Source organism: Sorex araneus, chromosome 3 (genome assembly GCF_027595985.1).
Source record: "Sorex araneus isolate mSorAra2 chromosome 3, mSorAra2.pri, whole genome shotgun sequence".
NCBI classification, from domain to species: Eukaryota; Metazoa; Chordata; class Mammalia; order Eulipotyphla; family Soricidae; genus Sorex; species Sorex araneus.
Window position 1 is genome coordinate 31,203,682 of NC_073304.1, and position 72,089 is coordinate 31,275,770.

At 43.9% G+C, this 72,089-nt stretch overlaps 1 protein-coding gene across 2 annotated transcripts; it reads right to left on the reverse strand.

Moving 5' to 3' along the window:
• Positions 1-893: 893 nt before the first annotated feature.
• Positions 894-40,096, reverse strand: EXD2 (exonuclease 3'-5' domain containing 2). 2 transcript variants are annotated; one of them, XM_055132727.1, is made up of 9 exons: positions 39,981-40,096; positions 30,672-31,044; positions 19,714-19,970; positions 13,090-13,216; positions 8,300-8,631; positions 6,939-7,045; positions 6,564-6,699; positions 4,862-5,218; positions 894-2,578 (listed from the first exon to the last, which is right to left on the reverse strand). In XM_055132727.1, exons 2-9 carry the CDS (start codon positions 30,996-30,998, stop codon positions 2,362-2,364), a joined length of 1,860 nt encoding a protein of 619 aa, XP_054988702.1. In that variant the 5' UTR covers positions 30,999-31,044; positions 39,981-40,096; the 3' UTR covers positions 894-2,361. The 2 variants fall into 2 exon arrangements, with proteins under 2 accessions (XP_054988702.1, XP_054988703.1); XM_055132728.1 differs by lacking the exon at positions 39,981-40,096 and adding an exon at positions 39,596-39,840.
• Positions 40,097-72,089: the final 31,993 nt, after the last annotated feature.

The window sequence follows — 72,089 nt, forward strand, 5'->3', positions numbered from 1 at the left end:
ATTACTATTAGATCAGAAAACGATACTTACTTGACAAAACGCCTGCCCTAACACACCTCACTCACTTGAGAGCAAGTGTTAATTTTAGGGAAAGGCAGCTCAAGGCCGAAGCTGGCGTGGCGAACACAGACTCCCATCCGTATTGTGACTCTCCTTCGGGGAAGGCTGAGGAATCTTGCAGGCCACAGTCTAGCTCCTTTTTCTACCACTGCCACCAGCTTGGGGACGCCAAGCTGTTGGGGCACCTCCACTGAAGACCCCATGAGTGTCTCCCACAGGAAAGACAAAGAGAGCCCCACTGCCTCGTTTCACAGGAAGACATTTTCCCTGAAAAGCTCTCAAAAATGACTCACAATTGGCTATGCACACCGTAAAACACAAATCACATGTTCTCTTCGGTAACCATGTAAAAATTTTTCCCTCAAGAAAGAATCAAAAATTAGAGCACCATCTGGTGGCGAGCCGAAGGGCTTGCCAGGCCCGACCCTCTCTCTGCGCTTCTCCTCCTCCCCGGGGGCACCCGGCAGCACAGCTACCTGGGGTGTAGGACCAGAACAGCCAACACCCTTGGCCATACATCCCCCTCCCCTACAGCGGTGTGTGGCAAGGTCTGTGATCCAGGACGGGGCGCCCAGAGCTGGACAGTGCCTGCAGACGAGAGGGGTCGAGAGCGGAACAAGCACATGCAGGCTGCAAGAGCCTGCACTGGGGGTGGGTGGGTGGGAGAGAGGGTGGGGGGCTGTTGAGGGCCCCTGGAGACACCGTGTGGTATTATCCATGCAGACACGTCAAAGAACTGCCACGGGGCAAGGACCTGCGGGCTAAATATCTCCTCCCCAAGAATAAGTACCCACTGTACAGAGTGATGAAGAAAAGAAGTCTTACACTTAGAATCACCGAGCTTTGTGCTTAGTTTTATTGATCAACGTAGAGCAACTGTCACCACGCAGGGCAGAATTCTGAAAGAAAACTCGTTTCGAATTCTGGCTACGAAAGGACTAAGATTGTTAAGATCTTACAAAATAAGAAAGTTTTTAGGAAAAAAGAAAAACAAAATCATGTTCATCACAAATAAAATTGATCTCAGACTCAAAGTAGTAATTTCACATTTTGAGAGGGGAAGCAGCCCTGCTTGGAACATCTACATGTCGCACTTAATTTCAGCGTTCCAGGCAAGAGATGGAGAAATCCTCACAATGTGACTTGAGCAAATTAACCGTGGGGAGAAGTAAGCACTTTAAAGAGGTCATGAGAGCAAACTAGAGGGCGCACAGAATACTGAAGGATGTGACACTGACTCTGAGAGGTCATCTTCCTCGTGGGAAGAGATTCAGTTAAGAACCTTGCAGAGCGAGGCAGGAGCAATGCAGGAAGCGGACAACACACACTGGCAAGCAAAAGCTGAGCAAATTATTCCCATTCTTCTGGACTCGGTGCTTCTGTGTCTCTTAGTTCCTTCACGGGAAAAAGGTCAATTTCCAGAAAAGGAGTCCCCTGGGCTCAGCGTGGAGGCCCAGGGCAGGCAGCTGCTGCTTTGGTCCTGGACACGGAAAGCATTTTTTTTAAGCCTGTGAAAGAAGCTCAAGTGTCAAGATGGGATAGACCCCACCAGGTGGCAGAATATAAAACTGAAGAGTTTATAATTACGAGGCTGCCCTGGGAATATTAATCTGACTGCTTGCTCCCCTCTCCAACCTCCGGCTCCGGAAGTATCATTTCTTTTTCTTCTTCTTTTTTTTTTTTTTTTGCTTTTTGGGTCACACCCGGCGATGCCAGGGGTCACTCCTGGCTCTGCACTCAGGAATTACCCCTGGCAGTGCTCAGGGGACCATATGGGATGCTGGGAATCAAACCCGGGTTGGCCGCGTGCAAGGCAAATGCCCTCCCCGCTGTGCTATCGCTCCAGCCCCAGGATCATTTCTTCTTAACCTGGTTGGATTAAAGAACATGTTTTCTCCCGTTTCGGAAAAGCCAGCCTGCTGCCCAGGGAAGAACTGTATCAAAAATCCAGAGAGCCCTGACAGGTCACGTCACTTCAGGGAGAAGCCTTTCAGGTACTGCCTTCACAGGGAAAACAGAGGAGGGAGGAGAAAACAAAGGACCCTCCACATACACACCCCACCCCTACCATTGCATGTGAGAGTGGGAGAAAGAAGTCTCCCCCTGCCCAACTGAAACTCAAAGCCATCCATTCCCTTGAAAACAATAACCTTGTTCCACCGGAAGCACCGGGACCAGTCTGGGTCAGTCTTTGAGCTGTGTCCCCCAGGCGCTGGCCGGTCACAACGGATTTCAATAGAAGCGGTGACTCTGCAACTGTGGCTCCAGCTTCCCAGGGGCCTAACCTGGGCAGAGCCGTGATCAGGACAGCTTGATGGGCAGGTCTTCCCCCAACTTCCGGAGCAGCTTCTGGTGGTTGTGGTCCACCGACCACTGCTGGGGCAGGTGCTTGGGCTGCATGGAGTCCAGGAAGTGCTGGCGCCAGCGGCTCTCCAGCCGCATGAGGGAGCGCAGCCCGCCCTGCGCGTGGCACTGCACCACTTTCAGCCCGTGAGGAACATAGTTTTCATTGGAAATCCTGCCAAGACACAAAGCACAAAGGGTCTGAGGGTAAGGCAAACCCTGGGGCGGGGGGGGGGGCGGTCTCACAGATGGCTCCAGTCATAATTTGGTCTACCACCCCCTGTTCAGAAAAAGTTTCCTCAGGGGGCCCCCAAAATCTACCTTCTCTCAGGGAACAAATAGAAATCGGGTGCCCCCGCCCCCACGCAACTGCACCCACGGCTACTGCCTCCAGCTCCGTCACGCCAGTGACCTCCTGGAAGTGGTATTGTCCACACTGGGCAACACTGCCCTACAACATCCTCTTTCTCATCTGTGCTCTTGAAAAAAATAGGTTGGGAGTCAGGGAGACAGCTCAAAGGGGCACGTGAGCCAAGGCTCTGAGCTGCTCCTGTGGGAAGGCCACTGTGTGAAATTCAGCCTGACAGGGGGACTGCGGCAGGTGCAGAAGGTTGCTCTTGTATTTACTTGTCTTGGGATAACTCGTCACCAATCCAGCCTTCTCCTGAGTTACTTATTCTGAGCCACAGACTCTGTAGACTTCCCCCTCCCCCAATTCCAGTTTCTTTTAAAGCTGTGCAATGCTAAATGTGAAATACAAGGTGGTGTTTTCCTTTAGGGCCTTCTTCCTCAAAAAGGCTGCCACAGCGCACCCGTCATAAGAAACAAGTCTTCACTTTACAGATGGATGCTATTGTGGCCACTCAGTTGTGCAGCCAACTAATTTATTTTAAAACAACCATCCGTGTGTGTGTGTGTGTGTGTGTGTGTCAGAGAGAGAGAGAGAGAGAGAGAGAGAGAGAGAGAGAGAGAGAGAAGAAAAGCTCTTGCCATAGAGGCAGATAGGGGGTGGGGGTGGGGGGTGATGGAGGGAACCTGGGTCACTGGTGCTGGGAAACGTACACTGGTGGAGGGATGGGTGTTCAAACACTGTATGACTGAAACCTAATCATGAACGGCTTTGTAATGGTCTATCCCACAGTGATTCAATAAAAAAGTTAAAGAAAACAACAACAAAAAACTCCATATTCAGTTACATGACCTCCCCCACGGGATCAAGACCCAGTTTTAAAACAGCTAGAACACTGCTCCCCAGCCACCCCTAATTTGCCTGTCTTTCTTGAAACATCAGTTCTCAGCTCTAGACATCCAAGTCCATCACCAAATCCACAGGATGAATTTTGTCAGGAAAGTCTGTGATAACAAGGGGAAGTTTATATCTGTTTATGGAATCCATTTAGGTACTGATTAAAGGAGTTAGTGTCATTTATTTTTAATCTGACCTTGGTAAATCAGTTAACTCTAATTTCCAGCCATCAAGTATACATAAAGAATAACAGGCCTCATAGAACAGTAATTAAGACAAAATTTAATAATGATTTTAAAAACGTGTTAGAATTTTTAAAATGTAAAATACATTAGAAGTTATGAGTCAGAAACTTAAATTTTACCTGCTTGGGTTGTTATAAGAAATAATTAAGGCAATTTATGTAAAGTGTATTAGTTTAATTAGATTCGTATATCTATACATATTAAATAATTATTTGTTGCTTTGACTGAGTGGTTTTTTTTTTTAAGTAACAAAGCACTGTAGGAGAGCCAGCTATCACGATCAGAGTTTTGAAATTTTGTAGGTTCAATTATTTTAACCTTACTACAACCTTAGTATCAGGGGGAAGCAAAGCTAGAACATGTAGTCCAGAGTTTTTATCACCTGGGTCTTGCACCAATTTAACACTCAGAACCATGAACTTTTCATTCGGTCAGAAGCACTAACTTACGCCACATGAATCCCGCTACGTACTCGTGGGGAAGGAGAGAGCAGGCCCGGAGGGAAGGGGGAGAAAAGCAACCTCAGTAGTGAGGGCAGCTCTGGCCAGCGTACTACTGGAGCCCCAGCGGGGCAGGAAGCAGGGAACTGGCCTGGATTCCCACACTTGGATAAGGTCAGAGACAAAACCACCGACACGTGCTGCCCCTCGGGAGTAAAGCAGAAACCGCAGGTGCTTTTTGATCTATTATTTTCACCGCCTGAGCTGACTTTAGCACCGACTGAGCACAGACGACTCGGCTGCGAGTGATGTGACATCAGGTCCGCTGATGAAGGGAGAGCCTCCCATCTGTGGCTCCATCCTACCACCAGGGTCTCGCTCACGGGGATCAGCTGGAGGCGTGGCACTGCCCGCCCCCGCCACCCCCCACACAGGGCCCTCCCTTGATGGCAATCCTCACTGGGGTCAGGGGTCTCGTCCCTGGCTCGCGCCTCAGCCCTTGCCCCGGCCCTCCCCGGGAGCCGTACCTGGTCTCCAGGCTGGCGGCCTCCTGCAGCATCTCCTTGGTGACCTTGTCGCTGCTGTAGAAGTCCCGGAGGGCGTGCAGCAGCTCCTCCTTGCGGGGCCCGGGCAGGCTCTCGGCGTTGAGCAGGGCCCTGGCGGCCGAGCGCACCTGGCGGCGCTCGGGGTCTTCCAGCAGGCGCAGGCCCTCCTCGGAGCCGATGGGCGCCTGGAACTCCCTGGCCAGCTGCTGCTTCAGGTGGTTGTCGTAGTAGTTGGAGACGGCGTGGCAGGAGGTGCAGAGCAGCAGCACGTCGTGGGAGTTGTGGTCCTTCATCTCGATGGGGAAGTGCTTCCGGTACTCGTGTGGAATCACGTTCTTCCTGAACACCCCCGCCCCCAGGCCCCCAGAGGCGGCCCTCGTTAGCGGATGGCACAGGCTGCCAGAATTCTGCTCTGGTCTAAACAGGGCTGAGACGCCGGGGAGGGGTGGGGGGTAGAGGGGCACTGCGGTGCTGCCCATCCACTCTCGATGTGTCCCTCCCATCCTCTTTGTTTGGGGAGGGGGGGAGAGAGATTGTGTTTTGTGCCACATCCAGTGGTAATGGTGGTGGTGGTGGTGGTGGTGGGGGTGGGACACCCTGGCTCAGTGCTCAGTAGTCATTCCTGGTGGTGCTCAGGGGACCGTGTAGTGCTGGAGGTTGCATCAGAGCACCTTAACCCCTGAGCTGTACCTCTCGGGCCCAGGGTCCTCTCTTGAAGAGAAGCATGGTGCCCCCACGAGCAGGCTGCAATGGAAGGCCTGGGCAGGGAGCGGTTAACCAAGCCCCAGAGAAGACTGGCTCGCAGAAGGCAAAGTGCCGGAGAATGAAAGAAGTCCTGATGACCTTTGACATCTGGAAAACAACTCTCTCAAGGCATATGCAGCTGGGCGTTTCTAATCTTGAAATTCTGGAAGCCTAGTGACCTGGAAAAGTCCCTCTCTTTCATCGGAGAAAGCTCTTACTCAGGGATTATTTTTCTGGCTCACCAAGGTCCATCACTATTTTCCTTTCCCTCTTTTGGTGGTGGGGGTGGGCGAGGGAGAGAGAGGCCGGGGCCACAGCAGTTCAGGGCTAACTCCTGGGGGAGTGCTCAGGGGACCCTATGCAGTGCTCAGGATGGAACAGAGTCAGCCACATGCAAGGCAAGCGCCTTGCCCACTGGCCCCAACCATCACTGTTTTCTAAGGAGAGCTGGACTCTGGGGGAAAAACGGCAGCAACAACCATGCGCCTCGAGATGTGAGGGGAGGAAGGAGGAGAGCGGGCCCTGCCCGGAAGCCAGGGACACAGCCTAGGCGGCTCTGCCTTCTCCGTGAGGACCTGAGGTGATTCCACAGAGTGTCTCTAGGTCATCTGGGTGCTTTCAACAGGGAGTCACTTAAGGGAGGAGGAGGAGAAAGTAAGAATGGCAGCGCCGGAAGGAACTGATCTCCCATCCTTCAGAAGCAAAAGGAAAGCGCTGTCTTCGCGGAGACTATTACGGAGTACGGCACCCTAGACACTGCGTTCAACAAGGGGCGCGCCAGGGCTCACTCTCACAGGTGGTTTAGGCGGGGGTGAGATGCTGCTGGAATGTTGCCCAGGGGTAAGTCCCTCAGCAAAGGTAGGCGGATTCAACTACGGCCCCTGGGGCTCTGAGCGGGGGTGACAGAGATGCCACTCAGTGCTGCCCAGCCCACACTCACCGGATGTAGGAGTCCTTCTTGCCACACACCACACAGAGGTTCTCTTTAACCATCAGGTAATAGTCTCCTGGGGATTCCGGTCTCCCGGCAGGCTCGAATTGAAGCCTGACCACAAAAGGCTCTTCACTCACCAGCTCTTCGGGGGCGGGGGGGGGAAGAAGTATTATGTGTCGGCTACCTCTCCCCAGGGGAGAAGCACCGCCACAACTGCTCCCTGCTGTGCCCGGGAAACAGGGCTCTGCCCAGACTCCGCGGAGCCGGGCCCCTTCACTCAGGAGTGGCCGCCCCCTTCCACCACCCTTCTCCCCCGGCCCGCTCCCACTCCTGCCAGGGCTACAGGCACCGAACTGCAGGTGAAATAGGTGACTCTCAAACCTCCAATGCCTTTGTCCAGGTACCACTGAGCTTTCCGGCGGTCGCAAGTGCAGAGGGGCTGTCCGTCGGGGGCATGGAGAAAGCAGTTATCATAGAGGGGGGATTTTCTGCAGAGAACGGAGAGGGAGATGAAATACTGAGAGCGGTCACGCGCCCATGTTCTCTTTCGAGTGACTTAAGCTACTCTCTGCACTTATAACTGTGGTTATTCTCCAACTCTGTTGGGTCAAAAAAAAAAGCTAGCAATGAATTCTTTGAAAATTCTAAGTTGGGGTCTGGAGACCTAGAACAGAGGGTCAGGTTCTTGCCTTGCTCACAGTTCTACCCTGGTTGATCCCCAGCACCACAAATGGTCCCCCAGTTACGGCCAGGAATGATTCCTGAGCAAAGGCCTAGGAGTAAGCCCTGAAAAAAACTGAGTGTGCCTCCAATAATAAAATTCTTAGTTTGTTTTATTTGGGGGAGGGGGTGTTTTTTTGTTTGTCCTCAGGCCACACCAGGCAGTTCTCAGGGGAAGTGCTTCCTGCACAGTGCTCAGGGAGCCCCCCCCCCCCTGTTGTGCTTAGGGGACCACGAGGTGCCAGGTATCAAACATGAGTTTCCTGCATGCAAAGCACACACATAAGCCCTTAGGTCATCTCCCCAGCTCCAAAACTTCCAAACATTTTCTATTTATTGATTAGGCCACCAGGGGGTAAGTTTGGGGAGTGTTTACCCATCTCTGTTGTGAAAGCAAGTAGGAACAGAGAACCGCGAAATCTTCCCTACAGTGTACTCACTGGATTAAACGAAGTAAATTAAGAACTGCAAGCTAAAGTAATAAGGGCTCTGTGAGTTTATTTCCGACTCATACGCAATACTTGCTTCAACTTAATCATTTTGATTATTTCTAAAGGCAATTTGCTACAGGGACGAAATTGCAAAGTTCTTATTAGTTATCTTTCTGTAACAGAGGAGTAAGAGGTACAGAAAAATTTTCACTGTCTAGAGAATAACACTGATTTAGATTTGAATGCCATTCGAAATAATCAAATACCAAATAACCAAGGAACTGATTGATATGTTTCTCCTGAAAAGTGTAAGGTTTCACGTTTTTCATTCTCACAGCTCTCAAGAAATAAACAAGGAATGAAAATCATATTCTCATATGAATGGAAGATGAGAAGACATCAGGTGAATCAAAGAACAGCTTCAAATAGTCTTAAAGGAAAGGAGAAATAAAATGAACAAACCCCTGGAGCGCCTTGACTGCTTTGCTATGGGAGGCCTCTCCCCTAACCCCAGGTAAGAAGGGCGCCGTCTGCCCTTCCTCCTTCTGGAGGCTCAGCCACTGACTACCATACAGGAAGCAATCCACTTACCTAGCAGAATAGCCCACCCCCAAGGGCTTCCTTTTATGTTTTCTGGGGTCTCTCCCGGGGTGGCTGCCGGGCATTATTCCATCCACCTTGGACTTCTTACTTCTTGGCCTTGGCTGAAGTTCTGTTGCTTCTCCATTAACCTCCTCTCCCAGTCTGCTGATGCCTTTGCCTCGAAATGGGATGTCTATCACATCCTGGCATTTCTCCAAGACGTTTCTCCAGTCAGTGTGATCGCCGGCTCTATCTAGCGTTGAATTCCTAATGAAAGGGTATCCAAGAAGATGGAGAAAGAGAGCCACTGAAATCTGGGCATCCCTGGCAGCATAAGTAACCTGGAGAGGCAAGTCAGAGAGATGAGTGAAACTGGAAAACAGACCAGAGAGGAACTTCCAAGCCTATCAGCTGTAGCCTGTAAGATTCTAATTCAAGGGGCCGGAGTCACCGTGCAGATGGCAGGGCACCTGCCTTACATGTGGCCAACCTGGTTAGATCCCCTGCACCGAATCTGGTCTCTCAAGCCCCACCAGGAGTGATTACTCAGTGAGGAGCCCTGAGCACCATCAGGTGTCTCCAAAAACAAAATTCTAATTCAAAGTGTACAATAATCAAGGCACCCTGTACTTGTTTTAAAACTTAAAATTTTAAACTATACAAAAGTAAATTGAACACTATATGAATTCTCATGCTCCCTGCCTATACTTTTTTTTTTTTTTTTTTTTTTGCTTTTTGGGTCGTCACACCTGGCAATGCACAGGGGTTACTCCTGGCTCTGCACTCAGGAATCACCCCTGGCGGTACTCAGAGGACCATATCGGATGCTGGGAATCAAACTCAGGTCAGCCACGTGCAAGGCAAACGCCCTACCTGCTGTCCTATTGCTCCAGCCCCTCTGCCGATACTTTTAGCTAGAATACTTATTCCAAATACTTGAGAAACCTATGTTATATAAATCAGGGGCATTTCTCTTTATCAGCTACCAAAACCACTGCACAGATTTTTCTCAGGCTTGAGTTAGGGTATAAGGTAATTCCCATGGGTTTGAAACTGGTACATAAAATCCACTTTGGAAATGGTTATTCTCCTCCTGAACAGCTAAGATCATGTGACGACTGTCAATCAGAAGTAACCTGCTGTAGCTTGAGTAAGATGTTAAAAACTGGAATTCAAATCAAAGGTCACAAGATTCCATTTTTGGAGTTTATTTCTATCATAATGGTAAGTCATTTTCGCAAGCAATGGTAACAAAAATAGTAAAAGCTATCACACTTTTCCCCAGTAAAGGTATAAAGACTTTAAAATTCCTTTCATTCACATTTAATAGCCAAGTTTAGTAAACAATACTATTAAGAATATTCTTTTAGGGGCTGGAGTGATAGCACAGCGGGGAGGGCGTTTGCCTTGCACGCGGTCGACCCGGGTTCGAATCCCAGCATCCCATATGGTCCCCTGAGCACCGCCAGGGGTAATTCCTGAGTGCATGAGCCAGGAATGACCCCTGTGCATTGCCGGGTTGACCCAAAAAGCAAAAAAAATATATATATATATTCTTTTAGTTGAATTCATAAGATTTTTTTCCTCTTTTTTCCTGAAAAAAATCTTTATTCAGGTATTGTGATTTACAATACTGTCTAATGGTAGTTTCATGCATACATCATTTCAACACCATACCCACAACGAGGGTACCAACTTCCAAGGTCCCAAATGGCCCCCATTCCACCCCACTCCACCCCCGAGCTTGAAGAACAGTGGATCAACTCTCTAGTTCTATTTCCTGTGGCCATTTGTTACTCCCTTATTATGTGTCTTTAGATGCCATAAGAGACGCATCATTCTGCACCTATCCCCTTCCTTCTGACTGACTTCACTCGGTATGATATACTTGAGTTTCATCAGTGTCATGGCAAATGACATTATTTTGTCCCTTCTTACATCTGCATATTATTTCATTTTGTATACACAGAACTTATCAATCTATTCATCTGTAGCTGGGCATTCAGGCTGTTTCCATATCTTGGCTGTTGTACTATGTGCCTCAATGAACACTAGTGTGCATACATCTTTTTGAATGAATGTATTTGTGATTTGAGGGTAGATGCTAAGAAGTAGTATTGCTGGATTGCATGGGAGTTCTTGTCCTACTTTTCCATATTGCTCAGAAAAGGTTTTATTTAAGAGAGAGATTCCCACAGTGGGCTCCTAAGCAGGATTCTTTTATGCATTTATATTAAAAGGAAGTTGAATGAAAAATTTCAACTATAGACACTAAATATAACATTTTAAAAAGCAATTATAAGTGTTGGTCGGGATATGGGAAATTGGAACCCTCATACATTGCTGATGGGTTTATAACACGGAGCTTTGGCTGTACTCAGGCACTGTTGCCCAGTTCAGTGCTCAGGGGTTACTCCAAGAAGTGCTCAGGGAAGGAAGGAAGAAAACCCAGCAGGCATGAAGAGCTAACTTACTCAAGGTAACAGAAAATCAGAAATCACAATAGAAAACGAACACAGATAATCTGACTCCAGAACTCTCCTACAGAATATCAACCTTACAATACATACAACTGCTAACTTTTTCATTGACAACATTTTGGAAGGAAAAACACGTGGTAACTGATTAAGCAAATAGAGGAGGCTGAAAACCAGGGCCTGTAAGTAGTGATTAACACTCCCCTCAAATAAATAAAATTATTTTGAGTCACCATGAGTGGCAAAGCACAGAGGTACCAGGTGTCCGCAAAAGTAATGTAAGTAGGAGTGAGAAGGGGGAAGTCTCAGTAGAGGACACTGACAACCCAAGACCTCTTCTTTCACAGCCGCAAAGCCCGGCAAAGGTTCCTTCTCTGACCCAAAAGAGTCAAAGTTTAAGACAAAAAATGGCTAAATCACAGAAGATCTGGCCCTAGAACATTCGGCGTGGTGGAGATGAAAGGAGGAAGATGGGAAGGCCGATGTACTGACTGATGAAGCTAGCAGGGCTTCTTCCTCACTCAGAATAGAGGCTCCAGTCATGATCCCTCTTACACAGAAGGGTAAAAACCCATCTCTGGAGAAACTAAGCAGCCTAGAAAAAAGACTGACCTTTGGCTGAGACCTACAATTGTTTATGATCCAGCCCTGGATCTAATGCTTCAGTCAAGTGTCCTTCCTTCCTTCCTCCTTCCCTCTCTACTTCCTTCCTCCTTCCCTCCCTACTTCCTTCCTTCCTCCCTCCCTCCCTCCCTCCCTCCTCCCTCCCTCCCTCCTTGCTCCCTCCTTCCTCCTTCCTCCTTCCTTCCTTCCTTCCTTCCTTCCTTCCTTCCTTCCTTCCTTCCTTCCTTCCTTCCTTCCTCCTTACCCCCTCCCTCCCTTCAATTAGTTTTTAAATGAGGATTATTTAAATTAAAAGAGGACCAGCAGGAGCTCACTTTTGCACATAGCTGACCCAAGTTTGATTCCCAACACCCCATATGGTCCTCCAAGCACTGCCAGGAGTAATTCCTGAGTGCAGAGCCAGAAGTAACCCCTGAATACCACTGGGTGTGGTGCAGAAAACAAAAATAAAGTTTTTGTAAATTCTCACAATTTTATTTGGGGGGGATGCAGTTTGGTCATACCTGGTAGTGTTTAGGGCTGACTCCTGGCTCTGATCTCAGGAATTACCCCTGATGACGCTTAGGGGAACCAGATGGGGGTCCTGGGATCTAACTCAGATCCACCACATGTAAAACAAGCACTTCACCCACTAATAGTATCATTGTGACTCCTGAATTCTCATGATTTTATAGATCATACATTTGGTTTCAAGTTGGGGGGGCAACTACTTGACGTTTAATGTTAGAAAATGGCCTATACTAGCATATATCATTAATTTAATAAAAACAAGAGAATAAAGATTTTTCTAGAAAGTCAAATCATGTAATTACATCAATACTGGAAACTATCAAGGAACACTGCTTTCAATTTCTGAAGGAAAATAATTTCTAACCTAAAACGCTCTACACAGCCAAAATGTCAGTAAGTAGTAAGAGAAATCAATATCCTTTCAGATACGCAGGGTCTCACAAATTAACTTCACATGCTCATTTCTCAAGAGCTATTATGAATACACATCACAGAGACAGCGGTTCAAACTGCAGGAAACATGTCAGCTTGCTAGAGTAGAGCTGACTCTCTAGTTATCTCTTAGGGTTCCTGAGCAATAGTAGAGCGGGTACTTGCCTTACGGACCCAGCTTTGATTTCCCAGCACTCCATATGGTCCCTTGAGCCCTGCCAGGAGTAATCCCTGAGTGCAGAATCAGGAGTAAGCTCTGAGCACCATCAGGTACGGTGCAAAAACAAAGCAAACCCCCAAATCCCAATCTGGGTGAATTTAGGCATGTGCTGCACGCCTACTGCTGTACTATCCCCTGGCTTCAGATGAGTCTATGTTATCTGGACTTTGTTTCTGCCACACCTGGCATTGCTTAGGAATTACTCCTGGCTCTGCACTCAGGAGTCACTGCTCATGATGCTCAGGGAGCCATATGGGATGCTGGGGATAAAACCCAGGTTGGCCTGCTGCAAGGCAAGCACCCTAACCTGCTATACTATCTCTCTGGCCCCAGATGAGTCCATTTTAAAGCATTTCCACCTAATACTTACACTTGGAATCTCAATTTTATTTATAATTTATTTGCAGTGCTAGGGATCAAACCCAGGGCCTCAAACATGCAAAGGAAGTACTCTACCACTGCACTACATTCCCAACCAGAGATCTAGAATCTTGGAAACAATTCTACTTCACAAGTAAAGACTTGGAGAGAAGTACCTGGTCCTTTGTAAGATTCTCAGCATTCCAGTTGCTGCAACGAAGCTGAAGTGATTTGTCTAGGGAAAAGTTCAAGACAGTCTCGGCGAGTGATTTCAGGCTAAGCCCATTGCAGAGCAAATTGTTTCTGTAATAAATAGTAAATAATAATAAAATCAGGTATCAAAAATGGGCAAAGGCTAAAAACAGGAAGATTTTAAAGTATTTTAAATTTTAAAAATATATACAAATGGACCATCAATAAATGACTGATCTCACCAGAGAGAAAAATTAAAATTACATGCAATTTTCTTACTTATCAGGTTGTACAGATTTTAAAAAAAACTTCTATATATAGTTATTTGTGGAGTTTGAGGAATAGGTTGGTCTAAATTAAAATTCACTAATTTTTTAAACTTTTATATAAAACAGTAAATAGCTACCAAAATTTTAAACAGGAAAGCCTGATTCAGCAATGTCACTTCTAAAAATTTATCCTAAGGACAAATACATAGAGGGTCTATGCTTAGTAGTAAAGAATTGAAAATAACCTAAATACCTATCAATATAAGACTGCTTAAACAGATAATACGGTCTCTTTATTTGTTAAACATATGTACTACATAATAAATGTGTGTAGGAGAGCTGCAGAGCCCAGGCAGCCAAAGATCTCTGGAACTCAGCCACAGCCATGCTCAAGGCCACTCTCCACATGCTCAGACAAGCCTCATACATGAAGGAACCAGCAGAGGAACCCAGGTGTGCGGGACCCAGGGCTGAGATCTCTAAGCCTGCCTCTTCCGCCCACATCCTCCATTTTCCAGTAGCTAGGCAATCACATCCACAAACTGCCCCTGGCACTGTGTAATCCCATCAATGGCCAACATCCAGAGACTATAAAACCAAGCTCCCGGAAGACATCTGATAGCTTAGTTCTCCCTCTCTGGCAAGCTACTGAGAGCTTCCTGCATGCATGGGAGAGCCTGGCAAGCTCCCCGTGGTGTATTCATATGCCAAATACAGTAACAATGATGGGTCTCATTCCCCTAACCCTGAAAGAGCTTCTAATGCAGCACTGTTGGGAAGAACGAGTAAAGAGAGGCTTCTAAAATCTCAGGGCTAGGACGAATGGAGACGTTACTGGGCCTGCTTGAGCAAATTGACAATCTCTGGGAACTTATATTTGAAGTGATGTAAATCTCTATATTTGAATTGGTTAACATTTGTGTATTTTATTTTATTTTATTTTAACTTTTTATTAAATCACCACGTGGAAAGTTACAAAGTTCTCAGGTTTATGTCTCAGTTATACAATATTCAAACACCCATCCCTTCACCAGTGCCCATACTCCACCACCAAAAACCCCACTATACCCACCGCCCCCACCCCCTACCCCCTACTGTATTACTAATGAATTTCACTTCATTTTCTCTTTACCTTGATTACATTCCATATTTCACTACAAAACTCACGATAGTTGTTGGAGTTTCCACCCAAGAGAGACAGACTTACTACCAAGGAAGCATTTGATAATTAGTTTTCCATTGCTGGAAATGAAGAAATATGTAGCCCCACTGCTACAAGTACATAGCTCTTCTTTTTTTTTTCCTTTTTCTTTTTCCCTTTTTTTTTTTTCTTCCGTCATTCCCCTTCCCGCGCCTCATAGTATGGTGTACGCCATATAAACTTTGCTGTTATTTTGTTTGGTGCACATATGTTCATCAGAGTTATATCCTCTTGATTTTTTCATGCCTCAACCAGTATGTAAAGACTCCCAATCTTTAATTACTTTCTTTAGCTTGAATACAGACTGGAGCGATAGCACAGTGGGTAGGGCATTTGCCTTGCATGCAGCCAAGCCGGGTTTGATTCCTCCATCCCTCTCGGAGAGCCCGGCAAGCTACCGAGAGTATCCTGTCCGCACGGCAGAGCCTGGCAAGCTACCCGTGGTGTATTTGATAAAAATAGTAACAAGTCTCATAATGGAGACATTACTGGTGCCCGCTCAAGCAAATCAATGAACAACGAGATGACAGTGCTACAGCTTAAATACATTTTGATTTGATATAAGTATGGTCATTCCTGCTTTTCTCAATCTACTATTTGCCTAGAAGATTGTTTTTTAACCCTGTGTTCTGAGCCTGTGCTTACTGTAAGAGTTAATATGTGTTTCTTGTAGGCAACAGAAAGTTGAATTTTGTTTCTTGATCCATCCAGTCACTCTAAGTCTTTTTATGAGAACTCAGCCCATTGACATTTAGAGATAATGTTGATCTGAAGGAATTTATTGCCATGTATTACCATGAATTTATTGACATTTATTACCACGAGGAGCTGGGTCTTTTATCCTGTTTGATCTTTGCTTTTAATATGAGGCCATTCAATAACCCTAGCAGAATTGGTTTAGATGCTACTAATATCCTCAGATCCTGTTTGTCTGAGGATGTTCTTATCTTCCTTCAACTCTCAGTGATAACCTTGCAAGGTGGAAGATTCTTGGTTAGAGGTTCTTACCATCGAATACTTTATACACCATTTCATTTTCTTCTTGCTTGTAGAATTTCATTAGTGAAATCTGCCATGAGTCCAGTATTTCCTCTTGTACATGATATTTTACTTCTCTCTTGCTGGCTTTTATGTGTCTGTTTCTGACTTTAGTTTTTGCCATTTTAACCATGATGTGTCTTTGTGTTGTTCTATTTAAATAGTGTTTGGGTGGTGTTTATTTTAAAACTCTTTGGGAATCTTTGATCAGTGTTCCAACTCTTTTCAGATTGGGGAAATTCCCACTCATTACTTTTTCAACTAGTCCATCTTCCTCTCTCTTTCCTGTCCTAGGAATCCTATAATTCTGAAGTGGTTCCTCCTAGCATTGTTAACAATTCCTTTTTTTCCCCAGCATCTTTTCTATTGCCGCTTAATTGATGAAACTATACACCATACCTTTGAAGGCACTGATTCAACTTTCAGCTTCATCTACTCTGCCACTAAGATCTGCTACTATATTCTTTAGCTTCTTCATTTCTTCTGTTTGAGTTATTACATTTTTTCCCCATCAGGCTCTCCACAAGTTTAATGAATCTTCATTCAAATGTCTTTTTCAGATCATTAAACAGCGATAGGATTGTTCTGAAGTCTTTTTCAGGTAGATTAAAAAGTTCTAATTCAGTTGAGTATCTTCCTGGATTTCTGTCGCCCTCTGTAAAGAGAACTCAGTTTATTTTTTCATTGTTCCTGGTGCTCCACTGTTTGATGGTGGACTGTGGCTATTCACTATGCTTCTCTTAACAGTGGTATGGTTTGATTCATACCCACAGTTGTGGTGGGGCACAAACCCCCTGTGTCTACCTGTGCTGTCTGCCATGTGCAGTTCAACTCCTGTTTCCTGTGCTGTCTCTCAGAATAATTTATTTGTAACCTTCAAGGGGGGAAGCACTTTGGGAGGGGGGTTGTCTCAGCCCAGGGTCCCTGCCGTCATGTTGTGATCATTAGCACAAGTGCGGGGCCCCCTCTGAGGCGCCACAGCACACAAGGCTGGGCTAGCACCAGACCTATTCCAGACACATTTTCTACAGAGCTTTAAATTTATTATAGTACAGTTTTGATGTATTATTTGAAAAAAAAAGACAATTTATTAAAAAGTTTAAAAAGTCAAACTATTAACTAAAATCTTATTTTATACTAGCACAATATGATAAACATAGATTTTAATCACAACTTCTCTATACTTCTAATATATGGTTTTGATTTTTTGTTTGTGTGGTTTTGGGCGACACCCAGCGTGCTCAGGGATCACTCCTGATCAGGCGAGGAAGACCATAAAGGGTGCCGGAAACTGAATACAGGTCAGCCACAAGCAAGGCAACCCACTGTACTACCTACCACTACCCACTGTACTATCCCTCTGGCCCCTGATCCATGGTCTAAGAGTAGGGAAGAATACTATTTCAACCTACTGTTATGAAAAGGAAGATATAATCAATATTTTTTAGAACCCAGGTATAGATTATTTGCTGATGACAGTGATACAGTACATAGGCTGAAAAGATAGTACAGGAGTAATGGTACTTGCCTGGCCTGTGGCTGACATCTGTTCTATCTCTGACACCATAGGGTTCCCTGAGTACCACCAAAGTGTAGCCTCAAAACAAAACAAACAAATAAAACAAATAAAAAGAAAATGATCCAGGGGGCTGGAGTGATAGCACAGTGGGTAGGGCGTTTGCCTTGCACGCGGCCGACCCGGGTTGTATTCCCAGCATCCCATTATGGTCCCCTGAGCACTGCCAGGAGTAACCCCTGTGCATTGCCAGGTGTGACCCAAAAAGCAAAAAAAAAAAAAAAAAAAAAAGAAAGAAAATGATCCAGGCTGAAGGTCTGAAGTCATAATTGGTGATTCAAGCGTAAAGAGGAAACTTGGGGGAAATGTCATCCTTGAAAAGGTGAGAAGGAACTGTATATGACAATCTTGGCCTTGGATAGAATCTCAGTTCAGCATTTGGAATTAGATGGAATTGGATGGAAGACAGAATACATTATTCCATTTCTCACATTCTATTTTTGTTGTTGATTTGTTTCTCACATACTGTGAACCTTAGAAGAAATAAGTGTAAATAGCTTGCTCCTTTTATAGTAAGAATTTTTATTGTTCTATTTCCCTTCTTTAGTACAATGTCTGGCACATGTAAGTATGCAATATGTATTTGATGAACAAAGGAAAAACAAATAACTGGGAAGACCTATTTATACATAAGATGGAAATATCAACTGTCAAAAAAAAAGTTAAAATATAGTTTCCAAGAAAAAGAATTCCATGAGAAAGAGAAATCTCTTCCTCCCAGTTAGGAGCTCAGTAATCCATCAGTCTTGGCCTAAAGCAGGGTTTGCGAACTCAGGTGCTTTTCAGGCTGATCAGGATTACAGTGGGAGTGGCAGGGACCCTTGTGGATCAAACGCAGCATGTTTATCTGGACAATGGCAAGATTACAGAGACCGTGCAGGGTGAAAGGCACTTGCTTGCCTGCAGCCGACTGCAGTTTGATTCCTGGCATCAACATATATATGGTCTCCTGACCACTACCAAGAACCCCATAGGGTCCCCTGAGCTCATCAGGAGTGATCCCTCCATGCAGAGCCAGGACTATGCCCTGAGAACTGGACTCCCCCCCGCAAAAAAAAAAAAAAAAAAAAACTTAAACAATTGAATAAATAAACCAACATCAATTATCAAGGTTTTTTGGAAATTAACCTCCTCTCACAAATTCAACATGCATCTCAGAAGCCTGTGGGCTTTCAAATGATTCCATGTGTCTCAAGATTGGCTCTCAGTATTATCTAAATTTTGCTAAAATTACTTGCCCCACAACTATAGGAATCCCAGCATTAAAAAAAAAGAGAGCCATGCCGCTAGACCCCGCACCAAGCACCCCAGAGAGGGACGGGTGAGGCCCTTCCCCACTCCAAGGGACCCAGCCCCGACAGCTGAAAACCTCCAGAATTCAACCTCCGCCATGCTCACAGCTACTCTCCACACGCTGGCGCTGAGCCTCACCCACAAGTAAACCTATTCCACTTATGCCCCAAGAGTAGCACACCACATTTGATGTGCTTAAAAGTGAAATGAGTCAGAAAGAGAGGGACAGACATAGCAGGGCTGCATTCATTTGTGGAGTATAGAATAACATCACATGAGGCTGACACCCAAGGACAGTAGATACAAGGGCCAGGAGGACATCCCCATAGCTGGAAGCCTGCTTCATGAGCGGAGGGGAGAAGGCAAATGGAATAGAGAAGGGATCACTAAGAAAACGATGGCAGGAGGAATCAGTCGGAATGGGAGATGTGTGCCGGAAATAAATAACGGGCCAAACATGATGACCTCTCAGTATATGTGTTGCAAGTCATAATGCCCAAAAGTAGAGAGAGAATATGGGGTAATATTGTTTGTCATGGAGGCAGGGGGAGGGTGAGAAAGTGGGGATATACCGGGGATATTGATGGTGGGGAATGTGCACTGGTGGAGGGATGGGTGTTTGATCACTGTATGATTGTAACCCAAACATGAAAGCTTGTAACTACCTCATAGTGATTCAATAAAATTATAAAAAAAAATAGATGGCAACCAATCTTAGGGAAATATATTTTTACAGGCTCAATCCTTGACAGCACTGTAGCACTGTTGTCCCCGTTGTTCATCAATTTGTTCGAGCGGGCACCAGTAACGTCTCCATTGTGAGACTTGTTGTTACTGTTTTTGGCATATCAGATATGCCACAGGTTGCTTGCCAGGCTTTGCTGTGCAGGCAGGATACTCTTCATAGCTTGCCAGGCTCTCCGAGAGGGATACAACATATTAGTAATCTCTTTCAGAAGGGCTTAATGGCTTTTGGGTGAAATACAACAATCTACACACTCTCCTCTAAAGGAAAGTTTTTTGGAACATTTTCAGTGCTTTATTCATAACAAACAATACAAAATAAATTATTTTGGTTCTTCTTTGGGGCAGAGGTTGGGGTTCAGGATGGAAATATAAAGCTATGGTGGTGGGAGGATGTAATGGTGTGGGATGAGTATTTGAATATTTAATGTAAGCAATTATTATGAACTACTTTATAAAAATTAAAATAAAAAAAAAACACCCATACCTTTGCCTCATGGCCAGATATCGGAGATCCAGGCACCCTTTAACAGTGAGACCATAATCCTGGAGAAGCTTGTTGGCATCTTCTGAACATCCTACTCCAACTTTTAAAATAGTGCCATCTGCCAAAATGTCCAATAATGTTTTGGGTAGTGTTTTTCCTCCACAGATCATCTTGGGCAGGCGAACCAAAACACAGAAGCCACTTGGGGAGGCCATTTGTAAGAGAGACAAAGGGCTGATTCTGCCTTCCAGATTCACCTGCAACACAGGAAAACAGGGCCACCATTCATAGCTTAGCACAGTGTCCAGTACACCATGAAACGGTGCCTCCCTCTCCCTCTTCTCCAACCCTCACCCGACTAAGGGTCAAACCCCAGGGCCTAAAATAGGAGAAATCCACAAATAGTGACCAGCTGACACAGAGGTACTCTGGGGCAAACACTGGCAGAGTCACATGAAATATTTATTTCAGAAGGCCAAGGGATGGGGTAGAAAAAGCAGAGTGCCACGATTTAAAGGAACTTTTTTTCATATTCCAGACTCCTGAATGTTCAGGCTAGTAAGTCAATTCACTTGCCTTATGATCCAAGCCCCAAGAGCCAATATTTAACTAAAAGAAGTAAGAGATGCAGTTCTATAAATAATTGGTTACCTACCAATACAGTAAATCCTAGTTGTACAGTTTTTCTTTGCTTTTATGGTCATAAATACTGCTCATGAATTTAAAAAAAGGTACATTGGTCCTAAGTTAGGATTTTTTTTCAGTGGGGGGATGGGGGGTGGCAACACCCAGTAGTGCTTAGGGATTACTCCTGACTCAGCTCAGGGATCACTCCAGGAAGTGCTCAGGGGACCATATGAAGTTCTGGGCATTGAACCTGGATCAGCCGCATGAAGGAAAGTGCTTGGTGCCCACTGTACTATCATTCTGGCCCAGGATCCTTAAATCTTGAAATTACAAGAAAGGTATGAACTGATCTAATTTCAGTCTTTTAGAAGTTACAGAAAATATATAAGTTACAGAAAATTTTGAAAGTTATTTCCAGAAAAATCTATACACAAAATTCATATTAATTAAAAGTTTCCTTAAAACTATTTATTGTTGGGGCTGGAGCGATAGCACAGTGGGTAGGGTGTTTGCCTTGCACGTGGCCGACCTGGGTTGTATTCCCAGCATCCCATATGGTCCCCTGAGCACCGCCAGGAGTAATTCTGAGTGCAGAGCCAGGAGTGACCCCTGTGCATCGCCAGGTGTGACGCAAAAAAAAAAAAAATTGCTTGTTAGTATAGGGAAACTTTCACATTAAAAAAAAAAACTGGGTCTAGGAACCATTCAATTATGAGAAAGTTTATTTGTGGGCAAATGTATAGGAAAATCCAAATTCATTCTCTTAAACCTTGGTGGAGGCTTCTTTAAGTTAGCATAGTTGACAAAGAAGCTGCAGAGTAGAATGCTGAGAAGAAGAAATAAAATGCCATTGTTTGGAGAAGAAAATTGGTTGGCATGGCTGATTAAATCACTGATCACCTGCTATGGGCTCAGGGGGAGGGTGGGAAAGCGGGGGGTATACCGAGGATATTGGTGGTGGGGAATGTGCATTGGTGGAGGGATGGGTGTTTGATAATTGTATAATTATAACCCAAACAAGAAAGCCTGCAACTATATCACAGTGATTCAGTAAAATTTAAAAATTTTAAAAAACAATCACTGATCACTGATGACTGACTCAACCTCCAGTTCTTCCCTTCTCGGGTGAGACTGAAAGTTCCAGCCTCCTGCTCACATGGCAGAGATGCTGGTGGCTCAGGGAAGTGGGGAGCAAGAACACTGCTTCCACCTCTTGACCCACCTTGGCCGCCAGCGCTGGGGAAGTGCCTGTCTGGATCAGGTCACGCCCAACCTCAGCACAGGCGTTCAGGGTCTGTCGCTTTTCCCTAATAGAAAAGAATTTCAAGAGGAGGCAAACTGGTAAAGAAAGTCACTGGAACTTATTTAGGAAGATGTGAGGGGAGAGAAAGGAGAGGTACACGTTTGAGAGAAACCTAGGCTTCTGCAGAGTGAGAATAAACAAGCAAAGAAGCAGACAAGCAGGTGAGATAATGTGTTCAAGGGAGAGCACGGGCTTGAAGAGCAAGCCTTAGTCCTTATTTTCAAAGAGGAAACAATTTAAGCCTACAGGTGAAGAGTCTGCCTGAATATGGAGAAACAGTGGCAAAGCTGACACTAGAACCTAAATTTGTCAGTTCAATCAAGAGATTTTTGTTCTCCCTGCATCTGGGGGCAGATGACAATCACTGTATCACTGTATCACTGTTGTCCCATTGCTTGTCGATTTGCTCGAGCGGGCACCCATAATGTCTCCATTCGTCCCTGTTGCGTTCAGTGTCAGGGGAATGAAGCCTATTATTATTACTGCTTTTGGCATATCGAATGCGAATACGCCATAGCTAGCTTGCCAAGCTCTGCCATGTGAGATTCTGCATCACTCTCTTCCGGGAGCTTTGTTTTATAGTCTCTGGATCTTGGCTGTTGATGAGAGTACATAGCTTGGGGGGTGGGGGCAGTTTGTGGGTGTGGCTGCCAAGCTACTGGAAAACTGGGGATCTGGGTGGAGGAGGCCCAGTCCCAATCCGAGCCCGCCTGGAGATCTCAGCCACGGGTCCCACGTACCTGGGTTTCTCTGATGGTTCCTTCATTTGGAGAGTGGCCTTGAGTATGGCTGTGGCTGGGTTTTGGAGATTTTTGGCTGCCGGAGCTCTGCTTGGGGCAGGGAGGGAAACTCAACCCATCCCCCTCCGAGGGGACTCCAGTGAAGACAGCCTGGAGCGGGGGCAGGAGATTCTGCAACTACTGACTGCAGCTGACAATGTCTGGGGAGATTTTTGATTGTCACAACTTGAGGGAGAGGAGTGACTAGTGTTCAAGTAAAGACCAGAACTCTGGTACATGTCCCACAATATCCAGGACTGCCCCTAGCAGACACGGAAGGGGCTTCCACCGTTAAAAGTGTCTCAGAGATTAACAATGGAAGTCCTGCTCTGAGCAATGCAGGTCTCTCACTACCACACTACTGGGGTGCTGGGCACTGTACCAGGTGCCACTGAGGCTACACAGTGATGGGAGAGGTGGAATGGACCCTAGGTGTTACAGGTGGAGGAATCCACACAAACTCAGACAGGAATTACTCTACCAAAGAAGAGGTCCAAACAAAGTACAGCAAGTAATCAAAGAAAGGATATTTCACAGTTGAGGTGAACAAAGCCAGAAGAAACTAGTCAAGATTAAAAGTGAGTTTCTGTTAAGCAGCAAGACGGGGCTTTTGTTTGATGGGCTGGAAAACATGCTTTGTATGGAGAAGTGCTGGGTTTGATCTACATGGCCCCTGAGCCCCACCAAGAGTGCTCCCCAGCATAGAGCTGGGAGTAGTCCTAAGCAACACCAGGGGTGAGCCCAAATCAAAACAAATAAACTGTGAAGGGTCTTAACCCCCCACCTCGACTTTAGTGGTAGAGAAAGCCAAGGCTCAATGTGTACAAGTCTCAGCCCCTCTCTTCTTGGGCACTGTTTAATCAATGAAAGCTATTTCCGTATCTTCACATTAAAGCACGCCAGCTTGATCTTCAAGGCGTCTGATGTGTGGGGCTCACCCGAGATCCAAAAGACAAGAAACTCGGCTGCTGGGCCAGAGAGATAGCTGAAGGGCAGGAGCACATGACTTGAATGCAGGAAGCCTTGGTTTAAGCCCCAGCATCACCTGGTTCTCTGAACACTCCTAGGAGCAATTTTTAAGCCAAAATAAAAGGGGGGGTTAATTTTTGATTGTCACAGCTTGGGGAGGGAGAAGTGACTAGTGTCTAAGTAAAGACCAGAATGCTGATACACATTGTACAATATCCAGGAGAGCCCCTCACAGACACGGAAGGGGCTTCCATTGTTAACAGTGCCTCAAAGGAGAGAGGAGGAAGGAGAGAGAGAGACAGAGACAGAGAGACAGAGAGCAGTCAGGAGGGAAGGAAGAGAAGAAATTTGATTATTGGTTTTTGCTCGATAACAATTCATCTAAATGTAGTTGAACCATCTCCTTTTTATGTGGTGGTGGTCGGGGGGGTGGTCCCCAGCAGTGGTCAGGGGCTCAGGGTTTACTTCTGGCAACACAGCCTACAGGGGTGGGGGTTCAAAGCTCAGGTGCAATGATACAGTGCTGTTTGGGCCAGGTGGTGCTGGGCGTCATCCGAGTCACATCCAGCGGTGTCTGGACAGCCATGTGGCATCACGGATCAAACTCAGGCCCTCGTGCATGCCAGGGATGTGCTGCAGCCTCTGAGCAATCTTCCAGGCCCAAAACAAAATACTTCAAGACATGATTCCATAAATCATTATAGACAAAACTCCACTTTGTTATGCATTCCAACACTTTGTTATGAATTTCAGAGATTCACTTTGAAACCAGTGTTTAGATATCTCCATTTTTTTTTTTTTGCGGTTGGTTTTTGGGCCACACCCAGCATGCTCAGGATTACTCCAGGCTCTATGCTCAGAGATCACTTCTAGTGGGATCCAGAGAACTATATGGGATTAAGAACCTGGGTCCACCAGGTGCAAGGAAAGTGCCCTACCTGCCTCACCTGCAGTACTCTCAGGTCAACTTCATTCTTCTATGATTCTTTAAATGACCCCACGGTGGCAGCAGAGAGTTAATGATCTGGGCTTGGATCAAAGCGCTTCCAGTGTGGTCAAGTGCTTGCCTGCTACAGGGCAAACCTTAGTTGGATCCCTGACCTGCATCCGCTCTCCAGAGCACCACCAGGAGTGATCTCCTAAGCACTGAGCCAGGAGTAAGTCCCGAGCAACAGTCGGGGATGGCCCCCAAACCACACCCATTTTTGGTGGACACTGGTGAAGGAATTGCTGGAACAGTGTATGCCTGAAACCCAATCATGAAAAACTCTGTAATACAGTGACTACATTTTAAAATTTCAACTTAAAAAAACAACAAAGAATGACCTGGGCTTATTTTCTGTGCAGCAATGGGTTAACTGAAAAGTATCCTTAGTCTGTGGTATTTATGTATCAAGTTAGTTTAGATCAAGGCTTTGAGACAAGAATAAAAACCAAGCAACAAATAAAGGCCCAACAATGCTGAATAGTAATAATGATGTAAAGAGAATAGGAGGAAATCAGCAGCCTCAACTGCAGGTTTGCGGGGAGGGAGAAAAAAGTTTTAAAAATCAGCGACACAGAGAAAAGCTTGAGTATATAAGAATAGACAGGTAATTTAAAATATCTGGTTTTATTTGAAGACACAGGAGGATTTTATATAGCAGAATGGTGTGAACTGATCTGAATTTTAAAATGATCACTCTGATTACTATAAAGAGAAGAACTGGACGGTTCAGAAAAGGCCGACTGAGAGGTCAGTAGGGAGGCTATAACAAGCCCCAGAGACATCTGGGGCCTGCTCTAGGGAGGATGTGGTGAAATAAGTGACCGGAAAGTATATTTCGGAGATAGCACTGGCAAACAGCGTTAAGTGGAAGTGAAGGGATAGTAGTAAAGAAAAGGGAGTGAGCTTCTGACAGGCCAGCATAAGGGTGCTCTTGGGATAACGACCTTCTTTTCTTCTTTTTTTTTTTTTTTTTTTTTTTTTTTGCTTTTTGGGTCACACCCAGCGATGCTCAGGGGTTACTCCTGGCTTTACACTCAGGAATTACTCCTGGCGGTGCTTGGGGGACCATATGGGATGCCGGGGATCGAACCCGGGTCAGCCGCGTGCAAGGCAAACGCCCTACCCGCTGTGCTATCGCTCCGGCCCCTCTTCTTTTTTTTCTTAACTGAATCACCGTGAGGTATAGTTACAAAGCTTTCATGCTTGAGTTTCAGTCATACAATGATCAAACACCCATCCCTCCACAAGTGCACATTTTCCACCACCAATGTCCTCAGTATCCCTCCCCCCCCACATCCCACCCCTCCCCCTGCCTCTATGGCAGACAACTTCCCTCTTACTCTCTCTATCTTCAGGCATTATGGTTTGCAATAGAGACACTGAGAGGCCATCACGTTTGGTCCTTTATTGAACTTCAGCACACATCTCCCATCCTGAACAATCCCTCCAACCATCATTGTCTTAATGATCCCTTCTCTATTCCAGCTTCCTTTTCCCCCAGCTCATGAGGCAGGCTTCCAACTATGAAGCAATATTCCTGGCACTGGTGTCTACTGTCCTTGGGTGTCAGTCTCATATTATGTTATTTTATACTCCACAAATGAGTGTAGTCATTCTATGTCTGCCCCTCTCTTTCTGACTCATTTCACTTAGCATGATACTCTCCATGTTTATCCATTTATAAGCAAATTTCATGACTTCATCTTTTCTAACAGCTGCATAGTATTCCATTGTGTAGATTTACCAAAGTTTTTTTAACCAGTCATCTGTTCTTGGGCACTCGTGTTGTTTCCAAATTCTGGCTATTGTGAACAGTGCTGCAATGAACATACAGGTGCAGATGTCATTTCTACTGTGCTTTTTTGCACCTTCAGGATATATTCCCAGAAGTGATATTGCAGGGAAGGACCTGCCTTTCATTCTCTCTTTATGACATCAATTATTTGAAGTAACTACTCAAGGCTGTCTACAGGCAGACTTGAGAGACAAGGGGCAGAAAGATATTTATTCTCTCCATCTGCACCCTTCCAGAAGAAAGGCAATAATGGCCTTTAAATCATGGCCGAATCCTCATTTGGTACAGGTGATTTTTGGGGGTGAAGTTTTCCCAAGCAGTTCTCAGGAGACCCAGGGGCCCCTCCTGGAGATTCATGGCAGGATGTGGTACTGTTCATGACCTACCCAGCTCTGATGTCAGGGGACCCTGTGTTGCCAGGAACTGAACCAGGGTAGGCCACATGCAAGGCATCTGTTTTAATCGAATCATCATCTCTGTGTCTGATTTTAGATCATAACAAAGTCCTGTTAGACAATCTGGAGGAAGAGAATTGGAAGATATCTACCTGGTTTTAACTGCAAAGATGGGAATGCTAATAATAATTAGCATTATTGGGACAGATCAAGAGTTCTGTTAGCTACCTATTAGGTTTGAGATGACCATAAGATAGCAAAGAGGAAATGTCAAATAGGTAGGTGGTTATAAAAGCCTTGAAAATCATAAACATATCATTACTTAAAACTATACAATTAGACGAGATTACTTAGGAAAAGATAGATCAGGGCTGGAGAAACAGTTCAATGGGCTGGAGTGCGTTCATTGCATGCAGAAGGCCCAGGTTCAATACTTTGAACCACATGGTCCCCTGAGCATTGCCAGGAGTAACCCCTGAACACCAGTTGGTGTGACTCCAAAACAAGCAAACCAAAAAAATGTAGATCAGAAGACATAAATTAATGGTCACTGACCCATCTGCTGACCAAGAAACATGCTTGGTATTGTTACTATTGGTTCTAAATATTTAAATACTTGGGCAAAAAATTTGAATTAGTACACTTCCCTTTTCTTCTTTTTTTCTGTTGTTTTTTTGTTTTTGTTTTTGTTTGGGGGCCATATCTAGTGGTGTGTGTGGGTCACTTCTGGGTCATCCTTAGTGGAGTTTGGGGGACTAGAGATCAAACATGGGCATACTACATGCAAACATGTGTTTAGCCTATTAAATTGACATCTCCATCCCTAGAGTTCCCTTTTTTTAGTTTGGTATTTTTTGGTTTTTGGGGGTACAATAACCTGTGGTTTTCAGGGCTTACCCTGGCTCTGTGCTCAGAGATCACTCCTGGCAAGGCTCAAGGGACCATATGTGGTACCAGGAATCAAATCTGGGTCAGCTACATGTTGTACTACTGCTCTGGCCCTGAGTTCCCATTTTCAAAAGTTCAAGACAATCTGACAACACTAGACTTGAGCTATAATTGGCACTTTCTTTGTTCATATGAGTTATGAGTTTTTTAATTCACTATAATTTCTCTCAATACTAAAGCCAATTATCATTGAACATAGTATTTGCATATCACTTTTCCTAAAAAAATATTTCTCAGAACATATGTTTCTATCAAAACTAGAAATGGAAGACTGGTGATAGAAGCCTTCTGCTTAAACAAATGAAAAATAGAAATAGAAGGGAGTACATATATATACATACATATATATATCTCACCGTCACTATATATATATGTACATATATACATACATTTATATATATATACATATATATGCATACTCACTTTGGGTCACACCCAGTGACTCACATTGGGTCACACCCAGTGATTCACAGGGATTACTCCTGGCTTTGCACTCAGGAATTACTCTTGGTGGTGCTTGGGGGACCATATGGGATGCTGGGAATCGAACCCGGGTCAGTCGAGTGCAAGGCAAATGCGCTGCCCGCTGTACTATCGCTACAGCCCCGGGAGTATTTTTTTTTTCATTTGTAATTTTTTTTTAATTTATTTATTTTTAATTAGAGAATCACCGTGAGGGTACAGTTACAGATTTATACACTTTTGTGCTTATACTTCCCTCATACAAAGTTTGGAACCCATCCCTTCACCAGTGCCCATTCTCCACCACCCGTAAACCCAGTGTCCCTCCCACCCTCCCCAATCCCATCTCCCCCCCACCCCACCCTGCCACTGTGGCAAGGCATTCCCTTCTGTTTTCTCTCTCTAATTAGCTGTTGTGGTTTGCAATAAAGGTGTTGAGTGGCCGCTGTGCTCAGTCTCTAGCCCTCATTCAGCCCGCAACTCCCTTCCCCCACATGGCCTTCGACTACAATGTAGTTGGTGATCGCTTCTCTGAGTTGACCTTTCCCCGGAACGTGAGGCCAGCCTCGAAGCCATGGAGTCAAGGAGTCAACCTCCTGGTACTTATTTCTACAGTTCTTGGGTGTTAGTCGCGGGAGTATATTTTTTTAAAGAAAGTTATGACTATTCCAATGGTCTACATGAAAAAGACTGGAAATATCAATGCTGGAAAGGGTTGGAGAAAAGATAACCACCAACACTGAATGCAAGTTGGTGTGACCATTATGGAAACAGTATGAATGTGTTTTCAAATGTTTTTTCAAAAACTTTAATTAAAGAGAGCAGGTAATGCACTTGTCTTGCATACAGCTGAACCAGATTTGATCCCCAACAATCCAAGTCCCGCCAAGATTAATTCCCGAGTGCAGAGCCAGGAGTAAACCCTGAGTAGATCGGGTTTGTGACCCCACACCAAAACAAAACTGAAAAGAGAACTCTTATAGATCCTATAATTCTATTTCTGAAACAAAAACACAAACTTGGAAAGAGATATGCACCCCTATATTCATCACAGCATTATCTATAACCAAAATCAGGATGCATCCTAAATTGTGTATCAATGAATGAGAAAAATATAGATGAACATAGATCATGATGAACATGAAAAATATAGATGAACATAGATCAACAACTAAGAAACCCTGAAGGTACCATGCTAAGTGAAAGTGACTCAGACAGAGAAAGGCAAATACCATATGACCTTATTTATAGGGAGAATCTTAAAAAAAAAAAAAAAACACAAAATCTCATGGATATTGAAAAAACTGGTGGTTCCCCAAAGAAAGGGTGGGTGAAATAAATGAAGGTGGTCACAAGGTTTAAACTTACAGTTACAAACTTAGTCCTAAGGATGTAATAATAACTATGGTTACTACTGGTTATTTATCGATTCTAGGAGTTTTGTGTTTGCTCAAAATTAACAAGACCCCATAAAGAAACTGTGGTCTATACACTCAATGGAAGACTACTCTGACATTAAAAAGATGAAATCATGCACTTTGGAATAAAAATGAACAAATCTTGAGGAGATTATGCAAATGAATAAGAAAGTAAAAGACAACTGCAGGACGGTTTCACTCTTATGTGCAGTATGAATAACCGAAGCAAATATATTGGCACAAAACAACAAAACTCCTAGAATCAATAATCATGGTGGTGGGCTGGAGCAATAGCACAGCAGGTAGGGCATTTGCCTTGCATGTGGCTGACCTGGGCTCGATTCCCAGCATCCCATATGGTCCCCTAAGCACCGCCAGGGGCGATTCCTGAGTGCAGAGCCAGGAGTAACCCCTGTGCATCGCCAGGTGTGACCCAAAAAGCAAAATAATAATAATAATAATAAAAAATAATCATGGTGGTTACCAGAGAAAAGGGGGAAGGACTATGGGAGGCAAGATTTGAGGGGTGGTCTTGGTGGGACAGTGAGAATTATACACATATATGAAGCTAAAGCCTTCAAATGCCATAATATTGTAAAGCAAAGATAAGCCAATAAAAACAGGAAAGAAAGAAAATGCCACATGCAGAACTTGAGTGGATTCTAATGAAATTTTCAAGGAAAAATAAATGACAATGAGTATAAGCTCTCCCCTGTCCTGAAGAGAAGCAGTTTCTTTGTTGTTGTTGTTGGTATTTGGGGGGACTCACACCCAGCGATGCTCAGGCTTACTCCTGGCTCTTCACTCACTCAGGAATTACTCCTGGCGGTATTTGGGGGACCATATGGGTTGCCGGGTATCCAAACCTGGGCTGGCTGTGTGCAAAACAAGCGCCTATGGGATGTACTATCTCTGTGGCCCCAAAAGAAGCAGTTTCTCTTTCTGCTAAAATCTGTTTACAAGCAAGTTGGAAAAAGGTAATTCTCCTTCAAGCTTTTGGCTCTCCTTGTCCTCTACCAGGACCTTCCTGGAAAAGCAGCAAAGATGCACTGATTTTATTTGTGGTTTTTTTTTTTGGGGGGGGTCACACCTGGCGATGCACAGGGTTTACTCCTGGCTCTGCACTCAAGAATTACTCCTGGCGGTGCTCAGGGGACCATATGGGATGCAGGGAATTGAACCCGGGTCAGCCGCATGCAAGGCAAACGCCCTTTCACTGTACTATCTCTCCAGCCCCAAAGATGCACTGATTTTATTTTGGCGTTCTCACTTACCCATTCACAGTCGATTCCAAGCACTGGAAAATTCTCTAACTCGCTCCTAAGCAAGGGCTCAACTTGCTCCCACTCTGTGTTTTCAGCCACCGTCACCACCTCTGCTTCCAGGATCCTCTGTTCCCACAAGCCCCCGGGGGCCCCGGAGTGCAGCTGCGGCTCCTCCTGCCGGGGACGTGGTCTCCCCTCTGGTGTCTTCTGCTGCGTAGGGGTCTCAAGGCTGGTTTTACTCCTCCTGCGCTGGATGCCTCTCCACAGGACAAAGCCCCCGACAGCCACACCCACAAAGGCAGTCACTGTCAATGCCGTTAGGTGCTGTTTAGACATCTTGGATCGGTCTGTGGTTTAGGGAAGCATAGCACTGATCCTACATCTGCAAAACAAATAACAAGGATATATACAGGATCCCAACCTTGGGGGAAACGAGCTTTCAAAAAATAATTACCATCTATGATCTATGTGGGCTGGAGTGATAGCACAGCGGTTGGGCATTCGCCTTTCACACAGCCGACTTGAGTTCGATTCCTCCACCCCTCTCGGAGAGCCTGGCAAGCTACTGAGAGTATCGTGCCCGCACGGCAGAGCCTGGCAAGCTACCCGTGTGTATTGGATATGCCAAAAACAGTAAAAATAAGTCTCTCAATGAGAAGACGATACTGGTGCCCACTCAAACAAATCGATGACAGTAACAGTATGACCTATGTGCCCACAAACTGAAGTAACTATTACATGAAACAGTTATTGAGAAAGAGAGAGAAAGACAGGGAGAGAGAGAGAGAGAGAGAGAGAGAGAGAGAGAGAGAGAGAGAGAGAGAGAGAATGATACTCTATCCTCAACATGCTGGCCATGTTCATCACATTAAATCACATCCATGAAACAATACACCAGCCTTCCACTCTCCCACTCAACTTGCTGATGCATTACTGAGTAAATTTTAACTAATGGAACTCCCTTAAGGTGTTTGCACGTTAAGCCTTCGCTCTCTCAAGCTGAATAAAAATTATTTTTCAACAAAAATGTACCCATCAGCACCTTGGGGAGACCTTGCTTTTTCTAGATGGTGAGGGCGGTGGGCGGCAGAGCAAAATGCAGGACTCAACCCCATGATTTGGTGAAACTCAGCACTTTTAAGGGCACGTAAAAATAAAAGGCAGATGGGACTAAAGAAGGAAAGGATATAGAGAGCTGGAAGGCACTCAGAAGGCACTGGATTTAGAACAGAAGGCAAGGGCGCAAGCCACTGGGCCCAGATGTCTCTTTTCTATTTCGTTTTGTTTGTTCAGCCCAATGCTTCTTGTCCTTTGACATCAATTTGCATTTTAATTTCATGTTTCCCTCACTTCCACCCACTTTGTGTGTCGTTACGATCAAAGCCTTCGTTTGGGCTGACTGGGGTCACACACCTGTGACGCTTGCACGTATCAGATACGGTGCCTGCCGACAGGAGAACTCTCCAGCTGTGCTTGCACGTGTGCTCGCTGGAGACACACTTACTTGACTTGGTTTGGCTTGGTTTTTGAGCCACCCCTGGTTCTGCTCAGGGCTTACTCCTGGTTCTGTGTTCTGTGTTCAGGGATCACTCCTGGCAGGCCTTAGGGGAACATATGTGGTGCTGGCAATTAAACTCCTTGCCTGCTGGGCTGTGGCTCACCAACCCTCTGGCTGTGCTCACACACACCCTGGCTGGAGTGTTTACATGCAGGGGTCACTGTGAGGGTGCTCACACAGCTTTTAGCTGCAGTGCTCACTAGGCCTACCCCTTGTTTCGTGGTGCTCTCCCACACCTGGCCGCAGTACAGTTCAGAATTGCCTGCGTCCTGGGGCTGACAGAGCCCAGAGGTAAAAGGATCAAGCTCAGCACATATGACACCCGGGACCGGAACCCTCAGCCTTACATTCACAATGCAGGCACTCTGCGCCTCTAAACTGTCCCTGGGACCCCCCCCCCCCAAGATGCATCTTGGGCATATCTTACCTCTCAATTAAATCATGACTTTGTATAGAAAAATGAATGTTTATTTCCAAAGAAAATCAGATCATTTTCAGATGCACTTTTGATCATCCTTGACACCAGAGTATAGGGAGAAAGAGTGGATGGACAAAGAGGGGGAGAAGAGAGAGATGAAAAGCAATGCAGGGGAGGGAGGCATGGGGGGGGGTGGGTCATGAGAGTCAGGCACAAAGGTGGTGTTAATGAATGATTGAACCAAATATCCAAACCACAGAGTCAACAACACTGAAATCATGAGGCCCAAACTTTAACAACCAAACCTAGAAAGGCACCTGTCAAGAGGGCAGGTTGGGGGCATGTTGGAGGGACAGGGGCGAGAACCTGGGAACACTGGTGGAGGGAAGCTGACGCTGGTGGTAGGACTGGTGCTGCAATATTGTATGCCCAAAACTCAACACTGAATAATGTTCTAAATCATGGTTCTTTAAATAAAAAAATAAAATTTATAAATTAAATCATCATCATCATCATCATCATCATCCCATTGATCGTCATTTTCCTCGAGGGGGTCTCAGTAATGTCTCCATTTGTCCTAGCCCTGAGATTTTAGAAGCCTCTTTTACAAAATTAACCTTAGAGCAGTGTGGATGTGGATTGGAGGAAAACAAAGTTAGGAGTGGAGACACCAGTCAGATGATCCACAATAGTAGAGTGAGATCCAAATGAGGGCAGGAAATAGTGAAAGGGAAAGAGCCAACTTGGACTCCATCAGAATCACCTGCGTTAGTAAGTGAATCAGAACAATTTTTTAAGTCACTTTTTTAAGTTTGATAACGTGAAACCGGACTGGAGCAATAGCACAATGGGTAGGGTGTTTGCCTTGCACATGGCTGACCCGGTTTTGATTCTTCCATTCCTCTTGGAGAGCCCTGCAAGCTACCGAGAGTATCCCGCCTGCAAGGCAGAGCCTGGCAAGCTACCTGTGGCGTATCTGATATGCCAAAAACAGTAACAAGTCTCACAATGGAGACATTACTGGTGCCTGCTCGAGCAAATCAATAAACAATGGGACGACAGTGCTATACTGCTAATGTAAAACCAATGATCTTCCATTTACCCTGTACTCAAAACTGAAGAAAATGTTATTCATAAAAGTAATATACATTACTTTAAAACTACACAAGACCAAAAATAAAAAAAATACTACACAACTGTAGACACACACACACACACATACACACATACACACTTAGATGTATATCCAACAAGAAATGCAAAAGATGAGGCCAGAGAGATAGTTCAATAGGCAGAGCACAGGCTTTGTATTCAGGGGTCCAGGTTTGATTCCTGCACCCAGCAAGGTTCCCTGAGCACAGGTAGGAGCAACCCCCAGAGCACTGCTGGGCATGGCGCCCAATTTTTTTTTTTTAGAGAAAAAAAACAAAATGTGCAGGATCAACATGAAAAGAAAAGCCTTACTGAATAGATGCAGAAGGCTGGCACCATGGAGACAGAGCTCTCCGCTAGAGTGCACATCAACCACTTACAGGCCTGCCCACCAGCCACTCTGCCCTTTCGGCAATCTTCTCCACAAGGTCTTCTGTAAAGAATAACTTTCGGGGCTGGAGTGATAGCACAGCGGGTAGGGCGTTTGCCTTGCACGCGGCCGACCCGGGTTCGAATCCCAGCATCCCATATGGTCCCCTGAGCACCGCCAGGGGTGATTCCTGAGTGCATGAGCCAGGAGTGACCCCTGTGCATCGCCGGGTGTGACCCAAAAAGCAAAAAAAAAAAAAAAAAAAAAAAAGAATAACTTTCATAGAAATACTCAAAAGTAATATATAAATTCAATACGTGCTTCATTTAGTTGTTTGTTTGGGGGCTATTCCTGACCCAGTGCTCAGGGATAACTCCCAGCAGTGCTCAGGGAGCTCCTTCAGACAAACACACATTTGATCCCTTCTTGTAAGTATTCCAATTCCAGGGCAAACATAATTTTTAAAAACCTAATTGACTATTATAAAAATAAAAACTGGAATCGGAGAAATAAATCAAGGGTTAAAGTGCTTGCTCTGCATGAAGCTGATTGGTTCAAGGTTCAACTCCCAGCATTGCCAGGAGTAATTCCTAAACACAGAACCAGGAGTAAGCCCTGAGCATTAACAAGTGTACTCCTCCATCTCCCCACCTCACCCCCAGCTCCCCCCAAAATAAAACCAATAAAATGGGAGAAAATAGTGCTAAACAAGTATTTGGCCCAAGTATGCATCTGGAATATATAAATAACTCTTAAAACCCAATTATAAAACCAATTACAATGGGCAAGGATCTTGAATCCATATTTTTTCAAAGATATGCAACTGGTCAATAAACCCATGAAAGATGCTTAACTCCACTGGCTATAAGGGAAATGCAAATCAAAACCACAATGAGATCTCACTTAATACCTGCTAGGACTTCTCTAACCTAAATGGCAGGTAATAGGGGCTGGGAGAGATAGTATAGCGGGTAAGGCACTTGCCTTGCATGTGGCTGACCCAGGTTCGAGCCCTGGTATCGCATATGGTCCCAGAGCACTACCAGAAGTAATTCCTGAGTGCAGAGTCAGGAATAACTCCTGAGCATCACCAGGTATGACCCAAAGATAAATACAGGCAGATAATAAAATTTGGCAACACAAATACCTCACTTTATAACTTCACCTTACTGCATTTCATAGATAGTGCATTATTTTTTGTCTTTTGTGAAGCCATGCCCAGAGCTAGCAGGACCATACAGCGCAGGGGATCAAATCCAGGGTTCCCGCATGCCACACATGCACTCTAACCCCTTGAGCCATCTCCCCACCCAGATGGAGTGTTTATTTCAAATTGAAGGTGTTTATCCTGCAGGATCAAGTCTATCAGTGCGAAAATGGTAGGTACTCAAAGTGTTTCAGAATTCCTAATACATGCATTTAAAAAATATAACTCTAGTGCAGGCTGGAGCAATAGCACAGCGACAGGGCGTTCGCCTTTCACGCAGCCGACCCACCCATGTTCAATTCTTCTGCCCCTCTCAGAGAGGGGCAAGCTACCAAGTATCGCGCCCACATGGCAGAGCCTGGCAAGCTACCCGTGGTGTATTGGATATGCCAAAACCAGTAACAATAAGTCTCACAATGAGAGACGTTACTAGTGCCCGCTCGAACAAATCGATGAGCAACGGGATGGCAGTGACAGTGACAGCTCTAGTGCACACATAATATACTCTATTGCAGCACAAACATAACTCTCATATGCACTGGGAAAACCCAAAATTTCTGTGACTTGTTTTATGGCAATATTTTCTTTATTGGGGTGGTCTGGAACCAGACGGACAGTATCTCCTAGGTATATAGAGAAATTAGAATGAACTCTCATATATTACTGGTAGGCATGTAAAATGGTGTATCTGCTTTGGAAAAAACAGCCTAGCATTTCCCGAAACAATTAAAAATAGAGTTGCCAGATGTCCCAACAATTCTACTGAGATATAAAACCAAGAGAAATAAAAACATATGTCTACCCAAAAGTTCATAGCAAAAATATTCATAAATGAAAACATATCCACAATTGTCAATCAACCAATGAATGGTTAGAAGTAGCGTATCTATATTGTTAAGGGTTGAATACTTAACAATATAAATATGCTACTTCTTTTCTAGCTCTCAAAAAGATATGGTGAAATCCTCACCCCCAAGTACCTGTCAAAATTACCTTGGCCGATGCAACCAAGTTAAATGAGGTCACACTGGGACAGGGCGGGCCTTCATCCCCAGTATCACTATACAGGGTAGAAGAGACACAGAGATGGAGTCACAGACTGGGTGATGATATGAAGAAAGGCACTTAGGGGAGAAGCCAGAAGTAGGGGCTGGCGCTATGCAAGGATATCCAGCAACCGGTGCTATGCAAGGACTCAGCGTGCATAGCCCTAATGACATCCGATTTGGACTCCTCTAGCCTCCACAGGGTGGTTTTAAGTCACCCAGTTTGTAGCGCTGTGAAGTAAATATACCACAGGATGCAGCTGTATTCAATAAAAAGGACTGAAGTAATGCTACATGCTGCAACTTGGATGAACCTTGAACACTCTATGCTAAGTCAGAGAAGCCAGGCACCGACACCACAAAATGAATGCTGCCATTTATACCAAATAGTCAGATCCAGAAGGACAGAAGACTACTGTGGCCATGGGATGAAGACTGGGTGTGTTTCATTTTAGGATGATTAAAAAAATGTAAAGATTGTGGAAAGCGCTACACAACTCTGGCACTGCATACAAATCTGGCACTCATTAAATTGTGTGTTTGAAGTAACAGGTTGTATGGGCTGTGAATAACCTCTCAATAAATCCACTTTAAAACACTACAAGCTGATTCCAAAATTAATCTGGAAAAGTAACTAGTAATAACCAAAAATTTGATTTTTAAAGAATGACCTGTGAGCTGGTAAAGTATATCACTTGTGAAAAACAACAGTAATAATCACCATCAAGGAGTATCCACCCTATTCAATAGTAAAGTATAATATGTATTTAATTTAGGACATTTTGGTGTTGGTCCAATGAGAAGGTCACAAAACAGACTCAGAAATTAGTAGATGACAAGTACAGTGTTCCATATCAATGGGTTGATAAAGGACCGAATATCTGAAGTAACTGTTAAAAAACAACTAGGCATTTACTTCTCCCACTTCCCACCCCCACCCCCACGCACGCAAGAATTAAAGAAAAACTCAAACTCAGAGGAGAAACTACTGGAGAAAATGCTGCTCTGTCTGGGGAAGAATAGAGCTTTTCAACCTCAGCACTACTGACAGTTGAGGCCAGGAGCATGTTACCAGCGGCTTCCCCGTCTTCTAAGTGGATACCCCCCAAATGGCTCCAGACATTCCAAAAGTCTCTTTAAAGGCAAACATTTCCCATTTGAGGTAATAGTCACAAAAAAAAAATATGGCAGAAGACTCATCTGTTTAAACATAATCTGGCATTTGGACCACCAGTGCTAGGGGGTTGGAGGGTTACTCCTGGGGCATGTATCCTACCCATGGTGCTCAGAGGATCATGCAGTGCCGGGGGCCGGGGTGGGGGCAGACTCAGCCTGACAACTGGCATGCAAAGCATGTTGCACCAGCCCTTTGAGCCATCTCCCCATGCCCTAAAGATAATATTTTAAACTTGGTTCAACACATATCTCATTTATTTAAAAGATAAGCACTTGGGGGCTGGAGCGATAGCACAGCGGGTAGGGCATTTGCCTTGCACGCGGCCGACCCGGGTTCAAATCCCAGCATCCCATATGGTCCCCTGAGCACCACCAGGGGTGATTCCTGAGTGCATGAGCCAGGAGTGACCCCTGTGCATCGCCGGGTGTGACCCAAAAAGAAAAAAAAAACAGAAAAAAAATAAATAAAAGATAAGCACTTTCAAAAGTCACTAAGCTGAAAATATTCAAATTATACATATGACAAAAGATTAATATCCTGAGTACATAAAACTGCTAAGAAGGCAACCCAATAGAAAAGAGGCATTTCTCAAAAGAATAGTCAAGCATCATGAAAAGATACCTGTCTCACTAACACCTGGGGAAAATACAAATTAAGACACCAAGAATCATTTTCCACCCATAAAACAGGTAAAAATAAATACTGAGAGCATTGAAGACTGAAGAGTGTGGGGAAATGAATTATATACTCTGTGTGGGCAATCTGGAATTAAACGGACACATTCTGCCCCCAGGAATTTCACTCTCTTGTCTTTCCTGAGAAGTGCTTACATGGCAGATGCAGGTGGGAGAATGTTCTCTGCCTTACTGTGTCCAACAGCAAAATCTTGGAAGCAATCCATGGGTGCTCACCTATCATTTAGAGTTAACATGCTGTCGAATTTCCAGACCAGTTAGAAAGAATAAAGTAGAACTCCACATGGTGACAAAAAAAGATTCCAGGAGCTAATTTTATTTATTTGGGGGTAGGCACACGCAGAGATGCTCAGGGGTTACTTCCCCCACATGGTGTGGGAGAACCATGTGGTACCATATGGAGCTACTTTTAAAAGCATTAAAAGTTGAGTAGCAGAATAGGTACACCACAGATGTATAAAAGATGCCTTTATGAAAGTTTAACACAAAATTTTACATACAAATATTTTATAATTACAAACATTTATTAAGATGTACAGGAAGGTGTCCAGAAAAAAAAATCCCAAACTACTAAAGTTCTTATTTTAGACGAAGAGACTAAAGGCCATGAATACTGACCATATGATCACAAAAATAATACAGGAGTTAAGACACTTGCCTTGCATGTGGCCGACCCCAGTTCAATCCTCAGCACGACGGAATCCCCTTGAGTACAGAGTCAGGAGTAGCCCGAGGACCCACATAACCCCATACACCCTGTGATCCATTTTGTTTAAAGTTTTACATAACTTTTAAATATTTTTTTTTTCAAAACTGTACCCATCAACTGTCTAAAATACATTTTCCAATCTCGACGTGACCAAAATTTCCCTCTCTGCAGCTTCCTAAAATTCTGGCAATCAAAACTTTTCAGCGCAGCCCTGTATACAATTAAGATTATATCACTAGCTGTGTAGACAGATGTGCATACATCATCCATACAGGTGTGTGTCGCGGCATATACACAACACACATAATTTAATGTTTTCACGGAGGGTGTGTAATCCAAGCGTGTTACCTAAATCTTACAAAGGCTTAGGTCTCTATTCCGATGCACAGGTAATCAATTTCCTAAGACATGAGGACCATTCGACAGGGGGTGTCATCCCGGCCGGGGGTTGCTCCCCGCGCCAAGTCCCTGGAGCAGCAGCGCCGGCGACGGCGGGCAGGCGGGCGGCGCGGCAGGAGAGTGGGGGGGGGGGTGGTAACAATGGGGGGCGGGGGGGCGCCCCGGAATCGAAGGGAGCGAGCGGGGCCGCGCGCGGCGTTACCGGGTGCTGCGGCGACGCCTCCTTCCTCGGCGGCGGGGAACTAGGAGGCCATGGAGAGGTAGCAGGTGCTCCGGGCCGAGGAGAGGCGCGCGCGAGGCGGGGCGCCCGCGACCGAGTGACTGAGTGACGGGCCGCCGCCGCCGCGGCTGATGCGCGGGGGGCGCGCCCTCATTGCGTGGGCGCATTGCTAGGGGCTGGGCCCCCGGGGGCCCCCTCCGGAGCTCCCACACCCGGGGGCCTGGGCGGGGGGGCAACCTCCTCCCCTCCGCCCCCACGGTCCCTGTCCTGAATCACCCTATGGGATTCATGATGCTTCCACGCGGGATGATCTTAATCCAAACCCGCCGCCGGCCCCCACCCCGCCGCTCCCCGGCTCCTCGCTTACCTGCGAGTCTCCCGGCGCCGCTCCGCACACCTGCGGCGCTTCGCCTGGATTCGCTGGAACCTCGGCGGCCACCGGAGCGCAGCCGCTCCCGGATCCGCGACCGGGCAGTTGGGAGGGGGATGCCACTTCCGGTCCCGGGGCGGGCCAGGCGGCCATAACACCCGAATCGGGGTGGGCGCCGCCATCTTGTACGGAAGCTGTTGCTCTCGGCCCTGGCCTTCCCAAGTTTCTCCACTGCTTTGAACCCAAGAATCCCTTAAAATGGGAAGGGCTCACCCTCTCTTGGGAAAAGTAGTATTTTGTTTTGTTTTGTTTTGGAGGGGTGTGTTTCCGGGGTGAGGTTTTGTTCGTTTTGGCTTTGACACGGGGAAAAACCTCTGCAGCCCCTGGCCGAATTAGTTTGAGTTTCTGCGCTGCATTAGTTTCCGTAATTGTTCAGTGATGGTAAATTGGAGGAGAGGTACTTCCTTTAAGCAATGTGTGACTCATCAGTAATATACTTTAACTTACAGCCATTGTAATCTGTGCCCTGTTAAACAATAGTCACGATATCTTTAGTTTATATATGAAATATTGTCGGTAAAATGTATCATAAATTTTTATAGTAGCAGTCGTTAGTAAAGCAGCAAATGTGTGTTGAATACTGTTGCTTTGTCATGGGATGTGCAAAATAAAAGGGAAATCAGATGAGCCTGAGTAATCTATATAAGGGTTAGGGGTAGGTGTAATAATAGCAGCCATTTGTTGATTATGTGCTCACAGTGTGCAAGGGACTTTACAAAGTATTTCACATATAATACTACCCATGAGGTAGTATATTTCCATTTTATGATTAATGCTGTTTTATATAAACATTGTTAATAAGCTCTCAAGATAACTCAACAAGTAGGCTTTGGAACAACAAATCAAACCTTAATATATCTGATTGCAGGGGCTGGAGCGATAGCACAGCGGGTAGGGCGTTTGCCTTGCACGCGGCCGACCCGGGTTCAAATCCCAGCATCCCATATGGTCCCCTGAGCACGGCCAGGGGTAATTCCTGAGTGCAGAGCCAGGAGTAACCCCTTCGCCAGGTGTGACCCAAAAAGCAAAATATATATATATATATATATATATATATATATATATATGATTGCAAAGCTTGTTGTTTTCATCCTCTGTATTATATTGCTTCATTTACCAAAACAAAACAAATTTCTAAGTTCCATTAGATAACTACCAATAAAGGGGAAATATCCGGTACATATAGAGGATTCTTCCGTCCCTCCCTTAGACCCGGGCAAGGGACCAAAAGTATCCCGCCCACACAGCAGAGCCTGGCAAGCTCTGGGTAGTGTATTCGATATGCCAAAAACAGTAACAATAGGTCTCACAATGGAGATATTACTGGTGGCCCACTTGAGCAAATCAATGAACAACCGGACAACAGTGTTATAAAGGATTAAATTCCCTGCATTTTTAATCTGCCAGCTTCTGAAACACCTAAACAACATCAAAAGAAGGTTGAGCTGGATAGATTGCACAGGGATTAAGGCACTTGCCTTCCTGCCAAGTGTGATCCCAGAACCAGGAGTAAGTCCTGAGTACATTCAGGAGACCCAAAAACCAAATAAAATTTTTTAAGGGATTAGGTTAAAATAACAGGTTATCAATATTTGAAGGAGCCCAAGATGAACTGACTGGTCTATAAACCCCATGTCTGCATAGAGAATTTGCAGTAAATTTATGCAAGTATGTTATCTTAGCCTATTCAAGATGTAATAACTTATGATAGGTTGGGTGGCTTATAAATATCAAAAATATATTTCTCATAGTTGTGGAGACTGGGAAGTCCATGAGGAAGCGGCTGAAAGATTTATTTTTTGGTGAATGTGCCCATTTTCCGGTTTCTAGACAGCCATATTTTCACTGTTTTCTCAGAAAGTACAGAGGCGTGAATCACTCTGTGTCTATTGTAAAGGCATTAATCCCATTCATGGGCGCTCCACTTTCTTGGTCTACTCACTTTCAGTGTCTCCTAACTTCATCATATTTCCACTTAGTTTGAATTGAATTTTGAAGAAACACGTAACATTCAGTCTATAGTGCTTCTGTGGGCGTGAGTGGGATGGAAGTTGTGCTCAGGGCTTACACTTGGTTCAGTGCTTGCTCAGAGATCACTCCTGGTGGACTTGGGGAACACATACTATGGTGACACAGCTTGAACCTGAGTCAGCTAATGCAAGGCAAGCATCTTACATGCTGTATTTTCACTCCAGACTCTATAACATTCTTTTTGCTGTTGTTATTTTGTTTGGGGGCCACACCTTGTGGTGTTCAGGGGTTACTCCTAGCTCTGCACTTGGGAATCACTCTTAGCATGTTCAGGGAACCAGTTGGGCTGCTGCTGATTGTTGGTTGGCCACATGCAAAGCACGTAAGTGCCCTACCTGCTGTACTATGGCTCCAGCCCTATAGCACTATTCACTTGTATCATTTGTAGTCCCTTTGATCTTCGATTTGCTCGAGCGGGAACCGTTAACATCTCCATTTGTCCCTGTCACGAGCTAGTGTAGCCCAATGATACCTGCTCGCTCCAGGAACAGAAAGAGCTTCAAATCATTCATTCAGAGATTTGACGAAGAAATCTGACCATCTAGTTGGTGGGCAGCCACAAGGTCTTCTGACGTCCCGTGGAATCCAGTCTGTAACAGCTCTAGTCCAACCACAAGCTAACGTTCGAGCTCACAAAGCTGTGCAGAGATTCAATAAAGGAAGACCTCAAAGAGAAAAGAGCAGCAGTGTTGGCCAGTGCAGCAGAAGCCGGGAAAAGTATTCGCAATGCTCGCCTGTCCTTTGCCAACTACAAGACCAAGATGACTGCCCTCTGACGTCCCGATGGATCTATCACATCCTCCAGAAAGGCAATGGAGAAAATTATTCACAACTTCTACTCGGATCTCTTTGACAGCCATGTCCACCTGCCCACATACCAAATTCCGCAGGATGGATATGTTGTTCCCAATGTTCTCCCTTCTGAAATCCGACATGCCATTTCGCTGGTAAAGACACGAACAGCACCTGGTCACGGACAAGTCAGACCCGAACACCTGAAGAATCTGCTGCCAGTACTCATCAATACACTGGCCCGACTCTTCACACTCTACCTGTCTGAATGCAAGTTTCCGTCCCAGTGGAAAACCAGTAAGACCGTTCTGTTGTACAAGAAGGGAGACATCCACAACATTGGCAACTATCGCCCAATATGCCTGTTGTCTGTCGTCTACAAGTTGTTCACTTGTGTCATCCTGAATAGAATAAGCAGAACACTAGATGAAGGACAACCATGCAAGCAAGCCGGGTTCTGAAGGGGATTCAGCACGATAGACCATATCCACACAGTGACCAAACTCATTGAAGTTTCTCGAGAGTTCAAGATGCCGCTCTGTCTAACATTCATCAACTTAAAGAAGGCCTTCAATTCTGTTGAGACTGAGGCAGTCATTGAAGCCCTGGCCAAACAGGGCGTTCAAACTCAGTATATCAAAATCCTCTGCGAGCTGTATTGTGGATTCACCACCAGGATCTCACCATTCTACAAGGAAGTGATCATTGATGTAAAGAGAGGGGTGTGGCAGGGTGATACCATTTCACCGAAACTCTTCAGTGCCGCCCTTGAAAACATCATGCGACAACTGGAATGGGAGTGAAGATATAGACGGTCGGCAATTACACCACCCCCGCTTCGCTGATGACATCGTTCTCATAACGCCAAACATTGACCAAGCGCACAAATGCTGGCTGACTTTGACCACAAGTGTGGAAAGGTCGGACTGCAGCTGAATCTCAATAAGACGATGTTCATGAAAAACGAACTGGTCCCTGAAGCTCCATTTGCTCTCAATGGAATGAACATCTCCGAATGCAGCAGCTATGTGTACCTGGGTCGAGAAATCAACATGAGGAACGACTTGATGCCAGAACTGCGCAGGAGGAAGAGAGCAGCATGGAATGCCTTCAAGAGTGTCGAAGAGGTGGTTAAGAGAACGAAGAACCTCCGACTCCAGGCACATCTTCTCGATTCCACCGTTCTTCCTGCACTAACATATGCCTCAGAGACCTGGGCCCTACGCAAGCAGGATGAGAATGCTATTAGGGTATCCCAAAGAGGAATCGAAAGAGCTATGCTGGGAATATCATGTCTCACTCAAGTGAGAGAAGGAATCCGGAGTTCTGACCTTCACCAACGGTCAAAAATCAGGGATGCTGTCTTGTTTGCCAAGGCATCAAAAATCAGATGGGCCAGTCATGTAATGCGATTCAGAGATAGCACTATTAACTATGAAAAAAGTATTTAAGAAGCACCTAGAATTGAGGAACTCTTTAACACCATTTATTGACATTTTCTAAAATGCACGTATAGAATGTTACTGCCTGATTTTTAGAAAAACACGTACTTAAAAAACATAAAAGGCTTGGGGCTAGAGCAATAGCACAGTGGGTAGGGCATTTGCCTTGCATGCGACCAACTCGGGTTCGATTCCCAGCATCCCATATGGTCCTCTGAGCACCTCCAGGAGTAATTCCTGAGTGCATGAGCCAAGAGTAACCCCCATGCATCGCTGGGTGTGACCCAAAAAGCAAAAAAATGAAACAAAACAAAACATACAAGGCTTGAGGCCAGAGGGACAGCACAAGGGTTAAGGCATTTACTTGCGGCTGACCTTGGCTTCATCCCCAATATCACATATGGTTCCCCAGACACCTCCGAGAGTAATAGATGACAATAGCCAAGTGTGGCCCCCAAACAAATAAGCAAACAAAAAATACAATGCCACATAAGATAGTACAGGAAATAAAGCACTTGCCTCATGAACAGCCAATCCAGGTTCAAAGCCCTGACACTCCTTTTAGTCCTGAGTATAATCAGGAGTAACTCTGAGCATTTAAAAATAGACAATTGAAAATAAAAAGCATAAGGCTGGAGCAATAGTATATCTGGTAGGGTGCTTGCCTTGCATGCAACCAACCCAGATTTGATCCTTAACACCCCATGTGGTCCCTCCAACCCTGCCAGGGGTGACCCCTGTGTGAAGAACCCGGAGTAAACCCAAGCTGGGTTTTACAGAACACAAAGAAATTAGAAACATATAAGAAAGGTTTAAGAAAATTAATGTTAATCAAAGTATGTTTAAAACTCCATATAGTTAGAAATTTTTTAAATCTTAAAATTTACAGATGATATCACAATGGAAGTGTTTAATATTATATTTAAGTGACAATATAAGTATTGTATATGAAAATTTATAGGACATAAGTATTTTCATAGCCTAACATGCTTTTATTCTAGAAAATAAGGTTTAAAATTAGAGTTACCAGTTTAATATATTTGAAACAATGAAGTATAAGTCTAAAATAGTGGAAGATCAGTGGATAAATTAATAAAATAGAACATGTTGTAAAAGGGGCTCAACTGATAGCACAGCGGGTAGGGCGTTTGCCTTGCACGCAGCTGACCTGGGTTCGAATCCCAGCATCCCATATGGCCCCTGAGCATCGCCAGGAGTAATTCCTGAGTGTAGAACCAGGAGTAACCCCTGTGCATCGCCAGGTGTGACCCAAAAAGAAAAAAAAAAAAGAATATGTTGTAAAAATAGGCTGGGAATGTGCCTCAGTGATAGAGTGCTTGCCTCACATGTATGTATGAAACTTTGGGTTCAATCCTGGTATAGCAAAATAAAAAATCTGTAAGACTGAGCAAGGTAAAAGAGAAATAAAGAAATAGACAAATAAATTATATTAGAATAAATTATATTAGAACAAAAGGGCATAAAATAGGGATTTAAGAAACTGAAAAATATGGAGCCAGAGAGATAGTACAATGGATAGGGCACTCACCTTGCACACAGCCAACCTGGGTTCAGTCCCCAGCATCCCATCCCATATCATCTCCCAAACCCATCAGGAGTAATTCCCGAGTGCAGAGACCAGGAGTAAGTCCTGAGCATCGCTGGATATGGTCTCCCTGCCACACACCCTTCCCATGGTCAAAAAAAAGAAAGAAAGAAAGAAACCGTAAAACATGACAAATAACTTTATGACCGCCCCAGAAGCTGATTAGGGAGCTGGAAAAATAGTATAATGGGTAAGGTATTTGCCTTGCATTTGACCATCCTGAGTTTGATCCATGGCACCCCATATATTCCCCTGAACTCCACCAGAAGTGATCTCCGAGCACAGAGCCAGGAGTAAGCCCTGAGCACCACTGAGTGTGGCCAAAACAAACAAAAACAGGTGCTAGTCTTGCTTATGGCAGACCCTGGTTTGAATCTCAGCACCAAATATGGTCCCCCAGACACCACCAAGAGTGATCACTGAGCACAGAGCCAAGAGTATGCCCTAAACAATGCCTGCTGTGCTCTATCCCTCTTCCCCCCAAAATTTGTTTTTTAAAGTAGTCAAGGGATCACAGAGATAACTCAGGTTGCTAGCATGCACATGTTTGCATACAGGAGGTCTGGGTTCAATCCAAGCATTACATTGCCCTCCGGCACCTCTTGGAGTAAAACTGGGAGTTACCCCTGAGGTGCTGAGTGTTGACCAAAGGGCTTTTTAAAGTGTCAAATAAATAAAAACAGGCAAAAGAACTGAACTGGCATCTCACTAACAAAGACATGTGATAGCCGAGCAAGCATACAAATAGGTGTCCAACATCACATGTCACTAGGGAGTTGTAAATTAAAACACTTGCGAGATATCAATATCTTCTTAATAGAATGGAGTGACTTAAATCCAGGACTGAAGAGACAGGTCGCTGGAGCGCATGCTTTGCATGTAGATAACCAGTTTGATCCCCAGCACTACAAGGCCCCCTGAACACCACCCAGAACAACCCCTTAAAACAAAGCTGGGGCACGGGGGCTGGAGTGATAGCACAGCGGGTAGGGCACTTGCCTTACACGCGGCCGACCCGGGTTCAATTCCCAGCATCCCATATGGTCCCCTGAGCACCGCCAGGGGTAATTCCTGAGTGTAGAGCCAGGAGTGACCCCTGTGCATCGCCGGGTGTGACCCAGAAAGAAAAAAAAAAACAAAGCTGGGGCAGCCTTCGAGCATCTCTGGGTGTGGCCCCAATAAGTTAATTAAGTAAACAATTTTATCCAGACAATGGCAATATCAAATGATGAGAATGTGGAGCAATAGGAATTCCTTCTTTCTTTCCCGTTCTTTCTTTCTCTCTTTCTCTTTCTCTCTCTTTCCTTCTTTCTTTCTCCTTTCCTTCCTTCCTTCCTTCCTTCCATCCTTCCTTCCTTCCTTCCTTCCTTCCTTCCTTCCTTCCTTCCTTCCTTCCTTCCTTCCTTCCTTCCTCCCTCCCTCTCTTCCTTCCTCCCTCCCTCTCTCTCTTTCTTTCTTTCTTTCTCTCTTTCTTTCTCTCTTTCTCTCTCTTTCTTTCTCTCTCTCTTTCTTTCTTTCTTTCTTTCTTTCTTTCTTTCTTTCTTTCTTTCTTTCTTTTTTTTTGCTTTTTTGGGTCACACCTGGCGATGCACAGGGGTTACTCCTGGCTCTTGCACTCAGGAATTACACCTGGCAATGCTCAGGGGACCATATGGGATGCTGGGAATCGAACCCGGGTCGGGTGCGTGCAAGGCAAACGCCCTACCTGATGCGCTATCGCTCCAGCCCCCTCTTTCTTTCTTTCTTACTTCCTTTCTTCCTTTCTTGCAAAACAGAATGAAGAATGATACTTCTAGAAATAGTTTATCAGTTTCTTACAAAGCCAAATACAGTTTACTATGTGGCTCAGCCACCATGCTCCTAAGTGTTTACCCAAATGAGTTGAAAACTTAAGTCTATAGAAAAACCTGCCTACAATTTTTTACTGCAGCTTTAGTCATAAGTTGAAAGTAACCAAGATGCTCTTCAAGAGTTGAATGGGTAATCAAACTATGGTACACCCATAAAAAGAAATGTTGTTCAGTTTTTTAAAGAAATGAGCTATCAAATCACAAAATACATGATGGAATCTTAACTACATATTACTAAGTGAAAGAAGACAGTCTGAGAAGGGTACATCTTTTGTGATTTCAAGTATGTGACATTTTAGAAAAGTTAAAATAGACCATAAGATCATCAAAGGTGCCAGAGAATCCAGAGAAGGAAGGGAAGGGTAAGAGGTGGAGCACAGAGGATTTGTTGTTCTTTTTGGCGCCAAACCTGCAGAGGGCTTACTCCTGGATCTGCGCTCGGAGATCACTCCTGTCTGAGATCAAGGGACCATATGGGGTGCCGGGGATGAAACCCAGGTATGCTGCATGCAAGGCAAGAACCTTACCTACTGTACTATCTCTCTGACCCCACATAGAAGATTTTTAAGTCAGTATGACTATCCTGAATGATACTGGATGGGATATACATGCCATTATGCAAATCTCAACACCTATAGAAATATACAACATACCTTCCAGCGAGGCTCCAGCAGCCTCCACTCCTGACCCCCATCAGTTCAGCAGACCAAGCCCGACATCTTCTGAACCCTCACAACTGTTCCTCGTCAAATTCCACACTGCTGACAGTTATACTTAGTATCACTGGATGAAGACAGGCAGGAAAGGAAAATTCCCAGTGCAATTCCTCAGAGTCCCAGAGAGACTAACCACAAAGATTCACCCTCAGCACAGCAGGAGCACAGAAATCCAGTAAGGAAGATGCATAAAAGTCCACTGATTTCAATGAGCAGAAACAATAACACAAACGGCTCAGCCAGCACCAGCCAGCTCTGTTAAGTCTTTAGAGAATGACTTACAGACACCAATGTGAGAATGTTTTGTGAGCTTAGAGAAATGATGGCATATGTAGTCCGCAAAGAACAAGAAAGTATGAGAACCAAAAAGAGGAAAGTATAGAAAGAAATGAAGTGTATAGGGGCTGGAGTGATAGCACAGTGGGTAGGGCATTTGCCTTGCATGCGGCCTACCCAGGTTTGATTCCCAGCATCCCATATGGTCTCCCAAGCACTGCCAGGTATGATTCCTGAGTGCAGAGCCAGGAGTAACCCCTGAGCATCGCTGGGTGTGACCCAAAAAGAAAAAAAAGTAAAGGAAATGACGTGTATAGTAGGTTATTAAAAACACATAACAACCCTCAGAAAAGTGCCTGCCCTAGAGGCAGGCTGGGACAGGGATGGGAGATGGGAGGGGAGGGTGGAGAAAACCTGGGGCAAAAAATATAAAACCAAAATCACCTCAATAGATGTTCTAAGCAGCAGACTAACAGCAGCTGAAGAAAAAACGAAGGTATTCCAAGATGAGGTGGCGAAAACCTCTAGAAAGCAACAGAAGGTAGGAAAAACAAACAAAATCTATAAGAAATGAACAGCATACCAGAGAGCTGAGGAGGAGCAATGTAAGAATTATCAGAATCTCTGAAGAATAGAAAGTCAAATTTGATGACAAGTAATGGTTAAGGGAATCATAGATAAGAATTTTTCAGAATTGAGGAATACAGACACCCAGATCTCAGAGAACAGAAGGGTCCCAGTGAAAATAGACATAAATATGAAAACTCCAAGACATATTGTAATCAAAATGACAAAATCCAAAGAAAGAGATAGAATATTGAAAACAGAAAAATAAAAAAAGAAACTTACATATAAAGGAAAGCCCATAAGGTTTCACAAGAGATTTTGCCAAACAAGATACTACAGCCAGAAGAATATCACTGTTATCCCTTTGTTCACCGATTTGCTTGAGCGGGTGCCAGTAAGTCTCCATTCGTCCCTGTCGCATGCTAGTGTAGCCCAGTGGTGTATTGAGGGCTCTTTCAGGGTCAGGGGAATGAGGACCATCATTGTTACTGTTTTTGACATATTGGGTATGCCACGGGTAGCTTGCCAGGCTCTCTGTGCAGGTGGGATACTCTCGGTAGCTTGTTGGGCACTCCGAGAATGATGGAAGCTTTTGGGGCAGCCTCTAATCACCTTTACAGGTGTTCCCAGTCAGGCATTTATATATACATATATATGTGTGTGTGTGTATATATATGTATGTATGTATGTATACACACACACACACACACATATATATATATATATATATATAATTCCCTCTATGATTTGTTGCCTACTGTCTAAACCCCATCAAATATGGTGTGGTAATTATGGAAAATGAGTAGGGAGTGTCTTATGATGTGTCTAGAAATATGTTCACTCATATGTGAGACTCTGCGGGAGCGTGTGGAAAGTGGCCTGGAGCGTGGTGGTGGGTTGGGTTGTGGAGGTCGGCTGCCAGGGCTGGGTCCCTTGGGGCAGGGAGGATTCTCCCCCATTCCCCTCTGGGGCGCCCGGAGTGAAAGCCTGGCACGGAGTCTGGTGGCGTGTTTATGGGGACCTCATTTTATGCTCCCTTCCGGGAGAGGCAGCCGTGAGTTCTGGATGGTGGACAATGAGATTGTCTGGCGCTGGCCAGAAGAGTAGGAGCTTAAAAAAAAAAAAACCTCAGTGAAATGAGCATCTCACCAAGAATGCTCTATCCAGCAAGGCTATCGTTACCATTCAGAACTGAGGGAGCAATACAGAACTTCAGACCAGACAACAGCTTAAGGAATTCATAGCCTTGAAACAAGTCTTGCAAGAAAGATTAAAAGCATCTCTAAAAGGCAAGACAAATAAATGTCTTAGAGCTTGGCATTTAGTATGACATTCATAATTCAACATTCATAATGTTGCACATGGTTGCCTGATTAAGAAAGGTTTGGGTTTGTTGGGTCAGAGAGAATATAGCAGGTAAGGCACTTGCCTTATATGAGGCCAACATGGGTTTGATCTCTGACCTCCCATATGGTCCCCTGAGCACCACCAAGAGTGATTCCTGATTGCAGAGTCAGAAGTAATCCTTGAGTATCATCAAGTGTAGGCCAAAATCATAACAAGACAAAAGTTTGTTTACTTCTACCTTGCTAAGGGGTTTTATACATTGCAACAATTAATTAATTTTTCATTTATATTATATGTGTTATATCTAATCATGTGTTTTTTAAACATGTATAGAGATTTTATTATAATGTATATACTATAATCTGAGTGTAATAGAGACGTTACTGGTGTCTGCTCGAGTAAATCAACGAACAACAGGATGACAATGACAGTGATACAGTGATATATTATAATCTATATTTTATTACTATATAGGTATAACATCCTGTGAATTACTTAATTTATCATAAGTTTTTGTCTGTCTGTTTGGGGCCACACCTGGTGGGTATCAAACCCACCCTGCCATATGCAATGCATATTACCTAGTATAATATCTCTTAGGCACCATCTAAAAATGTCTTATTCCTTGACTTCAAAGAGAACATTAGACAAGACTGGGACATCATGAACAGGAAATTCAAGAGAAACTGTGGCAAGAAGTGCTAGTTGTCTACTGAATATCCATTCTCCTTTTCTGTCTACCAATAGAAGTAAGAGAGGATTTTAAAAACTGCATTTATGGACCAGAGCAATAGTTCAGTGGGTAAGGTGCTTGCTGGGTGTGGCCCCAAAACTGAAAAATATATATAAATATAAATTGCATTTGAAATACATTTTGGGGTTAGATAGCTCAATGGACTGAGTGCGTGCTTTACATGGGGGAGGCCAGGTTTAGGAGAGCCCCCTCATGTTGACCAGGCACAGGTGCCCACTGGGAGTATCACTAGATGTGACCCCAAAACAAAACAAAAGTTTTTTTTCATCTCTATTGGAAATAGATGTGGGCATGTTATCTACATTCTAGCCAATGAAATATAAACAAAAGTTTTTGCAACCAGTTTTGTAAAATTCCTAAAAAGTGGGCAGGCATTTGTCCCAAGTTCCTTTTGCCTTTTTGTCACTGTCCTTCATGACTTTCTTGCTAGACTGGACCTGGTGGCTGAGGGGTGATCAACTTACTGCTCCTACAGTAGCAGAGATGGAAGCCAGAGACTGAGGAAAGGAACGGGAAGGTAGGAGACACCTGGATCCCTGATGCCTCTGTAGTTACCATGCCAACCCTGAGCTTCCTACTCTAGACCTTATATTTTAAAATTAATTCATTAATTGATTGGGTTTTGAGTCACACTCGGCAGTGCTCAGGAATCACTCTGGGCTCTGCATTCAGGAGTCATTCCTGGTGGTGCTCAGGGGACCATCTAGGATACTAGGGATTGAACCAGGGTCAGCTCTGTGCAAGACAAGTGCTCTAACCACCGTTCTCTCTCTCCCCCACCCTCCTAGACCTTATTTGAAATTATAAAAATAAGTGGGTCTGAGAGATAATACAGAGATTAAGGCACTTTCCTTGCATCTGGTCAACTCAGGTCCAATTACCACCACCACTCTAGTCCCCTGAGTACGACCAGTACCTGAGCACAGAGCCATGAGTAAGCCCTGGGCACTGCTAGATGTGGCCCAATATCTACCTACGAAAAAATAGGACTAGAGTGAGGAATAACTCCTGCACATTGCCAGGTGTGGCCCAAAAACAAAAAGAAAAGAAAAAAAAGAAAGAAAAAATATTTTTTTTTTAAGCCACTGCAGTCAAGTGTTTGTTACTAGCAATGGAACTCCATCCATAACTGACAGGGGAAATGGAAGATATCAATACTGACTTCATACTAGACTGTCTATGTGTCACTGTCGTCCCATTGTTGAGACTAGTTGTTATTGTTTTTAGCATATAGAATATGCCACAGGTAGCTTGCCAGGCTCTGCTGTGTGGGCGGGATGCTCTCGGTAGCTTGCCAGGCTCTCCGAGAGGGGCGGAGGTATTGAACCCAGGTTGGCTGCGTGCAAAGCGAACACCCTAACCACTGTGCTATCGCTCCAGCCCACATACCAGATTAGTCAGGTAAAATCTGTTTAATAATGTGGCCAGCACTGAAGATACACAATAAATGTGGAAAGGCTATTGAATTAGTTTAGCGTATTGAATAAAAAGGTCAAAACTTGGAAGAACCACTAAATGGACTCTTTCTGAAAATCTTTTTTGCTTCCACAAAAATTCTTTCAATGGGCTGGAAAGATAGTGAAGGGGCTAAGGCACTTCCTTTGCTTGTGGCCAACTCTGGTTCCATTGCTAGCACTGCATTTGGTTCCTCCGAGCCCACCAAAAGTGATGCCTGAGCACAGGGCCAGGAGGAAGTCCTGTGTACCACTGGTGTGACCCAACCTCCCCTCCCAATTCTATCCATTCTTTCTGCCCACTTATCCCATCTATAAATTTTTATAGTATCATTAGGTACTATAAATAGTACAAAAATAAAGCTTTTAAGCTAGTTGGAAATATGTTAATACAATAAAGATTATATTCATAAGCAAGTAAGAAAAGATACACTTTTAAATGATTTAGAAAGATGGGAACTTTTAAGTTAGCCTGGCAAGCTACCAGTGGCGTATTGGATGTGCCAAAAACAGTAACAAGTCTCACAATTGAGAGACGTTACTGGTGCCCGCTCGAACAAATCGCTGAGCAACAGGATGACAGTGACAGTGAAATTTTATTTCACTAAAGCACCATGATTTACAAAGTTTTTCATAGTTAAGTTTTAGTCATACAATGCCCAGCACCAATCCCACCATCAGTGTCAACTTCTCTCCACCAGTGTATCCAGGTTCCCTCCCCTCACCATTTTTATTATGAATAATAAAAAACTATTATTACTATTCTCTTGAACACAATTATTGTCATTTTGACAGGAACGTTTTTAAGTTTGGCTGTTAAAGTTCGGACCTCATGTTTTCAGTGTTGCTGACTATGTGGTTTGGATATTTAGGCATACTACAGGTATAAAGCAGTCTCTATATTTCTCTTTTAGAGATAATATATAAAAAGATTTTTTATATATAAGAAAAGATTCCTGTTTTTGTTTTGTTTTGTTTTTCTTTTTGGGTCACACCCAGCGATGCTCAGGAGTTACTCCTGGCTCTGCACTAGGAATCAATCACTCCTGGCAGTGCTTGGGGGACCATATGGGATGCCTCGGATTGAACCCAGATCGGCTACATGCAAGCCAAACACCCTACCGTCTGTACTGCCACTCTAGCCTCGATTCCTGTATTTTTTTTCTTTTTGGGTCACACCTGGCGATGCACAGGGGTTACTCCTGGCTCTGCACTCAGGAATTACCCCTGGCCGTGCTCAAGGGACCATATGGGATGCTGGGATTTGAACCCGGGTCGGCCGCGTGCAAGGCAAACGCCCTACCCGCTGTGCTATCTCTCCAGCCCCTCGATTCCTGTATTTTTAAGAAGAAATTCCTAAAGGCCCTTTAGAATGAATACCAATTCCACATATTCTCAATGAGACTAGCTCACCAAGCAAAAACGATTGAAGGATTGGTGAATGAGCACTCCTCCTGTTGTTTCCTGTTGTTCTGCATGCATGGTGTGCTAAGGATCTGTGTGTGTGTTTGTTTGTTTGTGTGTGTGTGTGTGTGAGAGAGAGAGAGAGAGAAAGAGAAAGAGAGAGAGAGAGAGAAACAGAGAAACAGAGAGTTATAGAAAGAAACACACTAAAAGAATTTTATCTCTTTTTTTCCCCCCTCAGTGTCTCAGAGAAGATCAGAGAAGTTTATCGCTAACCCTCTGGGTGGTTCTGTCTTTGACTGATTGTACAATCAAATTAACTTCAGACAGAGGAAGAAAAAATTATATATATATGGAAACTCCATATGAATGTAAATTTAGTCAATGTAGCAAAAATGATAACACACACATATATGAAATGAGATAGAAACTCTCGAAGAGAACGTTAAGATTCATAATGAGGAGAGGGTGACTCATATGACAAAGGCCAACATCTATAATTAGATATTTGCCCTGCCTTATATATGGACTTCTCTGATAGGTTATTCCTGGTTTTATAAAAAAGCAAACAAAATTCTGTAGGCTGGAGTGATAGTACAGTGGGTAGGGCATTTGTGTTGCATGCATTCAACCCAGGATTGACCCCAGTAGCATACATGGTCCCCAGAGCCCTGCCAGGAGTGATCCCTGAGCACAGGCGGATCCAGGAGTAAGCTCTGAGCAAGCAGGGGGTGGCCCCAAAAGTCAGAATCAATAAATTAAAAATAACAGCAACAACCCCCCACAATTTTGGATAATAACTTTAATATTTATTCTTCTAAAGAGTAAAGGGAACAACTAAAAAAAAATTCTCACCAGCACTCTTCAAGTGCTCTTAGCTCCTGATAATCTACATGTCAAGGTGACACATCCTGGGAAGTCCTGCCTCATCATTTGGATGAGATTTAATAGGTGAGATTCCAGTAAAGTCTATGACATTCTCTAATGTGTTTGTTCCAGTAGATTATTTGAGAGAATTTAAATAAGTGTTCAGATTTGCAGACAGTTTTGCAAGAGGAAAAGACAAACATTACTCCTTGGCTCTCTGGAGCTGGAGGGTAGTGTCAAGGGCTATCACTGAAGTCGTGGATGTTTCATTTTAAGGTATGAACCGAGCTGGAGTACAAGGCTTAAGGCTTTTGTCTTGCATGCTGCTGAGACTGCCCTCTGATCCCAGTTTGATCCCTAGCATCACTTATGGTCCACTGAGCACTGCCAGGAGTGGTCCTAGAGTACAAATCCAGGAGTAAGCTCTGAGCACTGCTAGGGGCTTCCTAGCCCCTCCAGTCCCCTCCCAAATACATATATTCGGATGAGCCTCACGCTTGAAGGAACCAGCAGAGGAACCCAGGTGTGTGGGACCCAGGAATGAGACCTCCAAGCCTGCTCAGATCGGGACTGGCCCTCTTCTGCCCAGACTCCCCATTTTCCAGTAGCTAGGCGGTCACACCCAGGGACTGCCTCCGAGCTGTGTAATCCCACCAATGGCCAACATCCAGAGATTATAACACCAAGCTCCCGGAAGCTTTTCAGCCTCTCGACATCAAACTTTGGCAAGCTACCGAGAGTTTCCTGCTCCCACGGGAGAACCTCGAAAACTCCCTATGGCGTAGTCATATGCCAAAACCAGTAACAATGATGGATCTTATTCCCCTGACCCTGAAAGAGCCTCCAATGCGGCACCATTGGAAAGGACATGTAAAGAGAGGCTTCTAAAATCTCAGGGCTAGGACGAATGGAAACATTACTGAGACTGCTCGAGAAATTCCACGATCAACGGGATGATGATGATGATGATGATGATGATGATGATGATGATGATGATGATGATGATATATGTGTGTATGTGTCTGTATAGTGTATATAGGCGTTTTCCAAGCTCTTGTGTTATCTTGAACTCATCTCTCAGTCTGTCTCTCTCTCTGTCTCTGTCTCTCTTTCCCCTTCAAAATTCTCCAAACTTTTAAAAATAACACCTATTTTGCCTCACTAAAAATCAATAAATAAAGATATGGCCTGCACCAAATGTAACTCCACTTCTTTCTAATCCCTCTAAAATAATGGGAGGAACACTTTAAGACATTAAATGTAGGATAAAAAGATATTTTTAAAATATGAAGACTGGCCAGTGAGTTACGGCAGGAGCTATTTATTCCCAAGTTGCTATAGCAAGGCTGCAGCCTCCATGGCTTGTGTTATGCAAAGATCCAAGACTGGCAGAAGAGAGGGAAAAGGGAGAAGGAAGACTTCAGCTCTGCTCCAAATTAGAGACACTGTTGTGGAGAAGCCCGGTTAGCCCTGGTTAGGAACAAGGACAGAATGTAAAGCTGTTGATTCCTGGCCAACTCCTGACTATCCTGGCCAACTGCTGACTGCCATCTCAGGGGTGGCCTGAGATGTTGTGGTTTGACCCTGTGAGGCTGATGCAGAGGTTGTGGATCAGAGTTCTGTGGTTGAATATGGTTTGATCAGTGTCTGTTTGTAGAGTCAGTTTCTCAGAGAACAGAGGAAATAAAATCACTCATGTTTTGGACTCTAGAAAGCAGAAAATCCATGGGAGCTCACTTAGCCAGTTCATCATCTGTCAAAGGAGTATGTTAAGATGTGTCTAGTTTATCCCTGCAAAGAACCCCAAAAGGCTCCAGCAACGATCATTCAAGGTACATCAAGAGTTAGGGAGTAAAATTAGAACCAAATGTAGAAAATAGGCTTCAACTCTGTTTCAGAAGGAGTTAAACCACCAAATTTCCTTACTAGGTTGTACTGACCCTTTTTCCCAGCCCCTGCAAGACTCATGAGAGATTTCCTGGAGAGAGGAAATGTACCTTGTTACCGAATAGGGGAGCCAGGCTAAACACATGAGGCTTCAGGGAAGTTATTTACTTTCTAGAATCCTTTCTTATTTTCTCGCATTGTTAGAAACCAAGTATTCAGGAAAATATTTTCTGATAATTTTGTATAAAATTTCCTTACCAAAAAAAAGCCTACAATAGGATATAGGAGAAATTGTGCAACACATTTAAATGGACAATAAAATTATTAGGAGATGAAAAACTGTATTTTTAAAGCATACACCCTTCCTTGATTAGATTTTATAGGATATAGACCAATTATTGTCTATGAGGTATTGTACAACTGAAGAGACTGACTTCTTTTTTAAAAAAATAGAGATAATTATCAATTTTAGATATTCAAAGAAATTATCAGGTAATGCTTCTGTTGGCACCCTTGCCATAGAACAAGCCAGCCTTGTGTATGTTCATAAAATTGGTTGGGGGAGGCAGAGCAATAGTACAGTGGGTCAGGCACTTGCCTTGTACATGGTTGACCTGAGCTCGATTCCTGGTATCTCAAAGAGTCCCCAGTAGTGATTCCTGAGCATAGATCCAGAATTGATCCCTGAGTACTGCTGGGTGCATCCCCAAAAGAAAACAAAAATAAAATTTTCCCTGGGAAGCCAGAGAGAAAATAGTGCAGGAGACAGATACTTGCGCTGCATTTGGTTACTTCAGTCCTGGTTCAAGTCCTCAACAGCATATTTGTTCTCCTGAGCACTGTGAGGGGTTACTCCAGAGCCCAGAACCAGAATAATCCATGACACCACCAGGTTTGACCCCAAAATTCAACACTCCCTCTTCAAAGGAAAGCAAATTGATTTTTGAGCCAGAGCAATAGTTCAATGGGCTGAGCTCATAATTTGCACTCAGAGGGCCCATGTTTAATCCCTGGTACCACATGGTCCTTTTGAAAATCACTGGGAACAATCCCTGTGCAATGAGCCTGGAGCAAGACTGAGCAATAACAGGTGTGACCCAAAAGACAAACAAAAAAAAATATTGATTTTGAAAGTTCTGATGGGATTAGCTATACATCTGGTCTTTGGATTTTCTTTTTCTAAATTTAATTTTATTTTTATAAAGTTGTTCACAATAATTTATTACATTTAATGTTCCAACACAATCCCACCACTGTTATATCTACCCACCATCATATTTCAAATATTTTCACCCCAACCCCTGCCCCCAAAGAAGGACTTAAGTACTTTATTTTGTATTGACAGTAATGAATAATCCACTAAAAATGGTCCAAAAAAGTTTCCAGACAAGAAAGTGTGTGAAGATTGTTGTATCACACCCTGGAACTTGTAAACCCTTGTATAAGAGATTATCGCAACCACACGCAATCCAGGAATTCTAAGATTTTCAATTCAGTTAGACAGTTGATGTTAATTTAATTTTTTTAACTGGACGGTAACTTTGGGGGAATTTTCTTTTGAGCTGTTTGTAACAGATTTTCTAGTTTTCTCATTGATGAATTAGCTGAATTATATCTTTAACATTTATTTTATATCTCATTTGAGTCACTTTCCCTCCCTCCCTCCTTCTCTCTCTCTCTCTCTCTCTCTCTCTCTCTCCCTCTCCTCTCTTTCTCTCTTCCTTTCTTCCTCTTTTCCTTTCTTTCTGGGTTTGGGGGCCATACCTAGTCTGTGATTCTGTGATGCTCAGTGGTCATTCCAGGTGGTACTCAGGGAACCACATGGTGTCTAGAACTGTTCCCTTGCAAAGCATGCACTCCAGCCCTTTGAAGTACTTCCCTAGCTTCTGTTTTTCTTTTTTTTTCAAATACACAGATTGGGGCTGGAGCAATAGTACAGTGGGTAGGGCGTTTGCCTTGCACACGGCCGACCCGGGTTTGAATCCCAGCATCCCATATGGTCCCCTGAGCACTGCTAAGGGTAATTCCTGAGTGCAGATCCAGGAGTAACCCCTGTGCATTGCCAGGTGTGACCCAAAAAGCAAAAAAAAAAAAAACAATACACATTATATTTTGATGAGTCCAAGATTTATTTAGAAGGATAAGAGATTGGTCAGAAAAATCAGATTAAGTATCAAAAACCGGGGTGGTGGGTCCAAAGAATTAGCACAGGGGTTAAGATCCTTGCCTGGCATGTGACCAATCAATCATGGTTCGATCCCTAGCACCCTGAGAACCATCAGGAGTGACCCTTGAATATAGAGCCAGGAGTGAGTTCTGAGCACCACTTGGGTGTGACTCAAATACAAACACAAATAAACAAAATGAATATTGGCTAGAGTCACAACACTCTTAACTGAAAGGTGAGTGAACGAGTAAGATAATTGGTTTTTCTGAAGTTCAAATTCTATGGATTTATTAGAGTCTTCTGCAGGAACTTTATTAGGAATTCTAATTTCTTCTTAGAAGGAGCTTGTAAATTATATCATGTAAAAGGGTTACATCCTATGCCAGGTGTGGAATTTTTTAAATAGGAGTGATGACACCATTCCCTAGCCACAGAGTTCCCTAGCGAGGTCTCTAAATAGTTACTATGTGCTGCCCAAAAGGCTGAGCTGAGATGACTTTAAAGGCCTTGCTCCAGAATATAAAGCAAACGTCTGCTTCCTTTGCTAAAGAAAGTCTTGCCAAACTGGAAGGAACTAAAAATGGTACTTAGTGACATATTTTACATTCAGATACAAGCTTTCCCTTGTTGAACATTAATTCCTTTTTTTTTAATGGCACAGAAGTGGTAAGCAATTGAAATGGACCATTATTCAGTGTTTGAAAGGACTCAATTATATATATATATGTATATATACATATATACATATATATGCAAGAATATGCTTAAAGATATTATACTAAGTGCAATGAGCTAAACATTAAAGGACAAATAATATATGATTTCACTTCAAATCCACATAGGATTATTTGAAGAGTCAAATGGATAAAGTCTGATGTAAAATAGTGGTTGCCAATGGCTGAGGCGAGGGAGTAACTGGAAGTAAATGTTTCGTGGGTCCAGAGTTTGTGTGGTATGATGGAAAACTTCTAGAGATGGCTGGTGCAGGTGGTGACATAACAATGTGGACTTAACCTCGCAGAGCGATATGCTTAAAAACGGCTCAGCGGCAGCAGGGGAGAGACTGCAGGTTAGAGCGCATGCTTTGCACTCACGAGCCTGACTTTGATCCCTGGTACAGCGGCACTGCCTGGGCTTGATCTGGGACGACACTGGGTGTGAACCAAGAAATGGAACGAAACTTTTTTTTTGCTTTTTGGGTCACACCCAGCGACGCACAGGGGTTACTCCTGGCTCATGCATTCAGGAATTACCCCTGGCGGTGCTCCGGGGACCATATGGGATGCTGGGAGTCGAACCCGGGTTGGTCGCGTGCAAGGCAAACGCCCTACCCACTGTGCTATCGCTCCAGCTCCACAAAAAATTTTTAAATATGAAAAAGAAAAGTTTTTATTTAAGGGCATGTCTGGAGGCCACAACAAATTGGTGGTGCTCTGGGCTATTCCTAGCTCCGTGCTCAGGAGCGACCCCTGGTGGATGTAAGGAAAATCAGCGGCAGACACGGCAAGCTCTTTGCTCAGCTGGTTTCTCTCTCCAACTAGACCCTACCGCTAAATTTTTATGGGGCTGGAGCGATAGTACAACGGGTAGGGCTTTTGCTTTGCATGATGCCCACCCGGTTTTTATCCCCGGCCATATAGTCCCCTGAGCACTCCCAGGAGTAATTATTGAGTGTAAAGCCAGGAGTAATCGCTGAGCACTGCTGTTGTGACTCCAAAACAAAACACCCTAAAACCAAAGTTCTAAAACTGTTCCTGGGCCAGAGATATATCTCAGAGGGCAGGAGTGCATGCTTCGCATGTACGAGGCCTGGGTTTGATCCCTGGAACCACATCGCCTTCTATCCCCACACCAGGGACTCGAGCACAAAGTGAGTAGTAGGCTTTTGACACTGCCAGGTGAAAACAAAACGAAAACAAATATAACTCTGTTCCACTTCATTATTAGTATCAATTATGATACTTCAATTGAAAAAATTAAAAACCTTGCGCGTTTAAGATAAAATTGATAGTGTCATAAGAGAGAAAACTTTTTGAAGGTATTGCAAGTAAATATTTTGAAATATATATATATATATATGTTTAAAAGTGTTTTCATCTTGGTGAGAGTTTGTTTGATTCCAAAGGAATATAAGACTATCACATAAAATGCTTACATTTTGCACGCATAAAATCTTGGGAAAGTTTTCTACTGTGTTTAAAAATCTTACAATTTGAGGCTGGAGAGATAATCCAGCAGGTAGGGCGTTTGCCTTGCATGCTGCCATCCAGGTTCGATCTCCAGCAACCTATGTGGTTCCCAGAGGTGATTCCTGAGTGCAGAGCCAGGAGTGGTCTTGAACATTGCTGGGTGTAGCCTAAAAACAAACACAAAAGAGTCTTACAAATGAAGAGAATCTATTGTTTTTTTAGTGCACTTGTTAAAAATATATCATTAATTTGCAGCTGCAACTGAATAGTAGCATGGGATCATGATAATGATATCATTATATTAATAATATCATAATCAAGGATAAAAGCGAATTGAGTTTCAAAGGCTGGAGAGATAGTACAGGACGAAAGGCACTTGCTTTGCATGTGGCCAATCTGGATTGTATTCCTGGTACTGTCTATGGTCCCCCAAGCACTGCCAGGAGTCACTCCTGAGTACAGAGCCAGAACAGCCCCTAAGGACCACCAGTTGTGGCCAAAATTTCCTTTTCCTTGCTCCCCAAAACAAAAACCTAGGAACTAGGATCCCTGAACAATACAGAGCCAGGACTAAGCCTTGAACACTGCAGCGAGTGGAACAACAACAACAACAACAACAAGAACAACAACAAACACCCAAAAAATGAAGGGCAAGAGAGATAACACAAGAGGTAAGGTACTTGCCTTGCAAGCAATAAACATACAAGAGCAAAGAATATTTACTTCAGCTATGTCATCCTTCAAGTTTTAAAACATTTTTGTAATTTAAAAGGGTACATAATGACTCAGAGGAGCCTGGCAAGCTCCCCATGGTGTATTTGATATGCCAAATACAGTAACAATAACAGGTCTCATTCCCCTGTCCCTGAAAAGAGCTTCCAATCATTGGGGAAAACAAGTAAGGAGAGGCTGCTAAAATCTCAGGGCTGGGATGAATGGAGACGTTATTGGCGCCCACTGAGTATATCGGGATGACAGTGATACAGTGACACATAACAACTAGAGGGAAAGCACAAGGGGTGAGCACAAGCGTTGCATGCTGGAGGCCAGGGTTTGATTCCCATTACCATGTGGTCTCTTCAGCACTGCTCAAGCAACCCCTGACCACCTCTGGATTCTTCTTTAACAAAGAAGAAAAAATTGTCATAATGGATTATGACAGGATTGCATGTGTAAAATGATAAAATAATATGTATGGAATAAAATATTTATAAAAGAGTTTGTGATAAAAGATTTAGAGATGGATGTGGACTGGAGACATAAAAGAGCAGGTAAGATACTTTCCCTGCTCTTGGCCAATCTGGCACCCCATATGGTCCCCTGAGCCCTGCCAGGAGTGACCCCTGAGCACAGAGCCCTGAGTAAGCCCTGAGCACTGTTGGGTGTGGCTCACAAACTAAAACAAAACAAAAGAAAAAGAAAACAAAAGAAATTTATGGATTGTTCAAATACAGCTTTTCAACTCAGCACTACTGACATTTTAGAGTAGAAAATGAGGGGCTGGAGAGATAATACAGTGAATAAGGTGTTTGTCTTGAACATGCCCCACTCAGGTTCGATCTCTGGCATCCCATATGGTCCTTTGAGCACCACCAGGAGTAATTCCTGAGTGCAGAGCCAGGAGTAACCCAAGAATTGCTGCATGTGGCCCAAAAACAAAAGGAAAAGAAAAAGAAAAAATTATTTGTGTCGGATCTTCTAGTGAATTTTACAAGTTAGCAACATCTCTGGCCTCAACCTGCTAAATGCCAGAATGCTCTCCCACACAGTTATGATAATCAAAATGTCTTCAGACGTTGACAGATGTCTTCTGAGGGTAGAACTGTCAGACTTTGTAAAACAAAACATAAAACCAGACTTGTTTGGAGCACACCCAGAGATGCTTAGGGGCTACCCCTAGCTCAGTACTTGGGGTTGCTCCCTTTCCCCCCAATGCATGTCTCTTATATGCAAAGCATGCACTCCGGTCTTTTGAACTCTCTCTCCACCCTCTCCAACTATTATCTGTAATAAAACTTGACTCTCCTTCTAAGACACCATTTTCCCAAGTCATAGGCAAATGATGTAGTTTATCCTCTCAGGTTCCTCATAAATCAGGGATGAGAAGTAGAAGAAAATTTGGAATATGCCAAATATATAACTGATGCTTGCAATGGAAAGCCACAGTCTTTTTACTTTGTTTTGGTTTCATTTGGGAGTCACACCCAGCAGTGTTCAGGGTTTGCTCCTGTGCTCCTGGCTCTGTGTTCAGAGATCACTCCTGGTGGGACTCGGGGGACCATATGGGGTGCTGGGGATTGAACCTGGGTCAGCTGCCTGCAAGGCAAGCACCCTACCTACTGCACTATCTCTCCAGGCCCCCGTGCACTCTTTTTGTTTGTTTTGTTTTGGAGCCACACCTGGTGGTGCTCAGGGGTAACTCCTGGCTCTCCCCTCAGGAATCACTCCTGGCAGACTCAGGATGCCAGTATCAAACCCGGGTCATCTGCATGCAAGGTAGGTGCCCTACACGTGCTGTACTATCTCTCCAACCTCGCCAATGTGCTCTTCCTCCTCCACTTTTAAATAAAGGTTATTTAAACACGGTGTTTTACAAAGTTGTTCATGATGTATTTGCTACATTTGATATTAGCATTTGCTGATATTCAGTATTCCAACACCAATCCCACTACCACTGTGATCTTTCCTCCACCATTCTCCCCATTTTCCCAACCACCCCTCAAGCCTGCCCCCATAGCAGGCTCAAAATAATTTATTTTGTATTGCTTATTACCACTAAATGGCTAACAGAATTACTTTTTAAAATACTTTAATGAAACAAAATTTGTGAAAATTGTTGTATCTCCAGTCCAGTCCAGTCCAAAATGGAATTTAATAGTATTTTTTTTCCTTTTTGGATCACCTGGCGATGCACAGGGGTTACTCCTGGCTCATGCACTCAGGAATCACTCCTGGTGGTGCTCAAGGGACCATATGGGATGCTGGGAATCCAACCCGGGTTGGCCGCGTGCAAGGCAAACGCCCTACCCACTGTGCTATCGCTCCAGCCCCTAATATTAGTATTTTACTGAGTATTGTTATTACTGTTTCTGCATATTGAATAAGCCACGGGTAGCTTGCCAGCCTCTGCCATGTGGGCAGGATACTCTCAGTAGCTTGCCAAGCTCTCCGAGAGGGATGAAGAAATCGAACCCGGAGGAATCGAACCCAAGTCGGCTGCGTGCAAGGTAAACTCCCTACCTGCTGTGCTATGGAGACATTACTGGTGCCCACTCGAACAAATTGATGAACAATGGGACGAGAGTGCAGACGGTGTTGTATCTCACTATGGGACATTAAGTCCTTGTCTGAGGGTTGACTAAGCTGTTGTTGCTAGTTGATGTTTTTGTTTTATGTTCTTCTTTGTTAATGTTTTTGTTAATCAAGCTTACTTGGCTTCTACATTACATTCCCATTCAATCTGGTCTGCACCTTCTGGGTTATTAGTATTATAGAGTTTGGAGATGTTGTGCGGATGCAAATGTGGCCGCTAGCTCCAGAAAATCCAGAATATTTAACTTGCCAGTGAACTTCCATTGTGAAATGTGTGTGTAGCTGCCAGGGCTTCCAAAAGTACAGGAGGTTGGGGGAGGTTGCCCACCCAGACTCTAAGAAGGCACAGAGTTTTCAGCCAAAAAAAAAATCAGGTCTACCTGAAATTTTTAGCAATTTAGCATTTCTGTGGTACTCAGTCTTGAGGCAGTCGAGTCTGGCCACAAGCCAGGAGGCAACTACTGGGGTGTGAGTATGGCTGCTGGGACTTCTTCAGGGTAGGAATATGGCCCTCTCCTCCTTCCCGAGATTGCCCCAGAAGACTCAACTGGGGACTACTGTATCTGAGAAATTTTTGTAGCTTGTTTATCTCATTTGAGATTTATTCATGCATCTCTGGAGCAGGACTGGTAGCTGAGTCTACATCTCATGCATTATCTTGAGCTGACTTTTCCAGGTCTCTTACTACCTGATTTATTTTACAACTCTATAAAACTTAAAACTGCAAAATAATTCCTGACAATAAAAATGAAAATTAATTTTGTGGAATTGTCATTCAATTGATTTGCCTCCCCAACTGTGAAAAGAAGTCTTTTTTTTTGGAGTGGGGGGTGGCAGTTTATGCCAAGCATTGCTCAGGGCTTACTCTTGGCTCTGCTCAGGGTCATTCCTGACAGTGTTTGCAGAGGACTATGCGCAGAGCAGAGGATCAAAGCAGGGTTAGCTGCAAGCTAGGCAAGTTTCTTAACTCTGCACTATCTCTTTGACTCAAGAAGCCAGTTTTTATTACATTTTCAAGTTCATTTTAATTTTTCTTATCTGAAGAGTGAATGGGCTGGAGCGATAGCACAGCAGTAGGGTGTTTGCCTTTCATGTGCCCGACCCGTGTTCGATTCCTCCACCTCTCTCAGAGGGGTAGCCCGGCAAGCTACCAAGAGTATTGTTCCCACACGGCAGAGCCTGGAAAGCTACCCGTGGTGTATTGGATATGACAAAAACAGTAACAATAAGTCTCACAATGAGAGACGTTACTGGTGCCCACTCAAACAAATTGATGAGCAACGGGATGACAGTGACAGTGACAGTGAAGAGTGAATATGGACATCCTCCTGGTTTTCCCATTGATGATGGTTAACCAAAATCTTTTCATTTTCTGTCTGTATGACAGTCATACTTTTACTTGTTTTTAAAAATCTTGTTAAGGGGCTGGAGCAATAGTATAGCGGGTAGGGCGTTTGCCTAGCACGCTGCTGACCTGGGTTCTAATCCCAGCATCCCATATGGTCCCCCGAGCACCGCCAGGATTAATTAATTCCTGAGTGCATGAGCCAGGAGTGACCCTGGGCATCGCTGGGTGTGACCAAAAAAAAGTAAAAAAAAAAAGGTTATTTTGTTTTTCATTGCCTTTTCCTGCCCTTTTTCCTTTTGCTCCTGCTTAAAGGAGCCAGCTTCACTGAGCCATGCCACCAACCCACTCAACACTTTTCATCCTCTTGTTGCTTTTATTTTATCTACTGTCCTCATTCTAACACACTCTTCCTAGTCAAGCAAAGACATTTGCTTCATAATGAGTCATGCAATGTCCTTTCCACCACAAATCCTGCCATTAGCCAGATGTAATTTCAGCAATCAAAAAGATGACCATTTTTGAATAGAATAATAGAAATAAACTCATTTTGGGGGTGTTGGGGACACACCTGGCAGTGCTCAGGACAGGACTTACTTCTGGTTCTACACTCAGGAATCACTCCTGGCGGTACTCAGGGGAACCATATGGGATGCCCAGGATCAAACCTGGGTCAGCCATGTGCAAGGAAAGGAGTCTAACTACTGTGCTATTGCTTTGGCCCCTAGAGAAATTAACTCAATATATATTTATACCAAATGAATGGGCAGAAAAGTTTATTAAACAACTGCTAGTGTCTGAGGAGATACATCAGTGGCAATAAAATAGTAATTGGAGACTTTAACTCTCCACACTTCTCATTGGGCAGATCAACCAGAAAGAACATCAATAAGAAACAAGAGCCCTAAATGAGGAATTGAAAGAATTTGGATTCCTAGAAGATTAAAATAGTATAGGACTTTCCCTCCAGCTCCCAAAAGTGCAATATAATTTATTATCTAGCTACAAAGCCAACGTTATCTTAATAACAGAAGCAAATAGGTATTATTAAAATAGAAAATTATAGGTTGATATGCCTGATGAATATTGATCCTCAGCAAAGATCTTCAACAATATCTTAGTGAACCAAATCTGAAAAATATATCAAAAGTATCATACCCACTACCAAGTGGAATTCATACCAGGGGTACTGTTAGGTACCCGAAAGCCAGACCTAGGCCAGACTGTAGCCATGACAGGCCGCAGCTAACATTAAGTTTTGACTAGGACTAAGTTTCTGTTTCCCAGAAACTGAACATATAATTTCTGGTAAGGAACTGCTAGAACATCTGACTTGTCATAAGGGGTCACTATGTCCATTTTTTGGGACAACAAGAGACTGATTGTTATCAAATGTTGACTAATAGCTGATGACTGTTGCTTGATCACTGCTATCATAGTGCTTGCTCAACCTTGGAACCTATGTAAACTGCTTGCACTTGGAGGTCAGGGTCGCTATCAAGAGACCACTTTGTGGGTGAGATAGTTGACTCTTATTAACTGGAATAAAACTCCTTTGCACTTGCATTACTATTTCTCTGACTGTGTCATTCACACCGTGATCCCACAACCTGGGTACAATAAATACAAGGATAGTTCAATACACACTAATCAATACCATGTCAACAAAAGGAAAAATTCAAATCATATGATCATATTAAAAGATGAAGAAAAAGCTTTTGACAAGATTAAATATCATTCATGATTACCAAAATGGGAGTAGAAGGAAAATAGCTCAAGACAGTAGGGCCAGAGAGACAGTACATGGATTAAAGTGCTTATCTTACACAGAGATGACCCCGGTTCCATCCCGGTGCCACATATGGTCTACTGAACACTCTCAAGAGTGACCCTTAAGCACAGGGTCAGGCGTACCCCTCAAGCACTGTCAAATACGACCCCAAATAAACAAACAAGAGCTACAACAATATGAATTGTCATATTTAAAAAATACAGCCAACATCATACTCAACAGCAAGAAGTTGAAAAACCTTCACTCTGAGACAGATATGGGGCAAAGATGTCCTCCACTATCTCCACTGTTACTTAACATAGTCTGAGAGGACCTCATGAGAGCAATCAGGCAAGAAAAAAAATCAAAGATGTGATGTGAAAATCAAAATGAAAATCAAAAATCAAAAATGTGAAAAGATCTTCAACTGTTAGTGTTTGCAATGCACATAGAAGACCCAAAAGACGTTAAAAAGTCCCTTACAAATAATAAACCAATACAGCAAATCAGGCTACAAAACAACCACATAAAAATATGTTGCATTTCTTCATGCAAGCACTGAGCTTGAAGAGAAAGAAATGAGACCACTTCATTTCAAACAGTTGTCCCAAAGTATCAAGTACCTTGGAATCAAACAACACTGAGAAGTTAAGTCATTTTTGAAAGAAATAGAACAGAATACCATGAAATGAAATAATATTCGTGGAGTAGAAGAATTAACATTGTCAAAATGACCATCCTACACAATGCACTATACATATTTAGTGAAATTCCCATCAAAATTCAAATGACATCCTTTATGGACTTAGAACAAATTCTACTAAATTTGGAATGGAATTATGAAAGTCCCAAATAATCAATGCAGTTCTGAGGAAAAGAAGATGGGGGGCTGGAGATATAGTTTAAGAGGCTTCACTTATGATTTGCATTTGAGAGGTGCAGACTTGATACCTAGCACTGCATGGTCCCCAGAGCACCACTGGAGCACCCCTAAACATAGAATCAAAAAAAAAATCCCCTGAGGAGTCAAAGTGATAGAATGGCGGGTAAAGCATTTGCATGAGGCCAACCCAGGTTCTATCTCTGGCACCACATATGGTTCCCCAAGCCCATCAGGAGTGATGCCTGAGCAAAGAGCCAAAAGTAAGCTCCACAGAGCTTACACATACAGCTAGGTATACCCCCCCCCAACAAAAACAAAAAGAAAACAAAATTATGGGAGATACTACATTTCTCGGGGGGGGCACACTAGGCAATGCTTGGAAGTTACTCCTGTCTTTGTACTCAGGAACCACTCCTGGTGGTGTTCAGAGGACCATAAGGGACAATGGGGATCAAACCTGAGTGGATTTTGTGAAAAGTAAATCCTCTATCTGCTGTACTGACTCTCCAGCCCCTGATATTGCATTCTCTACTTTAAATTATATCATAAAACTACAGAAATTAAAACTGTATGATACTGAAATACAGGCAGACTTTCAGAAAAATGGAATAGAAGTGAAATCCCAAAGATAAACTCTCAAATATATGGACCAGTGAACCTTTACAAAGGAACTCTGTGTAAAGTGGGAAAACTTCTTTAATGAATGATGCTATGAATACTGGATAGTCACAATCAAAACCTAAAACTGGATTCATACGTCACATCATGCAGAAAAGTTAATTCAAAGTGGCTTGCTACTTCAAGATTAGAATAGAATCCTTAGAATCCTTAAAATATAGTCACTGTCACTGTCATCCCATTGCTCATCGATTTGCTTGAGCAGGCACCAGTAATGTCTCCATTGTGAAACTTGTTGTTACTGTTTTTGGCATATCGAATACACCACAGTTAGCTTGCCAGGCTCTGCCATGCTGGCGAGATACCCTCGGTAGCTTGCCAGGCTCTCCGAGAGGGGCGAAGGATAAAATATAGTAAAGTATAGAAAATATAAATAAAAAATAAAATTAAAACATGAATAAAAATAAAATATAGAAAACATAAACAGAGCTAAACAGGACATGGACCTCGGAAGTGTCTTCAATGATTTGACTCTGCTGGCAAAAAACAAAAGCAAAAATAAATGGAATTACATTAAACTAAAAAACTTTTACATTACAAAAGGAATTTGGGTTAAGATTTTAAAAAAAGACCATACTGGGCTGGAGCAATAGCACAGCGGGTAGGATGTTTGCCTTGCATGCTGACCAGGGTTCGATTCCTAGTATCCCATATTGTCCCCTGAGCACCGCCAGGAGTAATTCCTGAGTGCAGAGCCAGGTGTGACCCAAAAAGAAAAAAAAAACATTAAGTGGAAGAAAATAGTTGTACAACATATATCAGATAAAGGGCTAATATCCAAGATATATAGCTAATTATCAGGGAGGTGCAAATCAAAACAACAATGAGAAATCATCTTACACTGCAGGAACTGGCACACATTAAAGAACAACAACCAGTGCTGGCATGGATGCAAGGAGAAAGGGACTCTCAGTAATTGTTGGTGGGAATGTTGACTGGCCCAGCCTTTTTGGAAAACAATATGGGCATTCCTCAAAAACTAGAAATGGAGCTTCCATATGACCCAGCAATATCATTTCTGGGAGTATACCCTGGGGACGTGAAAACACATAGCAGAAACGCCATCTGTACTTCCATGTTGATTACAGCACTATTCACAATAGCCAGAATCTGGAAACAACCCAGTGCCTGAGAACAGACGACTGGTTAAAGAAACTATGATACATCTACACAATGGAACACTATGCACCTATTAGGAAAAAATCAGGTCATAAAATTTGCTTATAAATGAATGGACATGGAAAGTATCATGCTGAGTGAAATGAGTCAGAAGGAGAGGGACAGACATAGAATGATGATTGCACTCATTTGTGGGATATTTAAAAAAAACATAGCATGAGACATACCCAAGAACAGTAGAAACAAAGACCAGAAGGAAAGGTCCATGGTTTGAAGCCTGCGTTAAGTGTTTGGGGAGAGATCAGTTGGGATAGAGAAGGAGCCACTATGACAATGATGATTGGAAGTGATGACTCTGGATGGGAGCTGCATGCTGAAAGTGGGTGAAGTACCAAACATGATGGCCTCTCAAAACTGTATTGCAAACCATAATACTGAGAGAGAGAGAGAGAGAAAGAGAGAGAGAGAGAGAAAGAGAGAGAGAGAGAGAATGCCTGCCATTGAGGTAAGGCTGTGGTGGGGGTGGCAGGGGGATACTGGGAATATTGGTGGTGGGGAATGTACACCGGTGGAGGGATGGGTGTTGGAACATTGTATGACTGACACCTGATCATGAACAGCTTTGTAACTGTGTATCTCACAGTGATTCAATAAAAAAATATGTAAATAAGTAAAATTAAGATGCAAAGTTAAAAAACACAAAACAACAACAACAAAATACCAGTGGTCAGACAGATAGTACAATGGATAAGGCACTTGCCTTGCATGTGGGCAACCTGGATTCAATCTGACATCCCACATGATCCCTTGAGCACCTCCAGGAGTATATATTCTTGAGTGCAGAGTCAGGAGTAACCCAAGAGCAGTGCTGGATGTAGACCAAAAACCAAAACCAACAAACAATAAGACAAAGTTCAATAACAACAACAAAAATTAAGTACTTCCATCAAAAAAAATGAGAAGAGGAGATGAATGGATACTTCCCTGAAGAGGAGATAGTCTATAGGCATAGCATCATCACTTATTATCAGCAAAATAAAAATCAAAGGAACAGTGAGTCATCATCTCAGACCAGTGAAAATGACATCTATGAAAAAGACTAGAGAGGCCAGAGATTAAGGCACAGGGATGAAGTCACTTAGGTGCTTGCCTTGCACCCAACTGACCTGATTCAATCCCTGGTACCACATATGATTCCCCGAGCACCACTAGATGTGAGCCCTGAACACAGAGCTAGGTGTGCCCCAAAATAGAAAGAAAGAACTGGAAACAACCAGCATTGGGGAGGACAGGGGAAAATAAAGCTATCATTCATTGCTTGTGGAAATGTTCATAAAGAAAACACTATGACTTAGCAGAAAAATTTAGAAAAGAGCTTCCATATGACCCAGTGATTTCTCTTCTTGGTATCTGCATATATCTCCCAAACATAAAAACATTAATTTGAAGATAAATACACACATATGTCCATTGTGGCACTGACATAATGACCAGGATGCAGAAACAACTCAAATGTCCACAGATGAATGGATAAAGAAGTTGAAGAAATGTGTGTGTGTGTGTGTGTGTGTGTACGTGTGTACACAAAA

Coding starts and splice junctions, on each gene's coding strand:
- EXD2 (XM_055132727.1), bottom strand. CDS start 30,998: ATGTCTAAACAGCACCTAACGGCATTGACAGTGACTGCCTTTGTGGGT. Junction 19,971..30,671: donor TTGGAATCGACTGTGAATGG/GTAAGTGAGAAC, acceptor CCTGTGTTGCAG/GTGAATCTGGAAGGCAGAAT. Junction 13,217..19,713: donor TATCTGGCCATGAGGCAAAG/GTATGGGTGTTT, acceptor TATTTATTACAG/AAACAATTTGCTCTGCAATG.